Below are 67915 nucleotides of genomic sequence, written 5' to 3' on the forward strand. Positions count from 1 at the left end.
TCAGCATTAGCAAACCCACTAAGGCTGTAACTGTAACTAAAGCAATCCAGGCTGTGGTGTTTGTTGAGCCTTAACTGCCAGGACAATTGGCTGGCAGGGTGAAGTGTAGCTGTCTTTACAATGGTAAAAAGGTGATTTTGGGGTGTTTTTAACTCCCCTGTCCACCTGCAGGAGCTGTGGTAGCCTGTAATGCTGTTTGCTCCTGTTCAGCAGATATTTTGTTGGCCAATGGACAGTGAAATGGTCACTTAAGGTGACACCCACCCCTCACCTGCCTTAATTTCATCACTGCAATTTCTTCTCTGTGCCAGAGGTAAACAACTTCCAGTTGCTTTGTTACTATTTCTAACAGAATGTCTCTGGCCTGTGTGGGTTCTCCATGAATTCTGAAGTGTTGAGACATTTCCCTAAGGATCCCAGGCTGGTTTGGGTTGGAAGGACCTTAAAGGCCATCTCATCCCACCCCCTGCCATGGGCAGGGACACCTCCCACTGCCCCAGGCTGCTCCAAGCCCTGTCCAGCCTGGCCTTGGGCACTGCCAGGGATGGGGCAGCCACAGCTGCTCTGTGCCAGGCCCTGCCCACCCTGCCAGGGAACAATTCCTTCCCAATATCCCATCTAACCCTGCTCCTGGTCAGTGGGAGCCGTTCCCCTGTCCTGTCACTCCATCCCTTCTCCCTTGGAGCTCCTTTAGGCTGTTGTTGTGCCTTGGTAATGTGAAGTGCCCTCAGATCAGTGCGTGGTGCTGACTGCCCATCCCTTTCAGATTCACGTGGTGAATCTGTTTGCAGATCAAGGTTTTGGCTTCCTTGTTCCTGTTTCTTGCTCTGGCTCTGCTCTCCAGCAGCTCAGCTCGTGCCTGGGCACACACTGCCACTGGAATACAAGTTATGATCCAGCTGCAGTCGAGCCTTTCCCCAAAGTTTAGCCACTCAAACACCCCAGTTGTGGTTTTTTTTTTTTAATTTGATGTGAAAGTAAGTCCTTACCAGCAGTGAACTGCTCCATGTTTTGGGTGATTTTCTGAGCTGTGCTTCTCCTGCTGCCTGGCCCTGTGTGTCAGTTCCTTTAGCCCAAGCTTGGTTAATCATGCAGGGTGTTAATTTACTAATTACAGCAGCTGACAGTACCAGGAGCCTGGTTGTGGGGAAGCAGTTGGTGCCTGCTGGGACTTGGTGATGAGCTGCAGCAATTGGGGCTGGGGGAGGCTGAACCAGCCCCTCCCTCCTCATCCTCCCCATTCCTGGTGCTCCTGCACAGCCAGCAGTGGAAGGGGGGTTGTCAGACCTGATGGAGTGTTGGAAGGGAGGGTGAACTTTGCTCATGTAGCTGACAAGCAGCTCAGCAGAGAGATCCTGTGCTGTGATTTAACCCTTTCTTTTCAGGACCTTGGTCATCAGTGTGGGGACTCTTACATGGCTGACTTGCCTTGTTTTCCCATTGTTGTTCTTTTCACCTTCTCATCACCCTCCAGCTTTAGGAAGATAAGAGTGGAAGTGCCCAAAGAAATGGGTCTAATTCATGCAGAGAATCTAGGAACTCAAAAGGACTTGTCACTTTCTTCTTTGTACAGGTCCTGGAACTGAAAAGTGACGTCCTGACACCTGGGAGCATGCCAGACCTGGAATGACTGGGGAGAAGCTGCTTTCCTTGGCCATCCCTGACCTTGTGTGTCCATTAAAAGGTGTGTGTGCTGCTGGAGTGCTGCTCATCTGCTTCTGAAAGCAGGGCAGCTTTGCTTTTCCACAGAGCAGTCTGGGCTGTGGTGAGAGCTGCTGCTGGAGCTCAGAAAACAGCCACAGTGACATCCCAAGATGTCACCAGCAGGCACATGGTAGGGCCCTGCCTCTGGAGGTTACAATCCCTCTGCTTGATGCTGTGCAAGGGCTTGCTGTGTGCTCAAGGAGAGCCAGCCAGGGTTGAGGTGATGTGGGTGGTTGTAGGGAGTGGGGCTTTGTCCTCTACCCAAGGGGTCTCTCATTTCAGGTACCAGCACTTGCAGTCTGCTTGGTCAAGCCTGGAAGGCTGGGCCTGGATCTGCTGTGCACCTTTGAGGGAGATCTGGACCCCAAGGAGCCATGGAGGACAAACGCAACATCCCCATCATTGAGTGGGAGCACCTGGACAAAAGGAAATTCTACGTGTTTGGGATTTGCATGACTATGATGATCCGCGTGAGCGTTTACCCCTTCACGCTCATCCGCACGCGGCTGCAGGTTCAGAAGGGCAAGAGCCTCTACAACGGGACCTTCGACGCCTTCGTGAAAATCCTGCGGACGGAAGGGACCGCTGGGCTCTACCGTGGCTTCCTGGTGAACACCTTCACCCTGATCTCAGGACAGTGCTACGTCACCACCTACGAGCTCACGCGCAAGTACGTGTCGCGCTACAACAACAACAACGCTGTCAAGTCCCTGGTGGCCGGTGGCTCGGCCTCCCTGGTGGCCCAGAGCATCACGGTGCCCATCGATGTGGTCTCCCAGCACCTCATGATGCAGAGGAAAGGGGAAAGCATGGGCAGGTTCAAGGTGCAGAGCCAAGATGGCAAACGTCTGCTGGTCTTTGGCCAAACCAAGGACATCATTGTGCAGATTTTCAAGGCTGACGGTTTGAGAGGATTCTACCGGGGTTATGTGGCCTCGCTGCTCACTTATATTCCCAACAGTGCGGTCTGGTGGCCCTTCTACCACTTCTATGCTGGTAAGTGAAAGGAGGATTGAAATGTGTCCTGTTCCAGGAGAGCCAGGAGCCCCTCGGATGGACTCTTGACACTGTGGATTCAGAGTGGTTTGCTTTCTCTCTGGGGGTGGGAGCAGAATCTCTCCTGAGCTGAGGAGCTGCATCTGGGTGTGTGGGAATTCTGTATATGTTGGTGGAAGTTTAACAGAGCAGCAGTGTTTCAATGCAGAACAAAGGGTCCAAGTGCTCCAGGACTTCAAACTGGATGGCTCCAGGCAAGTGGGGTTTTATGCATCTGCTGTAACTTTCTCTTCCACTAATCCCAAATAGTGCCTTCTCCACAGGAGTGAGGAAGGCAGAGTTTTGGAGCCACCAGGTAAGTGTAGTTCATCTTTCAGTTCATGTGAACTCAGGAATCTCATAGATGGCAAAGGGACTCTTAGAGACACAAATCCCATGGCAAAATCAAACAACAGGCAGAGACAAGGGCCAAATCTTTGATTTCTGTCATGTGTTGCTTCAGTTTTGTCAACTTTAAAATTGGCACTGAGTCTTGTGATGGAAAACTGCACTCAGTAGAAAGTTCTTTCTTCCTAGCTCAGTTCTGGTACTCCTTTGTGTGTTTCCAAAGGTTAAAGGTATTGACCAGCTAAGGTTTATTTCCACTCCTGATGATCCTTTAGATTTCTGCCATGCAGCTTTGCACATGGTTTTTAGAAGTCTGGTTACATAATTTCTGCCAAAAGGTGGTGGCAATGAGCAGTTTGGGTTTTGCTGTACTGGGCCTAAAGTACAGCTTGGAGGTCACCTCTTCTACAAAATCCAGATGTCTCAAAGGGTCCTGTGTGCTTTCCTCTGGTAGCTAGAGGAAGCACTGGTTCTGCATCCAGGCTGCATTTAAATGCCAGTGGCAGCTTGGCATGTTGGTCTGTGCAGGCAAGTGGGGTTTTATGCATCTGCTGTAACTTTCTCTTCCACTAATCCCAAATAGTGCCTTCTCCACAGGAGTGAGGAAGGCAGAGTTTTGGAGCCACCAGGTAAGTGTAGTTCATCTTTCAGTTCATGTGAACTCAGGAATGGCAAAAGGACTCTTAGAGACACAAATCCCATGGCAAAATCAAACAACAGGCAGAGACAAGGGCCAAACCCTGGATTTCTGTCAGGTGTTGCTTCAGTTTTGGCAACTTTAAAGTTGGCACTGAGTCTTGTGATGGAAAACTGCACTCAGTAGAAAGTTCTTTCTCCCTAGCTCAGTTCTTGCACTCCTTGGGATGTTTCCAAAGGTTAAAGGTATTGACCAGCTAAGGTTTATTTCCACTCCTGATGATCCTTTAGATTTCTGCCATGCAGCTTTGCACATGGTTTTTAGAAGTCTGGTTACATAATTTCTGCCAAAAGGTGGTGGCAATGAGCAGTTTGGGTTTTGCTGTACTGGGCCTAAAGTACATCTTGGAGGTCACCTCTTCTACAAAATCCAGATGTCTCAAAGGGTCCTGTGTGCTTTCCTCTGGTAGCTAGAGGAAGCATTGGTTCTGCATCCAGGCTGCATTTAAATGCCAGTGGCAGCTTGGCATGTTGGTCTGTGCTTTGTGGGAGTGCTCCCATCAGTCTCCACGTCAGCAGTTTATAAGAGCAAAACCCATTGTACTAACTGTAAGATTTTCATGCCAAAAGGGCTCAAAGGAGGGCATGTGAGAAAAGGCAGTTGATATGGAGAGACCAGAGCTCTCAGCTTCCAGGTGTTTGCTCTGTCATTGTCTCCTCAGTGGAAATTGAGATGCTGGGAAACATGAGCCCCAGCTGTCAATGAATCTGCTCTGGCTGCATTTCCCAGTGCTCTGTCCCTGGAGCAGCAGCCAGGGTCACTGAACCCTCCTGGGGTTCAAAGGACACTGCTGGCCCTGATTCCAGTCAGTGTTCAAGGTCTCAAACAGAGCTGCTTCCGTCCCTCCTGCCAGCCAGGCTTCCTCATAGTCCAAAAAATGGGGCCTTTGAACACTCTTCTGTCCAACTTCAACCAATGAAAGTGTGGGAGATTCAGATCCTGTTGGCCAGGCAGCAGGAGCAGAGTGAGGAGATCTGGGATGAGCTTTTCGTGGTGCTTTTCTCCTGAGGGATCCACAGTGGGATACCAGGGTATCTCCTGGACAGTGTGCCAGTGGCGACAGCTTTCTGTACAAATCTCTGCAGACACCTTCCAACAGAGCCTTGTCCTAAGGCTTCCTCCACCTTCTAAAGAGGGGGGGTATTTTCCTGCCCTGTTTTGGGAACGTGGCAGCTGATTCTGTCCAGTTTGCCCCACAGGCCTGGGAGCGAGAGGGGAAGCTGTGGGACAAAGCATGGGGAGTGTCCTGGAGCCAGCTCTGTGATGAGTCCTGCTCCCTGTGCTGTGCCAGCTTTCTGGTTGGTGTAGGAAGCACCACTTGGAGATTCTGTGGGAGGAGCTGGCAGGCTGCAAATGAGGGATTCTGCCCACTGGAAATCAGCTGGAGTTACAGAGGGCAGCTAAGGAAATTATAAGCAGCCACTGAAAGTCTGAAACTTTCCTCTCTCTCCTGTTCCCAGAACAGCTTTCGAGTTTGACTCCTAAAGACTGTCCCCACCTCCTCCTGCAAGCAATATCGGGGCCCCTTGCAGCTGCCACAGCTTCCACCCTCACCAACCCCATGGATGTGGTGAGGGCTCGGGTCCAGGTAAGAGCTCAGCACGCTTGGCACAGGGCAGGGTGGGGTTCAGCCTGGCCTCTCTCATCTCTGTGGTTTCAGGTGAGCTGCTTCCCTGCTCTCCCTGGGCCTTTCATCCTGGGAGCAGCTGCTTAATTGGCCCTCAGCATTAGCAAGAGGAGCCCAGGCTGCCTGTTCTGCTGGCAGTGCCAGCCTGGCCTGCTCAGACAGGCTTTCCCTTCACAAAGGGAGAGGTGCTGCTCCCTGCTGCCTCCTTAGGACTTTGTGCTTTTTCTGCTCCCCTCCTCAGGGAGTTCTGGAGAGCAGAGCAAGGCTGATCTGTTGTCTCCAGAGCATTCAGCTGCAGCAGAGCCCCAGAGCAGCTCAGCATGGAGCCTGGCAGCTCTGTCAATGTTTGTTCTGGCATTGCAGGTGGAAGGCAAGAGCTCCATCATTCTCACCTTCAAGCAGCTCATTGCAGAGGAAGGCCCCTGGGGGCTGACTAAAGGCCTCTCTGCCCGCATCATCTCGGCCACTCCTTCCACCATTGTCATCGTGGTGGGCTATGAAACCCTGAAGAAGCTGAGCCTGCGCCCAGAGCTGGTGGACTCGAGGCACTGGTAGAGGCAGCTGGGGGAGGAGAACCTTCCTGTGAACTCTCTGAGTCTGGACTGGTGCAGGGGAGAGCCTGGGATGCCACGCAGCTGCTGTGCCTTTGTCTCTGGCTGGTTTCACAGCACAAGGCAGATGCAAAAGCAGCTGCACTCCACCTCTTTAGATCTGAGTGTCATGCAATGGTCTGCTGCTGGTTTCGCTTCAACTGTGACCTTTGGCAGTGCTCTTTGCCTGGAACACCCTGTTCCAGGTGTGTGAATGCATCCTGGCAAGTTATTAATTCTTTTTTTTTTTTTTTTTAATTAAAGACTTACTGGCTTAAGCAAAAAGCCAGTTTATTCTCTTTAAATTATTTTCATCTTTGCCAAACTTCCAAGGAGTCTCACAGCCTGCAGCAGGACCCTCTGCTGGGATGTCTCTAGTGGCAGTTGTGCTGTGAGAAACTGGAAGCAGAAAATAGACAAGTGACTTTCTCCAATTACCTGCTTTTATTTCTAGAAGATGTGAGACAAGAGTAACCTGGAACCACTTCAGACCTGATTTCCTGCGTTTTGAATAGATCTACATACTTGTTTTGTACATTCTTGGAAAATGTTCCCTGTCTCTCATCCTCCAAACAGCTGGCTGATAGCAAGTCAGGGGCTGAGCTGGCTGTTTGGAATTAGCTGATGGCGGTTTTGACACCTAACCTGTGTTTTTAATCTGTTGTAATTTAATTTTTTTATTTTAGGGAAGCTTATTCTGATTTCTGGGGAGCTGAATGGTTGTCCTGTGGCCTCGTTCAGTGTGTCAATCCTGCATGTTCAGAGTGGCTGTGGCCACTTCCCACCTTAGTTAGTTGAAGCCCAGAAATGCAGTTTGGAAGTGTTTGATCGTGGTGCTGCCAGCAGCTGGATGAGAACTGAATGGGCTTTGAGCTACAATTAGATGGGACGTGGGGAAGGAGAAACCTTGTGCTGGCTTTTGATCCAGTTCAAACCTGACAGGCATGTTTCTATTGAATGAGAAGTGATGGCTCACTTCACGAGTTTAAATTCTGCCCTTCCAGTTTGGGAAGGGCAAGGATAATGTTTTGCACAATTGCTGGATCAGAAGCCTGAGCTACGGTCTGTGTATTTTACCAGGTGAAAACTTCAGGGGAATGAAACCAGAGGCTGCTTTTTGGGGAGGGGAGGGAGGGGGTTGTTTTGACTGCACTCTGCTGCTCTTGGTGGTTGAGATTTGCCTTTCATGCTGCCAGTCCACACGTGGTGCTCGTCCTGGTTAGCCACATCTGGAGGGCTCAGGGTGCACCTGCACAAAACAGAGCACACCACCTCCATCCCCCTTCTGCCCTAACCAGGAATTTGGTTGAGGTGTTGATCCTGCTGACCTGTGGCTGTCGCTGGGCTCCACTTGGCTGTCTCTTCCTGAGGGGACTCACCAAGTGTGGCTCTGCCCTTCGTGCCAGTGTTGTCCCTGCCCAGCAGGCACTGGACATGCCACCACGCCTGCTGGAGATGGAGAGTGCTGAAGCTGCTGCTGCTGAGGTGGGAGAGGTTTCTCTGCTAAGGGCAGGGCTTGATTCTAAGGTGCAGTGCTGTGATGGGGCTGTGGGTGAGTTATCAGAGCCTCTTCATCCCAGTTTTGTTTCTTGCAGTGCTCAGAAAGGCACTGGATGCTGGAACCACTGGTGGAGTTGTTGGAGCAGCACCTTCTGCACCTGCTCCAGTCACCTGTTTGTTGTTTAAAAGTCGACACCAGTCTGCTCTTGCTCTAATAATAGATTCTGCTCTGAAAAGCAGAACAACAGCACCCCAAATCACAAGGCAGCAGGATGTTAACAGTAATTTAGCAGGAACAATAACAATCAACCTCTGCCAGGTGCAGCAGGGCCAGTCCCAGTGTGCAGAGCAGAGGGGCAGCAGCACCAGTGTGGGGAGACACTGTCAAACTTCATGTTCCTCTCGTAACCAGCAACTTGACAACTAATAAACTTGAGAGACCTTCAGTTTGGTGCCTGCATTTAAAAGCACACGACTCTCCACGCCAGGGGAGGCTGCTGCTTTTTGTCGTGTCACAAAGAGGGTTTCACCCTTAGCCTTTGGACTAGGACTAGGGCTAGGAGAGGGCCGTGAGCTGCCTGAGAACTCGGTGGCTGCTCAGTGGCCGAGCGAGCCGGGGAGAACCGGCTGGAGCACGTGGAACCAGCCGTGACCCAGGGTGCGGGCTGGCTCCTGCGTGGCTGCCACATGGGAAATGTCGCTTCTTTTATTCTCTAACCGGGCTGAACTTCGCTTCTTCTTTTCTCCTTGAATTCTTCGGCCTTGCTCGTTTTATTTCGCACAAAGTCGCTGGAGGGCAGGGCGGGCATTTCCACGGGGCAGAGAAGGGCGGTTTGGCACGGGGTGCTGCGCTTCGGGGCCGGGCGCGGCCCCGCTCCGGGAGGCGGCAGCTTCTTCGCGCGGTGGTTTTATCGCGGTTTGCTTCGGACCGGGAGCGGCCGGGTGGGGCGACCACGGCGAGCGGCACAAGCCGCGCTCCGTTCCCGTGCCGCCTTCCCGCGTTTTCTTCCCGTGCCGTGTTCCCGCGCTCCGTTCCCGTGCCGCCTTCCCGCGTTTTCTTCCCGCGCTCCCTTCCCGCTCTCCGTTCCCGCGAGCTCTTCCCGCGCTCCGTTCCCGTGCCGCTTTCCCGCGTTCCGTTCCCGCGCTCCGTTCCCGTGCCGCCTTCCCGCGTTCTCTTCCCGCGGCTGAGGGCGGCGGCGCCGATGGCGGGGACGGCCCGACCCCGGGGCGCTCCGAGCTGTTCAGCACCGTGGTGGACACGTTCCTGGAGAAGCTGGTGGCCGCCGGGAGGTGAGGCGGGGGCGGGGAGGGACCCCCTGATCCCCGGGCCCGGCCCTGCCGTGACACCGAGCCCCGGGAGCAGCCCCGGGCCCGGCTCTGGGCCTGGCCCCGACCCGGCCCCGCCGTGCCCCGGTCCTGATCCCGCCCTCCTTGCAGCTACCAGAGGTTCGTCAGCTGCTACCGCTGCTTCTACAAGCTGCAGCCGCAGCTGACCAGGAGCATCTACGATCAGTTCATCTCCCAGCTGCAGGCGTCCATCAAGGTGAGCAGGGTTGGGGGCCCCGGGGGGCTGCAGAGGGGTTTGGAGTGTCCAAAAAAGGGGTTCAAAGCCCGCTGGAAAAGTGCTGAACAGGTTGATATTAAGGGCAGCAAATACATTTCCTAAATGCTGCAGAGGAGTGTCCAAAAAAGGGGTTCAAAGCCCACTGGAAAAGTGCTGAACAGGTTGATATTAAGGGCAGCAAATGCATTTCCTAAATGCTGCAGAGGAGTGTCCAAAAAAGGGGTTCAAAGCCCGCTGGAAAAGTGCTGAACAGGTTGATATTAAGGGCAGCAAATACATTTCCTAAATGCTGCAGAGGAGTGTCCAAAAAAGGGGTTCAAAGCCCACTGGAAAAGTGCTGAACAGGTTGATATTAAGGGCAGCAAATACATTTCCTAAATGCTGCAGAGGAGTGTCCAAAAAAGGGGTTCAAAGCCCACTGGAAAAGTGCTGAACAGGTTGATATTAAGGGCAGCAAATGCATTTCCTAAATGCAAAGCAGAAATCTGTTCTCTCCAGAGTTCTGTCTTCCCCAGAAGAAGCTGTAGGATTGCTCAGGTTGGAAAACACCACCAGGGCTGTGCAGTCCAAGCATTTCCCCAGCATGGCCAAGGCCACCACTAAACCATGTCCCTAAGTGCCACATGCACCCATCTGTTAAATACCCCCAGGAATGGTGATTCCCAGGGTGTTCATCATCCAGGATTCATCCAGGATTCCAGGATTCATCCAGGACAAAGCTGGAAGGACTTTGGATAAGGGATGGAGTGACAAGAACAAGGGGAAATGGCTTCCCCCTGCCAGAGGGCAGGGTTAGATGGGAAATTGGGAAGGAATTGTTCCCTGTCAGGGTGCTGAGGCCATGGCATGGGTGCCCAGAGAAGCTGCGGCTGCCCCTGGATCCCTGAAGGAATTTAAGGCCAGGTTGGATGGGGTTTGGGATAGTGGAGGGTGGAACAAGATGTGCTTTAAGGTCCCTTTGAAGCCAGACAATTCCCTGATTCCCTGACCAGCCAAGGCTCACAACCAGAGTGGTGCCAGTGTTTGTTCACCTCGTGTCCTTCCTTCACAGGAGGAGATCCAGGAGGTGAAAAATGAAGGGAATCTGGAGGAACTCCTCAATTCACTGGATAAGATCGTGGAGGAGGCAAAGGACCGGGAAGAGCCAGCGTGGTATGGATGGCCAGGGCTGGGGGTCGTGCTCCTGCAGAGGCAGCAGGCAGTTCCTGGGCTGTCTTTGCCTGTCCTGCTGGCCTCATGCTGCAAGGGAGGGTCTGAAAGCTGCTGTATCTTTACAGCAGTGTCACTGGGGCTAAAACACACAGAAATCAGTTTAATCTGTGCTTCTCTGGGCCCAGGAGCCATTTCCATTCCCTTCCTTAGTGCAGGGACGTCAGTGCCACTGAGCTGGGGACAACCCAGAGGGCTGATGGGCAGTTTTGGGCACAGCACCTGTCCAGCAGCAGAGTCCCCTGGGTGCTCTTTGTGTCCCTGGCCCCAGCAGACACTGGGGACTGGGACCAGAAACAAGATTTTGTGTTCCTGTGCTGAGGGGGTGATGACACCTGCCTGTTCCAAGCACCCACCCAGGGCCAACTCCCAGGGGCTCCTCTGGGGTCCCTGCTGTGGCTGTGCTCAGTTCCCTGTGCCAGAGGAGGCTGTGGGAGCCACAGGGCTGCCTTGGGGAGGAGCTGCCAGGGGCTCCTCTGGGGTCCCTGCTGTGGCTGTGCTCAGTTCCCTGTGCCAGAGGAGGCTGTGGGAGCCAAGGGCTGATCCCAGCTGGCAGCTGTGTGGGACCAGTGCTGGGCAGTCTGCACAAATCACAAATGGGACAGCACTCTTGGGGAACACCTCTCGAGCTGTTTTATTTTCCATCATCACTCTCATTCCATGGTTGTGACAGTGGGAAGATGCCAGCAGCTCCCATCCCCAGCAGCAGACAAAGAACTCAGTGTTACAACTCACTTTAAAACATTTTTGACCAATCACACAAAGCAAAAGCATATTGACAGTAGTTCTGTCCAACCACTATAAGCACACCTACCTTTGCTTATTTTGAATACAATACCTGCTTGTAAGCCTTAAGATACAATACAACAGCTTAAATTTAGACCTTCCTAACATCTCTCTAGATTTACTTTTCTGCAGCTTAGGGAGTTATTCTAGCCAAGCATTAATATCCAGACCTGTGGTCAATACCCCATGTGTGGAGACATGAATCTTGACTCCATGTTTCAGAAGGCTGGTTTATTATACTGTGATATATGTTATATTTAAATGATACATTAAAACTATACTAAAAAAATAGAAAAGGATTTATTAGAAGGTTAGAAAGAACAGGAATGGAATGACAACAAGGACTCCTGAGAGTCTGAGCCAGCTGACTGTGACTGGCCATGAATCAGAAACAACCACCATGCCCCAGTCCCAGCTGCACCTGTTGCATTCCCCAGCAGCACGCAGTTATTGTTTACATTTCTTTCCTGAGGCTCCTCAGGAGAAAAAACCCTAACAAAGGAATTTTCACAAAATACTGCTACGCAGACCACTGTCCTATTCATCCTTTCTGCTGCTCTGATCTCCTTCCTGCTGAGCAGGAAGCTGCGCTGCAGCTGCAGCGGTGTGTCTGAGGCTGCCTGCTGCAGCTTGGGGCAGCCCAGCAGCAGTGCAGGGCTGGGTGCTGCGTTGCAGGCGGCCCAGCGGGAGCCCGGAGCGGGACGTGCGCGCTGCGCTGGCGCCCTCGCTGCTGCAGCACCGTGCCCACCTGCGCCGGGCGCTGCGGGAGCGGCAGCAGCGCAGCGGCGCGCTGGCCGAGGCCGTGCTGGCGGGGAGGAGCAGGATTGCAGAGCTGCAGCAGCTGATCCAGGCTCGCCAGCAGGCCTGGCAGGTAAAAACGCACCCGGCCCGCCCAGACCAGACCAGACCCAACCAACCCAAACCAGACTAAACCAACCCAAACCAAACCAGACTAAATCAGACCCAACCAACCCAAACCAGACTAAACCAGACCCAACCAACCCAAACCAGACTAAACCAACCCAAACCAGACTAAACTAACCCAAGCCAGACTAAACCAACCCAAACCAGACCAGACTGACCCAAACCAGACTAAACCAAACCAGACCAGACCCACCTAAACCAGACCAGACTAAACCAACCCAAACCAGACTAAACCAACCCAAACCAAACCAGACCAGACCAGACCCACCCAAACCAGACCAGACCAAACCAGACTAAATCAGACCCAACCAACCCAAACCAGACTAAACCAGACCCGACTAAACCAGAACAGACCAACCCAAACCAGACCAGACTAAACCAATCCAAACCAAACTAAACCAACTCAAACCAGACTAAACTAACCCAAACCAGACAAGACCAACCCAAACCAGACCAGACTAAACCAAACCAGACTAAACCAACCCAACCCAAACCAAACCAGACCAGACCCACCTAAACCAGAGTAAACCAAACCAACCCAAACCAGATCAACCCAAACCAGACTAAACCAACCCAAACCAGACTAAACCAACCCAAACCAGACCAGATTGACCCAAACCAGACTAAACCAAACCAGACCAGACCAACCCAAACCAGACCAGACTAAACCAACCCAAACCAGACTAAACCAAACCAAACCAGATCAGACCAACCCAAACCAGACTAAACCAGACCCGCCTAAACCAGACCAAACCAAACCAGACCAGACCAACCCAAACAAGACTAAACCAGACCAGACTAAACTAAACCAAACCAGACCCAGCCAACCCAAACCAGACCAGACTAAACCAACCCAAACCAGACTAAATCAGACCAAACCAACCCAAACCAGACCAGACCCACCTAAACCAGACTAAACCAGACCAGACTAAACCAGACCAGACCCACCTAAACCAGACTAAACCAGCCCAAACCAGACCAGACCCAATCCAGACCAGACCCACCTAAACCAGACCAACCCAAACCAAACCAGACCAAATCAACCCAGACCAACCCAACTCAACCCAAACCAAATAAAACCAACCCAACCCAGACCAGACCAGACCAGCCCAGCCCAGCCCAACCTCCTCCTCTCAGCAGAGCTCAGTGGGGCCTGCAATGACTTCCAAACCCTCCCCTTCTCCAGCACCTCCCCAGCAGCCAAGTCCTGCTGAAACTTGAGGTGTGGGCATGGTCTCTGGGGGCTCAGGTGCCTTTCCCCCTGCAGTGGGTGGGATGTGGGGTGGTCTCGGGGACAGAGCATCCTGCTGAGCTCTGTGGCTTGTGTTCCTTCCAGGCAGCCAGTAAGGAGCAACGAGAACTCATCATGACATTCCAGGAGCCCCAGTGAGGCCACGGGATGTCCCACAGGCTCTGCTGGGACAGGTCATCATCCCAAAGCACTGATGGGACAAGGTACCCAGACTGAGAATCACCCCAGCAGGCCACTGGAGACTGCAGAGGGACTGAAACAGCTGCTGGACTGGCACAGTTTGATCAGATTTGGTGCAGAAACAAAAAAAAAAATTGGGATCTTTGCAAATGGATGGCAATTCCCTGTTTCCTACTCAGCTAGACAGAGGGGAGTGTCACAAAGTGTGGCTGTGCTCTCCTCTGCTCCACTCAGTGCTGTGACAGGCCTGATTCCAGTTTCCAAAGCCACGTTTGGGGGTTTGTTGCTGTTTTAGTTGTGCATTAGCCAAAATTCAGTGCCTTAAACGCCAGGCCAGGCTGTGCCCAGGCCTGAGGAGCCCACGAGTGGCTCACAGCCAGGGCTCCTGCTGTGCTTGCAGGTTCATTCAGTCTCTGTTCACACCACTGCCTGTTGCAGATGTGGCAGCAGCTGCTGCCCTGATTTCCTCCTTACCATTCATTCTGTTTGAGTTATTTTCTAGCCCTGGTCCCCTCCCAGCACCCGAGGTATCCAGGGATCTGTGCAGAGGTTGGAGCAGCCCTGCCTCCTCTTTGTGGGTTTGTAGCACAGGGTTTTCATCTTTTCCTGTGGAACCTTCTAGAGCCAGCCTGGTTTTTCCCCACCCAGAGTCGTTCCTGCCTCTTTCTCTTTGCGGGCTGGGGAAGCCAAAGCTCCCAGGATCTCCCTGGCAGAGCCCCAGCAGTGCTGTGCCCCTCCAGCATGGACAGGCTGTCCTTGGGGCTGGGCAGGGAGTGAGGAGAGTGCCCTGCACCTGCTGAGGACTCAGAGAGGCTGAGGGCACGGGCTCTGAGGGCCCAGCTGGGATGGGCAGTGGCTGCTGCACCACTCCCCAACCTCTGGGAGCAATTAGAGCTGCAGCAGTTTCCCCTCTGCCCCCCCTGGCTGTGCTGGAATCTCAATAAACCGGGGCTGTTGTTCAGCTTGGCTCCTGCTGTGCTCTTGGCCCACGTACTCTGTACTTTATGGCTTTGTCTGACAAAGGCTCTGCTTCAGCAGTTCTGGCTGCCCCAAAGCCTCCAGTTCCGCTTCCCGAGACAGGGCTGGGGTTTACAGGATCAGAAAGTGGTCAGGATGTGAAAGAGGAATGTTCTCCAGGGGCTCTGAGTGCCCTGGCCACGCAGCATCTGCCCAGGGCGTGGGCAGGGGGGAGCTGTGCAGAGACTGAGGCACCTGCTCACCCTGCCCAGGGACACGGGGTGACAGTGCCCGAAAGAAGCACGAGCTGCTCCCCAAAAATGGGCCAGAAAGCTCCTGCTGGCTCTGCACATGGAGGGAAACCCCAAGGTTTTGGCAGGGAGGTCTCCCTGTGTCACAGAAGATGATTCTGGGGTGCAGCAGTGGGAGCTGGGACGGGCAGTGGGTGATGGGGGAGCCCCCAGTGCCCCATCACCCATTCCAGTGGGGACTGGGCACTGCCAGCCTGGCAGGGCTGGGCCCACCAGCAAATCCCCCCTGGCCTGGGGCCACTTTTCCCTCCCTTTGTGGGCTCTGGCTGGGCACAGGGGGACCAAGTTCATCCCAAACCACAATTGCCACCTCTGCCAGCAGCTCCGGCCGTGGCGGATGTGCTGAAAATAACCCTGGGGAGGCCAGGCCCCCCCTGCCAAGGCCACAGGACCCTATAAAGGCACCCAGGGAGCCAGGGCTGCACCCAGCCCAGCACAGGGAGGCACCATGAAGTCCCTGGTCCTGCTGAGCCTCTTGGCCCTGCTCACCCTTGGCCTCTGCCGCAGAGGTACCGGGGAGTCCAGGGCTGGTGGGGACACTGGGGCTGGTTCTGTGCCCTGGAGGGAGCCAAGGGGCTGGGAAAACTGAGCTTTGGGGTGGGGGGCACGGGGAGATAGGGACTGGTAGATTGCGGGGGGTCTCAGTGAGGGATGTGAGCTCCAGAAGGAGTGGGGTGGGAGCAGAGCCCCGTTCTGAGCCCAGCCACCCCTCCGTGTCACCCGCAGCTGCCGATGGCTCTGCCAGCACCAAGGACTCGCCCAGCTCCGAAGGTGAGTGACCCTGGGGAGAGGGGACAGGACCCCCCTGACCCTGGCCCCACTGCCTTGGGGACAGAGGACAGGACCCCAGGGACAGGGGACAGGGGACACGGCCCCGGGAACAGGGGACAGAAACCCCTGACCCCCAGCCCCACTGCCCTGGGGACAGGACCCCGGGGACAGGACCACCCTGACTCTGGCCCCACTGCCCTGGGGATGGGGGACAGGACCCCAGGACAGGGGACAGGGGACACGGCCCCGAGGACAGGGGACAGAAACCCCTGACCCCCAGCCCCACTGCCATGGGGACGGGATCACCCTGACCCCGGCCCCACTGCCCTGGGGATGGGGGACAGGACCCCGGGACAGGGGACACGACCCCCTGACCCCTCGCTGTCCCTGCAGCCTTTGTCTCCAGACGCGCCAGTGCCGAGCTGGTGCAGAGGCAGAAGCGCAGTTACGGCTATGGCAGGTGAGGCTGCAGCCCCAGACTGGGGGGGGGTCGCTGGCTCAGCCCCTCCCCAGACCCCCCACACCCCCTGGTGTCCCCTTTGTCCCCTGCAGCGCCTCGGGAGCCCCGCGGGACCCGCTGGAGGCCAAGCGCGAGGTGTGCGAGCTCAACCCCGACTGTGACGAGCTGGCCGACCAGATCGGCCTGCAGGAGGCTTACCGGCGTTACTACGGGCTGGTTTAGCCCCAGCCCCGCTCGGGGCAGGGGCTGAGCTCCCACCAACCCCCAGCAGCTCCCACCTGCACCCTCCCACCCTTTCTGTTCGCCCTGGAAAGAAATAAACGCACGTGGTAGAGCCAGTTCCTTGCCAAGGCTGGGGTGTGGGTGGCTTCGGGGGATGTGCTCCATGTCACCCCACACGGCTGAGGACTCCTGGTTTCCCTCCCTGTGCCCCCCAGGCTCAGGGAGGAGAGGTGGTCCCACCCCCAGATCCTGCTCCCAGCAGCTGCCCCATCGTTATTCCACTTTAATTGAAAGCTGTTTGATTTAAAGCCTGGCTGTGTCCTGCCAGGCTGAGGCCATCACCAAGGGCTGCAAAGGGACAGGGGACAGAGTGGTGGCAGCAGGGGGACACGGAGGGCTCATGGGTGCAGCACAGGGCACCGGGGCAGGGGGATGTGAAGGGGAAGCTGGGGGGCCCTGCAGGAGGAGGTGGAGGCAGCAGCCGAGCTCAGCTTCACTCCAGGCACAGCCACAGCAGCAGCAGAGGAGGAGGGGGAGAAGCAGGGAGAGCCCTCGGGGTGGTGGGGGCAGCTGACCCTCGCCATGGGCCACTCTAGATGGGTAAAAGATGAGGATTTGTTGTAGAGGAAGGGGCACACCAAAATCTGCAGCACCTTGCTCTGCTGGGGATGCTCGAGCTTGGGGGAGTTGTGAAGGGGGCACAGAGCCCTGTCAGCTTCCACAGCAAGGACCCCACAAAACCCTTGGCTTTCAGCCTGAGCAGGGGGAATCACCAAGAAGAACAAAAGGCTGAGGAGGAGGAAACCTCCATCCCACATTTCCTTATCCCAAACATTCTGGGAATAGCAAGAGGTCGGTGCAGATGAAGGAGCTCAAAACAGGCACAGGGACAAAACAGCAGTGCCAGACGTGGCTGCCCCAGGAGCCTGGCATTGCAAACGTGCAGCCTGGGACAGACACACGGTGTCAGGGGGCCTGCACTCCCCGTGCCAGCCCATCCCCGTGCCCGCCCATGCCCAGCGAGCCCCTCCCAGGCTGTGGCACTGAGGGCTCTGCAGGCACAGAGGCAGCAGATGGGGTGGGCAGGCACAGGAGCTGAAGAGGTGGGCACAGCTGGGGGCAGAGAGAGGGGCAGACAAGCAGCAGGCAGATGAGCAGTGGTGGGCCCAGCAGGTGCCCAGGGAGGATGAGAGCACCAGGCAGTGCCACATGAATCCCTGCTGGCACAGCGTGTTTTGAGGTGACCTCTGTCCCTGGCCCTATCCCCATCCTTGTCTCCATCCCCTCCTCATCCCTGTCCCTGTCCCTGACCCCATCTCTGTCCCTAATCCCATCCCTGTCCCCATTGCCTTTCTTTGTCCCCATCTCTGTCCTAATCCCATCCCTGTCCCCATTGCCAGCCTTTCTTTGTCCCCATCTCTGTCCTAATCCCATCCCTGTCCCCATTGCCTGCCTTTCTTTGTCCCCATCTCTGTCCCTAATCCCATCCCTGTCCCCATTGCCAGCCTTTCTTTGTCCCCATCTCTGTCCTAATCCCACCCCTGTCCCCATTGCCTGCCTTTCTTTGTCCCCATCTCCATTCTCTTCTGCACAGAGCTGGCAGTGACAGTCCCTTCCTGCCAGCTCAGCCTTGGGACAGGGCAGGTCTCACCCCCAGCCCCTTTCCCTACTGGGGACTGAGCTGGAATCACCTTTTAGCACCCCCCTCTCTGACCCTCCTGCCAGGGGCAGCCCCCAAAGAACCCAGGAGGGAGAGAGAATTATGGCAGTGCCCAGCTCGGTGCCCCCCACCAGGGGAAGGAGATCAGGGAGCTCTGACAGCCATGAATTCAGGACAGGAATTCTCATTTATTTTCTCTCCCTTGGCACCCTCACACAGCCCAATCTCCAGCCTGAAGCCCCCAGCCCACCTTCTTCAGCACCTTGAATGGACACTGGAAAGTCACACATTTTAAATAATTTATACTTTCCCTGTCTCCCACTTCTCCACCCCCCTTCTCCCACTAAAAGTGAGCTGGGCCAGCTCCTCGTGCAGGGTCAGGGGTGCTCCTGTGGCAGCAGAGTCCTTCCAAGAGGATGAAATCATCCCAAATCACAGAGGCAGCAAGGGAAATGTTATTCCCATCACAGGGCTAAGGAAGGACCCATCTGCACTCCTCCACTGGAAAGTCTGGTCAGCAAAGGATACGAGGGTGGATTTACAGATGGAAAATGCACTCAGGCCCTGGGCTGTGCAGGAAAGGTGGGATGGGCTGGGAATGACCACAGGACACGAAGTACAAACATCTGGTATTTTATTAAGCCAGTTGCTGTGCTCAGACCATGGTCAGACATGTGCTGGGAGCCCCAGCCCCTCCTCTCCCAGCTGGGCCCCGTGTCCCCCGGATCCTCCCTGGCTCTGCAAGCCCGTGTGCCACACGAGGGCTGAGGAGAGGTGATTGTCCCTCGCCTCTAATTCACTGGGAGTGGCAAGGCAGCACCACGGCCCCTGTGCCAGCCTGGCCAGTGCTGCTGCTCACCAGGAAGGAAAAGAGCCCAAAATTGAAGATGCGAGACAAAATCCGAGGCGTTGCGGGTGGCCTCAAGCCAAGCAAGGATGGGAGCAGAGGAGCTGCTTGGAACAGCCCATGAAACCATGGAGCAGAAGCCCAACAAGCACCAGTGACTGTGTCCACCATGGTTTGGGGACAGCCCAGCCAGCCTCAGCCACCACAGACCTGTGTCCTCCCAGCATGGGCTCACCCCAAAAACCCCGAGCCGCTCAACAGGGTGGTAACGAGGAGAAAAACCAAACCCAAGAAACAAACCAGAACACATGAAAAGTCTTGTTTTCAGCCCACAAGATGGTTTTTCTGTTTGCTCTCCTTCCCAGCACAGCAGGCACTACTGGACTGGCTCACAGCTGCTCAGGGCAAGCCTGGAGTGGGTGCAGGAGCCAGAGCCAGAGCCTGCAGCCTCCATCCTGCCTGATGCTCTCCTGAGGAGGCAGCTCACAGTTCTGGCTTGGACCAGGATGCTTGGACAGGGTGGGGGGCTCTCAGGGAGCCCCCAGTGCAGCACCACAGCAGCCACAGGCTGCACAGAGCCTTCCACAGACCATCCCCTTTGCTGCCACCCCCAGAGCCACTTTGAGCAGCAACCACCATGCCAGGGGAGAAACACAGTGGGCCCTGGACAGAGCAGATCTGTTCAAGAGGAAACTCCAGCTCATCCTGAGTGTTGGCAGGGGGGCAGAGAAGTGTCCTCCTTTACCCCAGTGCAGGGGATGATATGTTGTGCCCCCTCAGAAGGCCAGGCTTGCTGGAGGACACTACATGCCATCTCCCCAAGCTGCTCTGCAGCCACACTGCTCCCACACTCTGGGGCCTCCCAGGTTTTCAGCTCCAGGTATCTCTGACTGGGGATGCAAATCCAAAAATCATTCAGCAGGTCCTCGAGCACAGTGCTCTGGACAGGAAGAGGGGAGCACAGGGACCTTTCAGGGGTCCTTTTTAAAGGTCACAATCCCTCCCCATGCAGCCCAGAGTGGAGGGTGCCATGGGGGCAGTCAGGAATCCCCACTGCATGGTGAGGGATGCTTTCTCCCCTCCAGGTATGTAAAACCTTGGAATATTAAACCAGCCCCTCAGGGGACCAGAGCAGTGACTAAGGGAGAGCTGTGAGCAGCCCCTGCTGTCACCATGTGAGCCCCCACATGGGCTCACAGCAGCTCCACTGCCTCTGCTTACAGAAAATGAGTTTATTTACTTTTGTTCTTAAACTGGATGTGCCCACCAAGGCCTCAGTGACTCAGAACACAGCTCCCCCTCAGCCTGCCCAGCTGTGCAGCACTTGGCTCCCTGCTGCCACCCTGCACAGCTGTGGGAGCTGCAAGAACTGAAAACACTCAGCCAGACAGGAATTCCCTCTGGGCTGCTGCTTTACCTGTACTGCTCTTCTCTCCCCTCAAGATCCAGCCAGGACCCAAGGAATGCTCTGGGGTGAAGCTGAAGGCTGCCCCCAGCTCCTCTCTGCTCTGACCACAGCCCAGCAATGCTTCTCTTCACCAACCCCAAGTCAGGGACAAGGGTGACACTGAGGCTCTCAGGACAAACATGAGCTCAGCCCCAGTGACCTCCAGACTCCTCTGCTGTGCTCAGCAGCCAGGGTCAGGGGGGGGTTTCTTCAGCAGCAGGAAAAAGCAGAGCACATCACTGTGCAACTCTCTGTGCCCCCCACCAGACAAGGAGGGCTTCACCTCAAGAACAGTCCCAAAGGAAATTCCCTTCTCTTTTTCCACCCCATCAAACAGAAATAATGAGCTACACCAACAAATGACTTCCAACAGAACCACTGGAGGGAAGAGTGACTGGGAGCTTCACAATCCATCTCAGATCTCCAAGAATCCCCAAGGTGTGCCAGAGTCTCTGACTTGCTGTCCTGCAGATGACCTTCTCTTGGCTTAGCCAAGCAAAGTCCTGTGAGTTTCAGGAGAAGCTGTAAAAGGGAAGATCCTGCAGGGAAACCCCTGTCCCTCACAGCCAGCCTGTCAGCCTCCAGGGATGGCATTTCCCTCTGCTGTGCTGTAAAGGAGCTGGAACTGGAATAGAAATGAATCCTCTGGTACTTGTGCTGGTATTTTTTAGTTTTTACCTGAAAACAAGGAACATCCTGCCAGTGCAGTACAGCACACCATGCTTGGAGCCTGCACAGAGTGCAGTATGTGACTCAGCTCCTCATGTTATCCTCTCTGGCTGCAGCAGTTTCTGGCTGGACCATGTGAGAACACAGACAGAAGACTCCAATGGTTTGTACTTGCATAGCTGCTGCTGGTTCATGTGGATGGAGACATCTGTTCAGTGGGCACGCAGAGGCAAGAGGGAGCATGAAGAGACTGCCCAGCCCCTGTCCTGCTGCCCTGTGAGCAACCTGCAGCTTCATAGCCGAGCGACAGCGTGTCAGACACAGGCTGCATGAGATGCTGCCACATGGAGGGCTGCAGGACTCCTCCCAGCTCTTCCAGCACCCTTCCAGGCAGCTTCAGCCCTCCTGTTTGGGATGCCAAAAGCACGGAGCAGTCTGTGAGCTCTGTGCTCCTGGGCAGCCTCTGCCAGCCCAGAGGGATGAGAGGAAGGGGGACACAAATGCTCCAGCTCTGTCACCATCTCTAGCACAGCATTGCAGCAGTGGTGCATTGAACAACCAGCAGAAGGTAATGGCTTTGAGATTCTCCTTCCTCCTCCACACCCTATGGAAAGATTTAGTGGGGAAAAAAAAAAAGGGAAAAAAGAAAAGATGAAAAAGAGGCTTTGGGTCCTTTGGAGACGTCTGCTCCATCCCAGTGTTGCAGTGCTCAAGCCAAGCATTTGAGCCTTAATGGTGTATAAATCCCACCCGGCTCTTCTCTCTCTTTCAGCAGTTCTGCCAGATTCCTCCTTTTCTCCGAGGTCTGATGCATAGTGGGAGAAACTGGGGATGGAGGCAGAGTCCTGTGGCCTCCCTGGAGCAGCGTGGTGGAGCTCGTGTTGCTCAGGAAGCGTGCAGCTCCCAGGGAGAGCAGAGTGCAACACGGGGCTGCTCCCTCCTCACAGGCCAACATCCCTTTGCACTGAGCCCGCTCCACGGGGGCCTGGGAAAGGAAATAAATATGCTTGTTCTAAGACAAAAAAAAAAAAAATTATATTAAGAGCTTTCCCCCACTTTTAAATAGAGTGTTTCCTTTTCTTTCTGACGTTGGAAGAGTATCCAAAACCCCAAAGGAACTCCTCTTTTTTCTTTTTTTTTTTTAATATTATCCATATATATAAAAACTAAAAATTAAAAGGAAAAAACCCTTGAAAAATAATTCATTCAAAAGGGGGGGTGGGGGAGAAATACTATCCACTTTCCTGTCCCCAGATTGCCAAACAAGAGCAAAACACTCTTTGGATCTTCTTTCCCAAGCCGGAGGGTTCCGTTTCTGCTGCACTGGTTTGGTTTTGCTGAAGTGAAGTCCATGCTTTGAACCACCAGCCTGCTTCTGCTGGCCAAGCAAGCTTTGGGAGGAAGGAGGGGGATGAAGGACTGACTGCCTGTCTCTCGCCCATCTCTGCCCACGGGGAGAAGGGCAGAGCTGTGCCCCGGCCGTTCCGAGGGGCCTCTCTCAGAGCAGTTGGCGCCATCAGAGCTGTACAGCCGTCTGTCTGGTCAGGATGCAGGTGGAGGGTGTCAGTGTGCGTGCCCACTTTGGGTTTTTTGTTTTTTTTAATTCGTTTGGGTAGGTATTTTTGTTGCTGCTGCTGCTTCTTCGTGTCTTAAGTGTCGCCCAGATTGTTGTTTCCTTCGTTCAGACGCTGCACGTTGCGAGAGGGGGAGAGAAAGGTTCACCAACCCGATGCCTTTCTGACCATCAGCCCATCTCTTTCCACTGCTTGTAGAATTCCAGAACATTCTTTATCTCTATGCTGGCGTTGGCGGCTGCCTGCATGGCAGACTGCAAGCAAACACAGAAAAACAGGTGGTTAATTTTTAACTTGCCCTGTCAAGAGAGCTGCCATTCCCAACCCGGGGACTCTGGCAGCCTGGCACAGCAGGAAGGCCAAATCCTCCAAGTTCTTGTGGCTCTGGTACCAGAGGCCTGAACAGGCATGGAATTAAATTCTCATGTGTGTCCCAGAATACTCTGTATCACAAAATCAAGAAGCCTTGAGGGAATAAGGAATCTCAACATACAAGGTAACTTTGGGAAAACCAAACTTTGGGAATTAGCCAAAGCAAAAAAAAAAAAAAACAGAAAAAACCAAAAACAACTTAAAAAAAATCTCTTGCCAATAAATCACATTCTATCCTTGCTAGGAAGCAGAATGGCTCAGCTCAGCCAGCCATGAGCTACTGACCTGCATGGGCACTGAGAAGGAGCTCGGGTCCTCCAGCTGGAAGCCCGTGATGATGGTGACCATTCCCGTGGTGTCATCCTCTCCACTGCCCTGGGACACTGTCAGCTGTTTGCAGCTGTCCAGAATTTTATACAGATTCCTGACAGAAAAGAGAAACAGAGGGGAAGGTCAGCAGGAAAACATCTGCTCAGGACAATAAATGGGAAGCAGGGCTGCTTTCCTGTTCCCATTAAGGACTTTGCTGAGATTTTTCTGAGCACAGAGTGCTTTGTGCAACATGCACAGGTGGCTGTCCTTATCTCCAAGGAATTTCATCATAACTCACATAGAACAAGCTCTGCAATGGGTCCCAGTGCTAACACCTCTCCCCAAAGCCACCTGCCTGCTGCAGAACTGGGCTCAGACACCTTCAGATGCTGAAATCTTACCAGGCATCTAAATCTTGTCTCTTCAATTTATGCCTCTCAAAGCTCTTCCCAACATCTTTCTGGCAACGAATGTACCTAAGGAGAAAGCAGAGTCTCTGAGCTCATATGGAGACTGTCACATAGGCTTGAGTCAGTGCTCCACAGCAGCTCCTCTGGGTGCTGCAGGACTTCCACCAGCCCAAAGGTCCAGGAATCCTCTGTGAATCCCTTTGATCCCCTCCCTGCCTCAGCACCACTCCCACATGGTGCTCACAGTGCCATGTCTCAAGCCCACCAGCCCTGTCACTGGCCCCAGAGATGCAGTTTGTCCTTTCAGCTGTGTTTCTGCAGAGCACCCAGGCCCAATTCAGCTCTTCCAGCACTCTCAGTGCAGTGGCAAAGGTCACTGCAGCAACAGAGATGCAACCCCACCAGTGCTCAGAAGCAGCTGCACTTCACAGCTGAGCAGCACATCTGAAGAACCAGCTGCTGCATCTGCTCCTTCACTGCCTTCCCATTCCTGAAGTCTGCATTTTACTTGGCCCACTCCTCATTCTGCTTCAGGGATCCACAGCCTGCTCCCACCCAAAGCCCACCCATTCCAAGAAGAAGGGTAAATCCCACCCCTGCCCTGCTCTCACCTGTTTCCCTTTTTAAATTCTGCCTCCAGATACCGAATGCTGTCCCTAGCACCGGCGTTCTCCTTTTTCAGGAAGTCTAGGCCATCGATAACTAAGAGAAACAAAAAAACAAAAAAAACCCAAAACCATCTTGCTTACAGCTCTACTTCTGCAAACTAATCCAGAGGTGTCAAGTAGTCCCCATTCCACAGAACACTGTCCAGTGCACAGCTACCACAGGATAGGGGAACAGCACCTCTCTCCTCTCTCCTCTTCTGACACACTCTGTCAAAATCCCAAGCAAGGGCCACACACAGAGGCCCCAAAAGCAACACATCAAAAGGATGTTGCAACTGCTCCTGATGAAGTGAAGGATAAGAGCAGGAGGAGGAAAAGCCACCACCCAGGCCCCTGGGGCCTGCTCCCAGCACAGAAGGGACAGGAACAGGCAGCCCCTGCCAGTTACCTGCTGTGGGGTCCCCATACCTGTTCGAGGGATGATGATTATGAACCTCCCACTCGTGGCCAGCTGCTTGACAAGAGCCAGGTGCTGGCACAGGGCCTGGGTGTCCGGAACCAGGTAAGGAGACATGGCTGACTGTGCCTTGGGCTGCTGGAGACTGCCCTCCAGCTGAGACACCTCCAGCTGAAAACACACAGGCAAACACACTCGCTTCACATTTATGCCGAAACAGATCATCAAACAGGGCAAGAATTGCTCTGCAAAACTCCATCAGGCCCTTCTAACCTCCAAGCATACAGAACAGAGGGCTGGATGCAGCCAGAGAAGAGGATCTCATGAGTGTGACCACTCCATCACAGCCCACACCTTCCTCAAGGGGGCCAGCAAGCAGGAGGTGCTGACTTCCTCTCTCCAGTGACTAGCAATGGGACATGAGGAAATGGTGCATTTCATTTTTAGCTTCATTGCTGCATCAGGGCAAGTTCAGGCTGAACGTTAGGAAAAGGTTCTTCCCCCAGAGGGGGAACAAGCTCCCCAGGAAAGCAGCTGTCACACCAAGCCTGCCAGAGCTCAAGGAGTGCCTGAACTACACTAGTGGGCATTCAGTTTGAAGTAGCCCTGTGAGGAGCAGGGACTTGGACTCCATTATCTTTATGGAATCCCTTCCAACCTCCACAGTTCAATCGATGCAGAATGGACTTAATGCCTCTGTGTAGGACAGAAGCAGAGAGTTCCCCCTTCCCTTCCCAGGTTCTGACATTCCAGCCACTACCCTGCTGGTTTTTCAGGCTGGAACTGGCATCTCCTACCTGCAGTCGAAGCTGAGCCATGTCTCTCATGAGCCTGTTCCGACGAGCTTCCTCTGCAGCCTGGTTGGAAAACCAAACTTCCACATCAGTTAGCAGGAAACACACCAGCTGACACTAGCACACACTTCCAGAGTGCAAAGGGGACACTGGAATAGCTTTAAGGAACAGAACTTTCATCTCCCCCACAAAGGTCTGTGATTATAGTTACAACCTAACAGTAACCTACAGGAAACAAGAGGATACAGAGAATTCATTCACCTCTACCAACTCACCATGTGAAACTGAGCCTGGGCCTGGTGCAACAAGCTGTCTTGCTCTGACTGTGCTATGCTGATGAAGATGCCAAGCTCTGAGTTGAACTGCAGGATGCTGCCTTGCAGGTGGGTGATGAAGTGGCCAAAGCTCCGAATGCAGCAGATCCTCACGACAGACTGCAAGGAAGGGGAGCAGTCAGCAGCCACCACAGCCACGGCGTGGCCTGAGCTGAGCAGCTCACACTCTTGAAAAAGGCAGGAACTGATATTAAACGGCGTGGCCTGAGCTGAGCCCACCTGCAGCTCACACTCTTGAAAAAGGCAGGAACTGATATTAAATGCCCAGTTCTGGTGGATGTTTGTGATCTCCTCTGAAGTCAGAGACTGCAGGAAAGGCTACAGCTGGCCAGAAGGTTCAGGGGTGGCAGCAGTCAACCCAAGAAAATCTTAGGAAACATCAGCAGCACCCTGCCACACCTGCTCCATAAACCTCTGCTCAGGCCTCCAGTGCCAGGAAACATAACACAACAATCCAGGTCTGGTTTTTTTCAGGATTTACACCAACTCACCTCTTCAATTGCTGAGAAAATGGGCCGGTCCTGCTCGAAGTTAAACCTCTTGTGTGCATTTTTCAGAGGGGGCAGATTGCGCAGGGCCACGTCCTCAGGGAGCAGCAGGTTGGCCTTCAGGTCTGGGAGCTCAGCATCACTCAGGATGTCCTTGACTTCATCACACAGGGCCAGCCCTGCACAGGAGGGACAAGAAGGGGAGCAAAACAACTCATGAGGGGGCTAAGAGAACTGCTTTAAGGCACATGATCATCTGCAATGGTCACGGGCAGAGGTGTTAATGAAACATGATCTGTGAGCAGCTGCTTAAGGAGCCACAAGACCACCTCAATATAGAGAGCAACTCTCCCAAACTATCTGCCATGGGACTCTGGGAAATCCCCTGTTTGGAGGGCAGCTTTCCCACCTATTCCAAATTATGAGCAGCCCTGTTTAAACTCTGCTTCTCATAAACCATTGGGAACTTCAGGCTCAGCACAGAGCACATCATGAGCAGCTGGAGCTCTGAAACTATTTTCCAGGATTACCATGGCAAAATCACAGCCTCACTCCTGCTACTGGCAGTGAATTTCACTCCTGTTGGCCACACATGGATTCCACATGCTGGTGCCAGTGTTTCAGTATGCTGCCAGCCACATTAATGCATTAATACAGCATTTTTGTGTGTGATTTCTGGGGCTGTCCTGTCAGGGCCAGGAGCTGAACCCAATCCTGGAGCGAGGTGAGGGGTCTCTTCCAACTCAGGATGTTCTATGATTCTCAAGACCATGGGGTAGTATTTAACTGGAATGGTATTTAAACAAAAAAAAAAAAACCCCAACACATGCATGTTTTACTTCCTATTGTGCTTATAAAAGCTGCTACTAGGAAATCTCCCTCCCTGGCCTCTCACACACCCCGGGGATCACTGATGACTAGGCTTGGTGAAACATGACATTGCCACTTCTTTCTCCAGTACCTGATTCCTGCAGGTCTGCAGCAGAAGGCAGAAGGTTCAGGAGCACAGACAGCCTGTTCCACAGGCTCTGAGAGCTCTGCAAGAACAGAACACAAAAACAGAATAGAAAATGTCGTGACAGATGTATACAACAACTAGGCAGCTTGGGCCTTCCAGCATCTCACAACCCTCAGAATACTTTATGAAGAGTACACCTCACCATCCTTCTTAGGCCCAGATTAGTTTAATTCAGCTGGTGGGGGACATAACATCACCCTCTGCCCAGGACTGGGGCCATGGCTGCAACCAGCCCAGGGAAGCTGACACAACTTTGTAGAGAGCCCTGCCACCATCCCCACCTGAGCACACATAATGATGAGGTCTGTGTTTGTCCTCAGCCAGTCCAGGAACACCTTGACAGTAAGCAGCAGCCCTTCATTGGTCACAATCTCCAACTTCTCCTGAAGGGATCGCTCGTTTCTGCAGGATTTGTTACTTGAAATGCTTTCTTCAGAGTCAGACACATCATCTGGAAAACAAAGGCAAGCTGTTAAAACTCCCTGAGATGCCAAGCCCTGCTTGGCAGAACACCACTGGGCTGGTAATAGTTGAGTTGAAATATTAGGTGCCTCCACACATCCTCACAAAAGCAGTCCCTGTCCCCTGGAGTGTATCACCCCTGCATTTCCTTCTCCTTGGAGGGTTAAAATGTCCCTGTGAAGGTGTGACCAATGCCCAACCTCTGCAGCAGCCTCCACGCTGACAGAGTGGGGCAGTGCCAGCACAAGGACCAGAGCAGTTCCTGCAGGGAACAGAGCCCTGAGGCCAACATGCCCCAGCTTCGAGCCAGGCAAGAGCAGGAAATGGCAGGGCTGTCCTGTGAGTCAGAGAATTTTAAATATTGAACATGTTCTTCACACTCTTCTAACTCTCCAGAGCTGAGGATCTCAAAGAAGTGGCAGGGCTGTCCTGTGAATAGAATTTTAAATACTGAACATGTTCTTCACGCTCTTCTAACTCTCCAGAGCTGAGCATCTCAAAGCCATTGCCAGTGGAATCACATGAGACACAAGTGACCTGAGGTCAAGGTGGGAATCAACCCCAGGTTTTGCCACAGACCTATCAGAACAGCTCTGGGCATTCCATAAACCCTCAGAATCACAAAAAAGGAGGTGATTTCTCCAGAACCCATCAATGACAGTGTTACACCATGAAAAAGCAGTTTGGATACAGCACACATGAGCAGAGCTCAAAGCTAACATGACACAGTGAACTCATTCCACCTCTCATTTTCTACACCTCTAAAGGTATTGTGGCCACACATCCCTGGAGCTGCAACAGCAAGATAACCACAGAAGGAAAGGGTTAAACACACCAGAGCCCATTTGCTTCTCCCTTTAACCCCCATCTCTTTCATGTGGCCATGGAGCAGTGCCAGGAGCCAGTCAACACTAACATGATCTAATACTGTGCCTTCAAATGCTGGCCCAGGCAAAGCCTGAACCTTGCCAGTGCTGTAGGCCAGCTGGATTTGGCAGCAGGATGCAGAATGTTTCCTTGCTCCAGGGAAGCTGGGAGGAATGAAAAACAAGACTCAACAGGCCCGTGTAGTTTTATGTGAAACACAAACAATTGCCTGTAGTTGATCAGATCTCCCTTTCCAGCTGTTTTTGCCCAGAACATCACTCAGTTGTGTAAGCTGAGTGGTAATGGAGACATGGCAGCTCCACCTGCTGCACATCTCCCAGGGGTTCAGCATGCAACAGTCAGTGAGGCACATCTGGGGGGCTCACAGAGGGGCCCCCAACACCTCTCACATGCACCTGGGTCACATCTTCCACACAAACTTCTACATGAGCATGGGGCTGATAATCTGTCTTCTCATGGACAACTTCCTGTCCCCCATCTGCCACCAGAAGCAATAACAAGTGTCTGATTAGAGATTTCACAAAGGGAAAAGGGAAGATGCAATTTTTAATACCTGCTGGAATCATCCTCTGGAGCCAAAACGGCTTCACTATAGCAAATCATGCCTGAAAAATTCATTGGTCTTCTACAATGGGGTTACAGCAGTGGAGGATGAGGGAAGAGCAACTGATCTCATCCACCTGGGTTTGTGCAGAGCCTTTGACACTGTCCTGCACAACATCCTTGTCTCTTAACTGGACAGACATGGATTTGATGGACAGACCACTCAGTGGATGAAGACTTGGCTGGACAGTCATGGTTAAAGAGCTGCAGCCAGCAGCTCAATGTGCAAGTGGAGAGCAGTGACAAGGGGCATCCTCAGGGGTTGGGACCAGCATGTTTTAACATCTTTGCTGGTGTCACAGGCAGTGAGATCAAGTGCACCCTCAGCCAGCTTGCTGCCAACACTGAGCTGTGTGTGGGGGTCACATGTTGGAGGGGAGGGATGGCACCAGAGGAACCTGGACAGGCTGAAAAGCTGGGTCTGTGCCAACCCCAGAAGGAACAGCAAGGAGAAATGTTGCACCTGTACTGGGGCAACCCCAAGCACAAACAGGCTGGGGGAGAATGGCTGGAGAGCAGCTCTGGGAAGGATTTGGGGGTGTGGGTTGACAAGAAGCTCAGCAAGCCATGGCAATGTGCACTGGGGGCCCAGAAAGCCAACACTGCCCTGGGCTCATCCCCAGCAGTGTGTGAGGGGGGATTCTGCCCCTCTGTCCTGCTGAGACCCTCCCCTGCAGAGCTGCTCCAGCTCTGGGGTCCCAGCACAAGGAGGACAAGGAGCTGCTGGAGGGAGCCCAGGGGAGGCCACAGAGATGATCCAGGGGCTGCAGCTGCTCTGGAGACAGGCTGAGAGAGCTGGGGGTGTTCAGATCAGAGAAATAAAGGCTCCAGGGAGACCTCAGAGCTCCTTCCACTGCCTAAAGGGGCTCGAAGAGAGATGGAGAGGGACTTTTACAAAGTCCTGGATGGGACAAGGGGGAATGGCTTTAAACTGAAGGAAGGTAAATTTAATGTGGTATTAGGAAGCAACTGTTCCCTGTGAGGGTAGTGAAGCTCTGGCACAGGTTGCCAAGAGAAGCTGTGGCTGCCCCATTCCTGAAGTGTTTAAGGCCAGGCTGAATGCAGTTTGGAGCAACCCAGTGCAAGAGGGATGAAATGACATGGGCTTTAGTGTCCCTTCCAAACAAACTAGCCTGTGAGACAGTGATTATCACAGCTGCTCAGCACTTAGTCTGCAGAACAGCAGTAGTTCTGGTAACCCTGGTTGGCCACAGGTGTTCCCTTTGCTCAGTGCACATATTCCTGCATGCTGGGCAGTAAAAGTAAAGCTCCTCTGTCAGGAAATGTCCAACCCACGGCCTGCCCACTACTTGGGCAACCTGCTCCTCCAGACCTAGCCAAAGGAGAGCTTGCACCATGGGAAATGTGAATTTAGCACATAGACTGCTACAGTTTGCAGTTTTCTACACGTAATTGCAACAACAAGGCCCTTACCTTGCTCTGCCAAGCTGGGCTTCTCCAGATCTCCATTGACACATGGCTTGCTCTCTATGCCATCCTTCAAGGCAGGTGGCTCACTGTTGGGTTTCAGGAGGATGTTGCTGAAGGTGGGAGCCAAGCGAAAGCAGCGTTTGGTCTGGAACAGCTGGGTGGACATGGCCTGGAGATTACTGGCTATGCTTGCATCATTAGTGCTCAGGGAAGCTGGCCCATTGACTGCTGGATCTACAGCTTCAGTTTTAGAGATGCCTGGGCCCTTGGAGTCCCCCAGCCCACTGCTATCCACACAGTTTTTTAAGGCCTCTTTGGGCCCACTTTTGCCTTGGCTGCTGCCGTCCTCACCGGGTTCATCCTCCATGTCCTCCAAGTCAGACCGAGATTCTTGGCTGTTCATGTCAGAGTCTGTCTCCACATCAAAAGCAGCTTCTGCTTCCTCATCACTCTTCTCTGAACCACTCTCTGAGCCATCACTGCCCTTGATGGAGCTCTGGCTGGAGTCAGAGTCAAAGCCCTCACTCAGGTCGCTCTCATCCACCTTCTGGGGGTGGCGGCGGCGGCGCAGACAGGACAGACGGGAGTACTTTTTGCTTTTCTTGCAGTCGTTCTTCCTCTGTTCCTCACTGGGCTGATGATTGGCCAACTCAGCTTCAGCTTCCTTCTCAATTGAGTTCACAGGCTCCCGTGGCTCCTGGTCATCTGCATTTACAGGGAGAATGTAAGTTAAAGTCACAGTGTGTTCCACAGGCAGCTGCTGGCCAGTCCAGGGAACCAGGGCTGCCAACGTCAGCCATCACTTCCATCAACGCCATCCACCACAGAATAAGCAACCCCTGAAGAAAGATTCACTTTCTAAAAGCACCTGGGAAGCTGGGATTCCTACTGCCCAAGCTGGGCCACTCTGCTATAGAACACAGCTGAATTCTAACTCACTTCCCCAGCTGTCTACAGTCAGAGCTGTGACCCACTGAGCAGGGCAGGGACATGTGCTCTGTAACTGCACTGACCTGACCCAATCCCTTTCCTGACCAACATGCATGGAGCCTTTCTAGCAGCCCTGGATCACTGTGACAGCTTCCAAACCTGCAGAGGAGGGGTCACTCATTGCTGCTTTTACCAGGAATTCCCTCACCCTGCATTCAGTGAGGTGTTGCCAATGGACTGTTTGCAGGGAAAAGGTTTAGCAGTTTTAGTCACTGCCCAATAAAATCCCCCACTAATTCAAGAGCCAGCCTTGCCTGAGCAGAACTGAGGTATGCTGAGAGGGCCTGTCACCTTCAGCCCCTCTCTGCCCCCTTCTGCCTCCCTCAGCCCAGGTGTCTCACCTGAGATCATCCCCTCCAGTGGAGGAGGAAAGCAGCCAGTAAACAACAGCAAACAGAGACAGAGAATAAAATCTCAGATTGGGATAAACAGATGATTAATGAGCTGCCAAGAGATACAGAAAGCAATTCCTTATAAAGAAAGCAACATGTCCATCCTGTGGTGATTCAGATAGGCAGAAAGAGCATCCAAGTGGAGACAACTCAGCACATCACCTTTGGGGATTCCAGATCAGAAGTAAAAGATCAATACACCCCAATACACACTACAAACCCATGTCCAGGGGAAAAAGGGGAGAAAGGGGAAAGACAGCCCTGTAGGCAGGCAACCTGGGAGACCCAGGTGCTGCCATCTCTATTCTCTTACCTGTGCCATCACTCTGAAAGGCTGGGACAGGATTTTCCCCTTCTTCTAGCTCAGCCTGGAGGCGAATATTGACGTGATTTATCAGGTGAGAGAAGAGAGCCAGCGTGAAGGCAATGGCTGCACTGTACTGCTTGGAACCTGCAAGCAGACAGCACAGGGAGATGGAGCAGGTGAGCACTACACCTCAGACAGCATCCCCAGCCTAACCGTGCTGCTGGATGCCCACCAGGAAATTCCAAACAAAGCTCTGGTTACCTGCCCTCTTGAGGCTGTGAACGCTCATAAGGCAGATGATCACCATGCGAAAGATCAGCAGATCAGGGAGGAAGGAGTAGCCACTCTCATATTCCTCTTCATCTTCACTAGTTGAGCTCAGGTTAGGAGGAGAGGGCAGGTAGAATAAGCACAGGTTGAAATCCTCCAGCACAGACTGGCAGAGGGATGTCAGCTCAGAATCCAAAGAGCTTAAAAAGAGTGAAAAATAAATTAGAATTATTAATTCAAGACTCATGTTCCTGGCATGTCTGCCCAGAAACTGAACCAAAACTGTCCTTTAGCACTAGGCAAGATGAAGCACCAGGGAAGTAAGTGACATTAATCAGATTATGTTTTCCTCTTTAAAGCCGCTTAACTAAAGACAAACAATACCTAGAGATGGGTCACCAAAAACCAGATTAATTTTCCCCTGGGAGCTCAGCAGTGACCATTAAGATACACAAGACACTTAAAATGCTAAAGGGAGCAAAAGTTCTAGATGCACTGCTCAGTGAAAAGTATTACACTGCCACACACATGGACTCAGTTTTTCCACCTCCTATGTCTCTCCTGCAGCCCAGAATATTCCAGAATCCTCCACAGCTATTCAGTCCTTCAAAGGAAGCATCCATGAGATCACTCCAATGGGCTATGGGAGCCTCCTAGTTACAAAACAGACCTGCTTGTGAAATTTCCAGCAAAGCCTTTTCAGGGGAAAGTGTGCTTGGGAAGTTGAAGTAATTCCCAAATTTCTTATGTTCTAAATACATGCTGAGTGGATATTAGAGGAGCCTTGTAGTTCCACCTCAGTATAAGGCAGTGTTGGAAAGTCAGTCCCTACTGGGCTGCATGAACAAGGGCAGAGCCAGCAGGCTGAGGATGTGCTCTCCCTCTCCAGCACTCACAAGGTGGCATCTGGAGCACTGAATCTGGTCTTTGGGTCCCCACAGGACAAAAAAACCACCAAACAAAACCACACTGACAAACTGGATTTAGTCCAGCAGAGGAACAGAGATGATGTATGAGAAGAGGCAAAGAGAATCGAGTTTGTTCAGCATGACAGACAGAAGGCATGGGGGGTGTCTTCTGTTTCCAGATGCCAAACAGGTGATTACACAGGACTGAATAAGACTCTCCTTAGTGGTGTAGAGCAAAAAAAAAGAGGAATTATGGGTACACACTACAGAAAAGAAAAATGAGATTAGATGCAAGGAGAAAAAAATTCTATGTTGAAGGTGGTCAAACACTGGAAAGGAGACCAGAAAGGTGTGGGATTTCTGTCCTTGGATCCAGTCAAAACTCTGTGATGAGACTCTGAGCAAGCTCATCCAACTTCACATCTGCATCTGCTTTCACAGTGAACACTACTTTGGGGAAGTACCAGACCCCCAAAAGGTCCCTTCCCACCTAAACCATTCCACAATGAATTTAACTGCAGCTTGTAGCTAAGCCCTTTAAAACACCTGTTCTGTTTCAAGCAGTAAGAGGTTTATTTAACATCCCCTGAAAACCTCCCAGCAGAGACAGAGAAAATCCAATTAAAAAATCTAAAAGCCCAAAATCACACAGCTATACAAAGCTTCCCATTTATTCCAACATAACCAGATTTTGGTGTTTTTTTTGACCAAGGTGCTTGGTTACAGACTTCCAAGTGCAGTGAACAGCCCCACACAAGTGTGGACAGCAACTCTTAGCTGTCCCATCAGCCTGAATCCAGGGCTTGGCAGGAAAAAGCATCTGATGACTGCATGGGGTAAGCAAACACCAAAGGCACAGCACAGAGACAGCTGCAAGGCCCAGAGCTCAGCACATACTCAGGCTGGCTTGATTTAGACAAGTCACCAAGGATTTAACCCTTTGGTATTTCAGCCTCCCCTGGAAATACAATCTTCATGCTCCATGCATGGATAGTCCAAAGTCTCAGGCCTTTTGGCAGAAAGCCTCAGCACAGGCACTGCTATCCTACAGGAACCCATCCTTTCCAATTCTGAGTGCCTGCTGCTGTCAGTTGTCAATAGAAGATAGAATCTAGCATAACCTTACCTGCTCTTTGGCTGCAAAAGACTCTGCAGGTACATGAAGCTCACCAGCAACCTCTTAATGTCTTTTCCTCTAAAAAGATGGAGGAGAAAACACTGTAAAGCAGACATGGGCTGGGCTGACAGAGCTCTATTACAGCTAAGTCAGGTGTTAACTGAAAAGTCCATTCTGAGGAAACTGGAGAGAAAGACAACAGTTTATACACTGCCAACTTTCACCAATATGCCCCAACCCTCATGAACAGTCCCCAGCTCCAGGGAAAAGTGAGAAAATCTCTCAATGCAAACTCTACACCTGGCCAGCATTTAGCTTTTCTCCTGAAATTATGACCCAAGACAGCAAGACTGTGATCTAGAGTGGAGCTCTCAAAATTTGGGAACAGTTACCATGCTGAAATGGCCATCTACCAGCTCCACCTCCCACAAAGACATTACTCTCAACCCAGAGGATACACTGCAAACTCTCAGCCTGTACCTCTCCTTTTCCTTCCCTTCTTACCGTTTCTTGCTTGGGGACAACTTCCTTGTCTCACATTTCTTCAGCTGATGATACATCTTGGCTGCTTTGTCATACAGCCTCTTCAGGTTCCCATAGGCACCTTCGAAGGACACTTCAGACTGGATGCTAAAGCACCAAAACAACACAGCCAAAGTTACTTCTCCACAAGGCTGCTCACACTTCAGGGCTTTAACTCACTAGCAAGTTATTCAGGTGAGCACAGGTACCCAGTGCTGCTGTCTGAACATGCTGGGCAACTAAACTCCCACCAGTGGCTGCCAACTGCACTGCAGTTGCCTCACAATTTCCACCTGCCCTGCTTACACATATTCTCAAATCAGTGCCTTCAAGCCAGGAATTCCACCCAGTTCACACCACAGGGTGCTTCCCTCAGCACCTCCAACCCACTTCCAGCCTGGCTCTCTTTGCTTGGGCAAAGCCCTCCAGGTGCAGCCCTGCACAGGTGATTAGTAACCAGCACAATGGGTTACTAATTGGGGTTTGGGTTGACCGAGGCTCACTCTCATTACTACCAGTCCTACTCAAGGGCAAAACAAACTCATCTCTTTCCCTTCCACTGAAATTCATTTGCCAAACCAGTGCCAAGTTCAAAGTAAGGAGGAGAGGATCTGGCAGCCACAGCAGCAGTGCATGGCCTCCCTGCTCAGGACACACAGATCTGTAGGAACTCACCAGCGTAAGTAGCAGTAGGTCGCTTCCACATTGTAGTACTTGCTCCCTGCCAATGTCCCCAGCTGGTTGAAGGGCATTCCTGTCAGGAAGGAGAGGGGCAATGGAATTTACTTGGAATTCTCCAATGGCCCTGGCTAGAAAGTAGATCCTTTCCCTTTCACTACATTTCCACACAAGAGGGAAGCCAGGAGACACAAAGAGTAGTAAAGCTGTAGTACAAAGGTCTGGACTACACAATCCTTCCACCATCCAGGGTCTGTTTTCCATTTCACAGAGCTTTTAGATCCTCCCCACCTTGTGCCAATCATCTGTGTAAGAGAGAAGAGCAAACAATGCCTTCTCCTTTGTATTAACAGTGGTGTGGCCTTGACTTCATATTTCCTGACACAGACATCACCTTATCAGCATCTGAGAACTCTATTGCAGCTCCTGTGGTGCAGAAACTTTTGCCACTTTTATTTGGGAACAGCCTTTCAAACAGTTCAGTGAGAACTCTGCAAAGACAGCATGTAGAAGACAACTGGCTGGAATCATACACTTTAAGGTATGACACACACTCTACTGATGTGTTCCCAGAAGGAGGCACTTTTAAAGGAGGAAGCAGCACATGAGATATTTTTTTTTAAGGGTAAAAGGGGAAGGTGACTGATAATGCTCTGCTCCTGGCATTGGAGAGCTGGAGCCGTGCTTAGCCCAGAGGTACAGCATCACCACAGTCAGAGAAGTCTGAGCTTCTCAGAGGTTCTCAGATGAGTATGGTGAGGTCACTGGCAAAGAACACCCTGGCTTTAACTCCTCAAAAGAAAAATCACATGAAAACCTCCCAGCAGAGACAGAGAAAATCCAATAAAATATCTAAAATCCCAGCAAAAGAAGTTCTCAAAGGAAGTAACTTTAACCAGAGGATAAAACCAATCCTCTCTCAGCTGCAGGATACAAACCTAACCAGTATAGCACTACATTGTTCTTACGTTGCAGCAACATGATTTTAACAATTATAAATTCATGGGAAGTCACTCACCAACTTGTGGTGCAACAGAAAGGGCTTGATAGTAAAATCGCTCAGCCAGCAGCTCCGTGTCCACACCTGCCAGCTCATTCTGGTAGCGAGCTGAAAGGAAACCACACAGCATGCATCACAAACCCAAAGGCAGCATCAGCTGCAGAGCAGCACAGCTTCCCTAGTAGCAACACCACAAAACTTGAAATACTGGCCAAGTGAACAAATCCACCAAAGAACTGCTCTTGGCAAACACTGCAACACGCGGGGTTTGCCAGGCCTGTCTGAACCACTTTTCTTTCACCTGCTCACACCACAACTCCTGTCCTTTCCAGCCAAGGGCAGAGCCTGCCACTCTTGCAGCATCACATGAACAAAAGGAAAATGTTCTTCTGCTCCATGTGTTAAGTGCTGAGTCACCTATCCTTGAAGTAACTCAGAGTTGTGTTTCATTTTCCTGTACCTCAGACTATATTCTAGAACAGCAGGGTGTGAAATCAAGTCAGCTGACTTAATAAAATACTTCACTGTGGCTAGACTGAACTTTACACATTTATTTTCTCCCTCTTTTTTTTTCTTTTTTTTTTTTTGACAAATGTAGGTATTTTGGAAACCTTAGGTGACAGCACTGTGAAAAGGTGAGCACATTTCTCTCCCACCACTCAGGTAAGTCATTCCTACTACCCCCTCAAGACATTTATTTGCAATGCCATTCTTAGGCTGATTCATATGCAACACTAATGCCAAAAAGCTTTCACCAGCTTGGAGGCAGCAGTGTCAGACACATGTACCTGCACCAACTTCCAAGAGCTGCTCTCCACACAGCTGCTTTCTCCCTGCCTTTACTCCCACATGTTCACTATCAAGAAGCTGACACACTTACCACACACTTCAGGAGGTCGTGACTGTAGGACAGTCATGCCTGCTATAAAAAGGATGCCACACAGCCAAGCACAATGACACTGGGGTTTTGCAGAGGCAAAACTCTGGAGTGATGCACAATATTGCCTAAATCTGATTTTCAGTCCCATTGGTGCTGATGGAAGTGGCTTTTTAAGTCCCAGCTAAGCAGACTGAACTGAATTCTCTTTGATCCCTCATACTGTCAAAACAATGTAAATAAAAGCAAAGGCTTCCACTCTCACAGTCATGGCTACAGCAGCATGAGAATTCCTCATCTACCTGACCAAATACAAAGCTCCTGCAACTTGCAGCAGTTCAGCCATGAGGATTTCAGCTTATCCCAGCCTGTGACAAAGGTGTCAGGAAACACAATCTGCAATAACCTTGGCTGTGCCCAACAGCAACAGCCCCACTTGGTGGGTACAGGCAGCATCTTTTTGCCATTTTTAAGGCTGCCCTGAGATCTTGTCCTTACCTAGATCTCCCAGATAAACCAGACATCGGTGACAGGCCATCTGTGCCCACTCCATCTCCTTCTCTGATGCAGACACAGGTTTCTTGCAGCCTACAAGCAAACACAGAATCACTCAGAGCACTGGGTGGAAAGACACCAAAGTCACCCATGCCTCTGCCCAAGACACCCAAAGCAAATCCCCCTTGGTCAGACCTCACTGCCAGCTGTGCCATCTTGTAGAGCAGCACTGGGTCACTTTGTCAAAATGTGGAAAATAAATGCAGAAAAATGCTTCCAGACTCTGCTGTTCATCCACCCCCCCGGATTCCCTTCCAACAGTCACTGAAATAAATGACTGTCACCTTGTCTGTAAGGTCTGCCACAAAGACCTGGCTTCATCTGCCCTCATGTGAGAGGACAAAGGCCAATTCCTGTCTATATGATCGTGTGATCACATTAACACAGCACTGAACACAAGTAATACTTGTTCAGAATTCATTAGCATGGCTAATGAGGCCTTCATGGGAGCAGGCACACACCCCTGGAAGCCAGAATAAACTGAGCACTGGCACTGGGCACCAACACACAATGGGGACAGACCCTCTCCAACAATGAAGACAGAAACAAACTCATTGTCTCAGGACCCAGATGTAGACTTAGTACTGACCAGCCAAAAAGGGAAGAAGTTAAACAAGGAAAAACTAGGACAGAAATCTGTGCTGTAGGCAGGGCAGCCAGAGTCAGTTAGGGAGAACTGCCTCTGGACAGCAATGCCTTTGCAGTGGGTTCAAAGGGCAACTGAGCTGGTGACAGGGCTGGAAGGCACAGCCTGGGGAGAGAGGCCACAGACTTCAGGCTTGTCCAAGTTGGAGAAAAGGAGGCTGGGGGATACCTCACTGCTCTCTGCAGCTTCCTGAGGAGGGGAATGTGATGGTCTCCTCAAGGCATCCAGTTACAGGACACATGGAAATGGTTCAAAGATGCACCAAAGGAGGTTTAGAATGGACACAAGGAAGCCTCTTGTGGGAAGGAGGGTGGCCACACCCTGGAATGGGTTTCCTAGAGAGCTGGTCAATGCCCCAGACACGTCAGTGTTTTAAGAGGCATTTGGACAATGACCTTGACAACATGCTTTAACTCCTGGTCAGCCCTGAATTGCTCAGGCAGTTGGACTGGACAATCACAGGTCCCCTCTCACTGAAATAATCTTGTCTATTCTATAGTAAACTTATAAAAAAAGCAATTCAGGCAGTGGAAAGTGTCAAGAGCAACAGAGGAAGGCTGCAGCCAGCTGATCTGAACTAACTGAAGTCATCAGACATGACTCAGTTCCTGGGCAGTGCACATCCAGGCCACAGCTCAGCCAGTAGAGTAGGATCCCAGCAAGTTAAACCTTTCTTTTGCTGAAGTCACACTAACTTCCCTTAGCCAGGTGCTGCTGCCCCATCACCTGCCAACTTTAAGCACATCAGTTAAACCTTTGCTAACACAGCTCACAAAACAAAGGCTCCATTTGTCACCTGGACACCCCCACAACAGAAACATGTACCCTGAGGCCACTGAGTACAACCCCAGGCAAACCAGAACAGACCATTGCAAGACAATCTAGGATGTGAGTGCACAGGCAGTGCTGAGCTGTTTCAGACTGTAAATACTTTTATTCTTCCTCCTCTAACAGGTACAACACCTCAGATTTTATTGCACCTAAGGCCATGCAGAGGTCACAGGACCAGCCAACATGAACCATGTGCTCTCAGTCCAAGATTCAGAAGCCACACAGTGAAGAGAGCACAGACAGAAGAGGCACCAAAAGAGGAAGTGTCTTTCATCTGGTGAATAGGATGTACTGACAGAAACCTGTTGATTTCAATAACCTATTCCCCTGTTTGACTGCTTTAAGTAAGCTTTTAAAAACATTCTATACAGCCAGCAGTGCTCTTCAGTTTTCCATAAAAATCTGCCATCACCAGACACTTTTACTAAAGAATTTTCTCACACTGTTTTCTTTCTATTATAAACTCTTTTTCCTTCTCTAATTTAGTATTATTAAAAACAAAAAAGTGCCATGGAAAAGAAAGCAGGACAGTCTGTTTCTTGAATGCTGAAACAAAGATGGACTAGTGCAAGGGGAAGTCACCTGTGGGGGATTCAGCCTTGCCCATGAACCAAACACCCTGAGCACAAACCTATGAGAGGGTCTGTCACGTGTGTCCAGTCGATGCAGCACTGCAACTCCAGCTGGTAATGGGACTGGATGTAGAGCAGGAGGTGCTGGTAGAATCCTATGCCAGCCACCAGGTGAGTCCTGTAGGCACACTCCAGGGTGCTGCGGCTGTGGATGTGCTGGAGAAGGAAAAGGAACATGTTAATGCAGCCCAGGGCACAGTTTAGGCTTAGCTCTACTGAGTGTAAAGCAAGATAGTAGTAGCTCAGCTGTAACTGGTTTTGCACAGCTCTGTACCTCCTCCTGCTCAACAATGTACCTCCTAGTAGTATTTACTAAGGGTCAACATCAAGGAGAAATACTTGTAAAAACAAATAAATAAAATCAAAGTATCTAGTTAGAGCACCTTAAATGCATCCAGATCTCTGGAAAGCCAGGAGAGCTCATGGCATCAGAGAGCACTGAGGATCTTCCAGTGATCAACTCTTATAAAAACAATCAGCACTGATAAAGCCTCTTAAAACAATCACTCTGCCTGGAGAGATCTGTCTTGTGAAGAATGGAACACAAAAAATAAGCAAATTCTGTTGGAATGCCCTCTGCAATGGCAGGTCTCTCAACAGCACGTTAGTGCTCAACTGCCCACTGCCAGGCAAAGGCACAGGGCAGCTCCACAGGAATTTGAGAGTGCCCAGCTCCCCACCCTGGGCTCAGACCACAGCTTCTCCAAGCAAATGAAGCTTTAAACTTTGCCTCATCCACTGCACAGCTAGAGACCTTCTCATGCCAGAGCCATAGATACCTGCCTTTTTATTTGTTTTAATGAGCTGGATAACTTCATAGTAAACCTTTCTCCAGAGCAGTTCTTCTGCTTTTCTTCCATAATCCACTGGATGCAGGAACATCAGCTTCACACACAGCTCCCGCAGCCTGGGACAGAGAGCAGAGCATTCTCAGTGAGCTCCTGCAGCCTCAAACACAGCTGCCACTACAGAAGCACAGAAGAGGAAAATCTGAATCCATTACAATCCCGAGCCAGGCCATCTGGTGATGGTATAGCCTGGATCACTCCCACACAAGCACCAGGAAAAGCCACATACTTAAAGCAGTGCCCTTTGGGCTCAGCTGGCCATCAGTGACTTCCTGAAGTGCAGTAATGACAAGAATTGGCTTGGCAGCTTAAAAAATTAGTAAGAATAATCCTCCTTGCTCAGCAACCCCAACCCCTGATAAAAGATTTTACACACTTGTAAGAAAGTTCTGCCCCACAGTTTTTATTACAAGGAAAGAATTGGCCAGCACAAAGACAATTTATTTGTATCCATGATATCCAGGAAAGCCATGGATTGCATTGCTCAAATACAGGTCTGAAATCCAGCTTCTGCATCCAAAACCTGGAAGGATCCCAGGTCAACAAGTGCACTACAAACCAAACATTAAAACTGCAGATTCAATAGCTCCACGTGTTGTTTCACACGGATTTTCCCCAGCCAAACACAAAACACAATAATGCTGCCCAACTTACTTGTTCCTCAAGCTGATGTTCTCTGGCTTGAACACATCCTGATAAGCTGCCTTATTGCCAAGGATGAGATCCAGCCGGTGCACGGCCTCAACCACTGCCCTGCATGAGAACACAGAACCAAGAGTTTATGGAGAGAATGTCACCCGGGATCACTGCAGGAAAAAGCAGAGTTACACACATTACAGGCATTTTTCTGCAGAACAGTGGTTTAGTCACCACTTACCGCTTCCTGCCTGATCAAATATGTCAATTATTTCTACAGCAGCAAAACCAGGAATGTCTCTGGACACGTTGGCAATCTCAGCAATTAAACCTGCTATACCTACATTCAGATTAATTTAAATGTCTTAAACTCTGTGATTAAAAAAAATTGATGGAATTCTAAAAACTACTGTTTTGATGGGGTAAGTTTTAATGGTGTAAGATTCAAACCTCCACCAACTCCTGTTTTCTTACCAATCTGCCAACAAAAGAAGGCAACACAAGTCTCTCATTTGCCAAAACTTCCCCATCTTTGTTACAGGGATTCACTGGTTGAACCCCTAAAGTTCCCTCAGTGACAGGTAAGAGATATTCAAACCCAGCCTAAAAAAGGAAATTTGTTCCAAGGTTTTCTCCCCTGAAAGCCAGCCAAAAGGCAGAGCAAGCAACCTCCAAACCTCTGAGCCATGCAAAAAAGTACTTTGGTGAATCATTGCCCAAGACCCTCCTCCTGCAGGAAGAATCCCACACTGTGTGTAAACCTCAAGCACTCAAAGGTTTGTAGCTGTGAACAAATCACACCACAATTCTGAACGCTGCAGTGAAACAAACTCAGGGACTTTCAGCTCCATTAGTGCTGAAGCTCATCAATAGCTCAGGGACAGCTCGATAAAGAACAATAACTGTCAACCCTTCCTGCACAAGAGGTCACCTCCAGCCTCTGCCTTTGCTCCACCTGTATCCAAGGTCACCAAACCCACTCCTGAAGTTAAGTTTCCCCAGCTCTTCCTTAAGCAATAAGCCATCAGCTACCAAACCCCAGTGGTCCTTTTTCTCCCCCTCAGCTTCATGTCTACCCCACTCATTGTCACTCCTCACTTGCTCCAATTCCTGTCCCACCAAGAGCTGCTGGAGCAAGGAGCTGAAGACAATCATGATGCACTGTGAACACAAAAGAAGGCAGGACCAGAGCAAACTCCTGCCAAGCAGAGCAGAGAGGGGCTGCAGCCAGTCTGCTCCCCCTCCCAAAATCCCCATCACTTGCAGGTTGGAACTCCCCCATGACACTCACAGCACCACGCAGTGACTGAGCCTGCTACTCCTGCCTTGATGGTGGACAAATGGAGCACAGGGCACCCCCAAACCAAAGCCTGCAAGTCCATGTTCTGGGAGGCTGAAACCACCACCCCTTCCTTGAAAACGAAGATGTTACTGCAAAGTAACCAACAGTTTCATATGCTCCCTTCCCAGCAAGGCAAATCTCTCTTCACAAACTCACTACACCCAAAGGAACCTCCCTTAAAAAAGCCCCAGGACATCTCAGAGTCACAGAGAAAATGTCCCATCTCCTGCTATGCCACAGAAAGCCCCTCACTCAAGGTAAAGAAATCCCATTTGTTTCCAGTAACAACAGAAACTGACAGGAAAAGGGAAGTGTGGGAATAGAAGCATCTCATGCAATGCCTTGGGAGAGCAGAATGCCACAGACTTGAACTAATTTCTTACTGAATAATCATGAAGAAAACCAAGGAGATAGTAAGAATCACACAAAAAATCCTGTTACATTCTTGACATCCAGCCCCTCCTGCTCACTGCCCTCTTTCTCATATGGCCTGAAGGGTGTTTGCAAACTGTGACAGCCTCATACCCTCATAGCAAGGAAAGAAGCAAGTAAAATACATTTTGGTTTACAGGTAACAGGCACTGAGTGTGCAGCATGCATGAAAGGTCATATTGGGGTTGGGACAATCCAAAAAGCCCCCCAGTTTAGCTTCCCCACAACAGAACCCCACAAAGCACAGGCAATGCACATCTCCTTACTGTAGCCTGCTGCCCTAGCTGTGCCTCTCAAAGTCCCTTCCAGCACACCAGGAGCTGACTGGCTTCCTCTGCAAAAGGTGGCCAGAGGAAAGAGGAACTGCTGGCTCATGTGATTCCAGAGAGAACTACAGGAAAACTACAATTGTTGATTCCTGACATAGGCAGTAAAGCAGCTGTAAAATAACATTCTGTGAGCAACAACTCAGCTGTGTGGATCTGAAACAAGTGCACATGTCCATGACAGCCAGTGTGGGAAATTATCCCAGCGGCCTGCCAAATGAGAAGTACAGAAAAGTTTCCTTCTGGGGACAGAAGGATATCACCTTCCCCTCAAGGTGGCCCAGAGGGCATCTGCCACACAACCCAATTTTCTACACCAGCCCATGGATGGGCACATGCACACACTTGGTATTTCTGCTGTTCTTTCAGTGTTTGTAAAGCAACAGAGTTCATGACCAGAGAGCAGCAAGGCTGACACACTGGGATGTGGTTCATCAGCCCTAAGGGAGCCCCAGCTGAAACACTGCCTTGTCCACATCCACACTGGCCCTGTGGTGCTGCTGGAAGAGAAGGAGACAGGAGAAAAGCAGAATCTGTGACAGCCAGCGATTCCCTGCCAGGATCCCACATCTGTGGTGCTGAGGAAAGAGGACTCAGTGAGGACAAAAGGGACAGGAGCCAGCCTCTCTCCAGAAATGCTGGGAAACACCAACACAGGTGCTATGGACCATGCACTGCTGGAAATGCACTTTAGCATCTGTGCCCTCACTGGCTCAAGACCACGGGTTGAACTTTCCCTGGCAGTTAAGAGCACAATTCCTGTCCCAGGACCCACTTTTCTACCTGCTGTGTTTAAACGTTGCTCTCAGACAGCATATCAGAGCCACAAAGGAGGCACATCAGATGCCAGTCTATTAAAAGAAACAAATACAGCACATGGTGCCAAGCAGGGTGGAAACAGGCCAATGCCATACAGACACTGATCTGTCCCTTTTCCTCCATGTGATTAACACTCTGGGATGGAGCAGGACAGCAGGGAGAATTATTTGTCCCCTCTGTTTCTTTATTTAGGACATCACTAAGAGCCACAGTTTCTGAGGAGTAAGACATTATTAAGAGAAAAAGACCTGCAAGTCATTTAGCTCTGCTGTGGCATGTGTCAGTCCACAAATCACACTGCCTGGAACAGGCTCCACACAGGAACAGCAGCACTGAGTCCACGAGCTAATGGTTACCCAGAAACCTGTAAAATAAACCTGGTCACCTTCCGCTACAACAAGCATTGTAAAAGCACACCCATGATAATGCAACTGCCACATTCCAAGGTGAAACTATCCAGGAAGACTTGGCAAAGATCAAAGAGTACCCCGTGAGCAGCAATGGGCACCCTCATTTCTGAAAGGACACTCCAAGGACCTTGGAGACCCGAGCTCAGCTCCCACAGGCTGACAACAGGCTGATCCCATGGGATGGCAGGTTAGAGCTGGGACTGTGGCATTCACGCATCTGTGACTCAAAGGCGCCACTTAGTGTGACAGTCATGAGCTCTCAGGCCACAGCCAGCACACAACGGGCTGCTCTGAGGGCAGGAAACTCCCACTTCAGGCTGAAACAGAGAACTGACAGGAGACTTTAAGGTGGGAACCTGCTCAGAAAACTGTCAGCTACAGAGATGGAAATTTGTGGCCACTGCAGGCACTATAAATCCTGTGCTAAAATCACAATGCTTCCTTCCTGCTAAAGAAGAGCTGTCACTGCAGGAGGAAGGTGGTTCTTTTTCTGCTGTAAAAACACCTTATTCTGCTACAAATATTCAAACAGAAAACAACCCCTCCCTTGCAAGGATGCCAATCCCTCGTGTGGCCACAGGCCGCTCTCCTGCCGGGCTGCAGCAGAACGTGAGCTTCCACCTGACAGATGAGCTGAGCAGCACCAGGAAAACAAAGCAGAACAGGTCTTGAACCACGACAAGGATGGTTTCAACAAAGCACGTTCTGTTTTGCAGGCAGAAGCACACACATCCTGCACATCCTCTCCATCCACACTCCCTGGGCAGGCGCTCTGCTGCTCCAGCTGACGTGGTGGAGATCACTGCAGGTGTCTCAGCGTGGCAGCAGCACACACAGAGCTGCCCAGCCCGAGGTGCTCGGGGCAGGATGGTGCAGCCCAAACCTCCAGTGATCCCCACTTCTGACCTCTCACCAATCAACCAACCCACTGACCCTCCAACGTGCTTGCACTGAGCATATTGTGGAAACAGATAAATAACCACCACCCAAACCTGCAGTTCCTGGTGGGGATTCCTGGGCACAGATCCTGCAAGCCAGGAGGCAAACCCCTGCCCTGCTGTAGGAGGGCAGTGAGGCCCCACGAGGTGCAAGGACATAGCCAATGTCATCCAGACAAAAAGAAATGGATCCCCATGTAAAATTCATCTCTTGTCGCCATCACTTTGCTCATCTTTGAGACCCAGAGCTGCTGCTGGAACTCCTGTGGAGCTGTTGTACTGACAGGGAACCTGAGCCAGAAGGGAATGATTTCTGGGCTGCCCCCACAAAACAAGTCAGGAGCAGAGCAGAGGGGCCTGAACTCACCAAGGGGAGTGCCCCAGTCCTGTTCTCTGATGCCATTTCCAATGCACGGTGTGCAAATGTGGGACCAGAGTCCCAGGGAGTGCTTAACTGGGAAGATCTGCAGCTGGAGCTGTCCTGCCCTCCACACAGCAGCAAAGTGCCCTGGCTCACACTCCTGCTCATCACACCCTCCTCTCCAGCACTTCTCACCTAATCCCTGCCTACTGCCAAAGCCAGGGACACCCTCTCCAACCCCCCTCTCCCTGGATGACCCCACACCTCACCCTTATCCCATTGCATCCCAACAACTCCTTTCCACTCAGCCCCCATCATGCTCCCTGAATCCCACAGAGCTCCTTTTTCCACCTCCCATGTCCTTACTCATCATCTTGGGTGTCCCCTTACCCCTGACCCCCTTCCTGCTCTCCCACCTCTCTCCTTCCCCCATCTCTCCATTCTCCCATCTTGCCTGGTTCTCCAACAGTCCCTTGGTCTGATTCATCTGCCCTGGAGCCACCAGACTCCTTTTCCCCAGTGGAACCCCCCACGTATTGCTTATCCCCTCTGGATCTCATACAATTCCCTTCACCACATTCCCTTCCCCTGGTCTTCCCTAACCCTCCTCCTTCTCCTCTCCCTTTGCACTGCATCCTTTCCCTGCATTTCCCCACAACTTCGCTTCAATCTTCCCTAAATTCCATCACCTCCTTTCCCCATCTTCTCTGAACATCCCTCCAACCCCCTCCGCCCGAGTCTCCCCTGGATTCAAGAGCCCCCCACCTCGTCCATCCTTGCTGTTACCTCAATTCCACCATCTCCTTCCCCAGTCCCCCCTGACAACTCCCCCATCTCCTTTCCTTCCATACTCCCTGCATCCCGCCAGCTCCTTCACCCTGGTCCTCCCCCGCCCCAATTCCTTTCCCTCCCGTCTCCCCCAGTCCCCGCCAGACCCTGCCCAGCCCCATTCTCCCTCTGCTCCCCTTGGGCACCCCGTTACCATCCCTCCCCATCCCTCTGAGTATCCCCCCGGCCCCCTCCGCGCTGCCCCTCCCCAGCCTCATCTGGAGCCGCCGCGGCCCCTTCCCCACACCGGCGTCCCCCCTCACGGCCACTCCATCCCCTCCGGCCGCTCTCCTCACCGGTACAGCCGCTTGGTGTGCAGCACCTTGGCCTCCGGCTCGCCGCTCTCGCCGGCGGCCCCGCCACCCTGGCTCATGGCGCCCGCGGCGGGCCCGGCCCGGCCCCGCGGCCCCTCAGCACCCCGGGCCCGCTCGGCCGCCATGGCTGCCCCCTGCCCCTCGCTGCTCTCGCGAGATTTCCCGCGGCTGCGCTGCGCCGCGCCGGGCGGGCAGGGCGGCGGCGGGGGACGCCTCGCGAGAGCGGAGCGGCGCGAGAGGCCCGCACTTAGTGCTGGCAACATGGCGGCGGCCGCCTCAGCCGGCCGGGCTGAGGGCAGGGCGGGCCCCGCGTCCTCCTGCCCGGGTCACGGGCTGGAGCAGAGCTCCCTCCGTGGCTCCCTCCGTGGGGAGCTCTCCCCGTGGGCCGGGAGCGGGGGAAACCGCGCAGGAATCCCTCCCTGCTCTGGGATCCCGCTGTGCCGGGGGTCCCCAGGGTCCTGTGGGGCCGCGGCTCCGCGGTGGTGTCTGCAAGCTGAGCCTTCGCACCTTTTGTAAACATAACTATGCCGCATGTGATAAAAGCTGCTCAATAAAATAAAAATACTCGGTGCTTCAAGCGTTGTGTTAGGTTTCGCTACATAAATATTCTTTAGGTGGGTGGGGATGGGCATTAGACGGGTTAGTGTAACTTCGTGTCACCTGGTGCGCTTGGTTTGTGGAAAACTCCACCTCGCGCTCTGGGAGAACAAACAAAGGCTGACTGCTCTGTCTCCCTTTTAAACTGTGCGTGTGTGTTTAGAGAGATCTTTAACTTGGCAGTTAAAGAACGGCCCGGACGGGGGTCCGGGGGTGCCGGGCCTGCCACGGGGCACAGCGCCGGGGCTCGCCCCGTCCCCTCGGCCGAGCCCCCCGGGCTGGGACGGGCCCGCCCCTCCGCCCGCCCCACCTGAGCCGGTTCGGCAGGTTTGAGGCGGAGAGGCGGCCGGGAGAGCGCTGGAACCCCGCAGAGCTGCGCCATGGCCCGCCGCCTGTGCCCGAGTGAGTGCTGCGGCCGCGGGGGGAGCGGGGCTGGGGCTGCGAGAGGGGCTGGGGTCCGCGATCGGAGCTGCGGGTGGCTCAGGAAGGTGCTCCAGCCCTAATTCCGTGTGTGGAGCTCGGAGGAAGCCCCGAGCGGCTCCGTGCCTCAGTTTCCCCACGCCTGTGGCCAGGCCGAGGCTCCTGAAGGTGCAGGGATGAATGTGCTGAGAGGAGTGAAGGAGCGATGTTCATTGCAGGAGACAGGCGGGACACCCGGGACAGGCTTCCCCTAAAGGGTAACAACACGGGAGCTCTGCCTGTGCCTCCTGCACCCATGGAAGGGCACCCAGCAGCCCCTTTTGCCCACCCCACATCAGTCTCAGCTGCCAGAGACAGCAAACCTGGCCCATGCCGGCTGGAGCCACGGTTCTGGGAAGCAGCTAGGTCACCTCTCCCCAGGGCTGGGCTGCTCCTGGCCCAGGAGAGAGCCACCGAGGAGCCAGTTGTATCATCCAGGCTAGGATGTTTGTTCAGCAGGGGAAGCAATTCCCAGGCTGCCCCATTTTGCAGCCAGACCTGCACCTCCAGGGTTCATCCCTCCCAGGACAGTACCTGACCCCACTGCCATGGGGACACCAGGCACTGCTTTCCCCTCCTAGTGCAAGGGCAGGTGGGTGGTGGGGGCTCCAGGGGTGTCAGTTTGCTCCCACTTTGTAACTGGGGCTGTGCATGTGACCCCAAACCTCTCATTTCTGATGTAAATTCATCTGTCTCCTTTCTCCTGGTGCAGGGTGAAAGCAGAAAGGACAGGAACTTTGTCCCCTCTGAACACCACAAGTGCAGGCAGCAGTGTTACCGGCCCCCAGCTGCATCCCTGGCAGTGTGGAACTGGACACTCATGGCTGCTGCAGACCCTGTGCTGCCCCCCGAGGAGGTGGCTCTGCTGGAGCTGGGGAAGGTGCCCCTGGACAAGGTGCCACCAGCCCCAGATGAACACCCAGGGGACCCTGATGCCACCTTGCCATGGGATCAGAGTCAGCACAATGCCCGGGGCCAGCTGGAGCTTGGGGAGACAAAGAGGCGCTCGAGTCCTGAGGGGGGCCACGAAGACCCCGAGGAAGCTGTTCCCACCTGCCCCACAGTCGAGGCCGAAGATGAGGAAGTGCCCCAGCTGCCCGTGATGGCAGCCCACGTCTTTGTGCCCATCGACCCGCAGTGCATCGAGCAGAGCCCCTTCAAGCAGAAGCAGCACCCGACCCCGTGGCCCCGGGAGGAGGGCAGGGGCGATGTTCCCCCCAGTGTCCCCCCCAGTGACAGACCCAGCAGCCTCCACCACAAGCAGGTCTTCCTCCCCCTCGGCCCCTCGCGCTACCGGAACCCACTGGGCTTTGAGGGGCGCGTGGCCAAGCCCCCGGCTGAGGGCTCACAGTGCCCGTGTGCCAGGGATTGTGGCACTGATAATCTCAAGGCCGTGGCATCGGTGGCAGGGGCCCTGCTGCTCTGCCCTTGCCTCATCTATGGAGCCTACATCTTCTTGCCCTTCGATGCCCCGCTGCTGCCCACCGTCAGCGCCCGCCTGGTCTACACGTTGCGCTGTGCCACCTTTGCCACCTTCCCCATCGTGCTGGGTGAGCCATGGGCGTGGGTATGAGTGCTTTGCTCCTGCTCCGGGCTGCGTGAGCCCTGGGGCTGCAGGAGCAGAGCCGGCGCTGAGCTCTTTGTGGTTCTGTTGTTCCCACCAGGAGCAGCAGATGGAGTTTTTCTCCCCTGCTGGTGCTCCCCAAGCCCCACCGTGGCTCCTCTGGGCACCCACTGAGCCCCTCTCTCTGTCCTTCAGGAATGATTGTCAGCGGCATCTCCCGCCTCTGCTCCTCTGCCCTGGAGCCCTTTGGAGAGCTCCACAGGGAGGTGGAGATCCACCGCACTTACGTCTCCCAGTCCATCCACCTCTTCATCCTCTACTTCTTCAACATGGCCGTGCTGGCCACCTACCTCCCACCAGAGCTCCTCAAGCTCATCCCACTGCTCACAGGGCTCTTCGCCATCTCCCGGTAAGTGGCGCCTTCACCCCAGGCTGCTGTTGGGCTCTGTCAGTGCCAGCTAACACCATCCCTTGGAGCAAACTCCCACTCTGGCAGCAGCTCACCAGAGCCAGGAAGGGCTTCTCTTCCTACAGCAGCCATGCCTGGGAAACCTGTACTCGGCACTGGTGAGGCCACACCTTGAGTACTGGTGATCTTAAAGGTCTCTTCCAACCTGGAGATTCTGTGATTCTGTGATCCTCACTGCTCAGAACCAGAGTGCCAGCCCCGTAGCATCACCTTGGCTGAGCCCGCACCCTCTGCCTTCTCCAGGTTGATTTTCTGGATGTCCTACGCCATCGGCCGCTCCTTCCGTGTCTTTGGCTTCAGCATGACCTTCCTGCCACTCCTGGCCATGCTGCTCTGGAACCTGTATGGCATGTTCGTCCTGGAGCCCGAGAACCTCCTCTCCGTGGCAGCGCCAACGCCCGAGGGCCACTCCAAGGAGAGCCGAGCTAAACTCCGGCACTGGGGCTGAGGGAGGCTAGCAGATGGGGTGCCTGAACCCTGCGAGTCTGAGCCCTCCTTCATGCCCTGCCTCAAGAGTCCTGACAGCACAGGGGTGCTGGCAGATCCAGCTGGGCCCCTGCTCCCTGCCTGCACACAGGGAGGTTTTGCTGGGCCCGCAGAACCAGGCTGCAAACGCTGTGCACCACGAGACTCCTGCTGGAAGGTGAACAAGGCCCAGAGAGCCCTTTTCCCTGGGAATGGGTGGGATTTGCTTCCTCTCCTGCTGAAGCCAGCTTTACCCAATAAAGCTCTTACCAAGCAGCTCTGTGGTTGGTTTGCAAAAAGTGAGTTAAATTCTGAATGACTCAGAGCTTCGCCTACAGGATGCAATCATCCAGCCTCAAAATTATATTTCCAAGAGGGAAAAACGTTTCCCACAGACTGTCCCTCTCCCAGTCCTGCATCCCACTCCTGGGTCCCTGCACAGCCAGTCTCTGTTTGTCCCTCCTCTTCCTCCTGGTGGAGGTTCAGCACCCTGTTCACAAAGCAGTTGGTTTTACAGGAGGGAGGAATCCCTTTCCAGGGAGGGCTGCAGGAGAAGCTGGGCTGGGTGACATGGCACCAGGTTTGCCTCTGGCCAGGGCTAGGGATGGCCAGTCCTCCCCAGGATGGGTGCTGAGCCCCTCCTTCTGCAGTCATGAATGGACCCCTGGGAGTCACATATTGGATCAGTCATACCCCAAAGCAGTTAAAAATCCACCCAATCCAGGAAAAGGCACTCCAGCTCCAGATCTGCCACATGTCTGGCTTGTCCCACCTCCCGTCCTGCAATGCTGGATCACAGGAACAGCCCACCCCAACCAGAGAATGGGAATCAAGGAGCTGAGGGACTGCAGTGAAGTTGTGTCAGGGGAGGTGTCTTGATTTGAAAGCCAGGAACCTCCCCTGCAATGGAAAATGTGACCTCCTTCCTTCCAAATTATTTTAGCTCTGAAATCAAAGGACTTTCAGGAAAAGGTATAGGAAAAGTGATATACGTACACTTCTTTACTAGTATGTGTATGTATAAATAGGCAAACAAACAACAATGTGAAAACCACATTCACTCTCCTGTGAAAATTTTAAAAGTTTAATAAAGAGCAATAGGAGACAATGACCATAGAGCAAAAGGTTGTTAGGCTACATCCTGGCACTGAACCAAGACCACACATCTTCAGGGATACCCCTTAAATACCTCTTCCCTTACATCAGCCTGTTGCATATTCATAGACCCTTATGCAGAGTAAACTTTTTCCCCAAAGCAGTTTACATGTTCCAAAAATTGTTTTGTTTATCTCCTCCTTGGATCCACCTTTTTAGAGCATGCATATTCCTTGGTTGTGGTTTTAATCCTTTTTTATCATCACTTTCAGTTTTGGTCCCTGGCCCACATTGCCTTCAGATGATGGGTGCTCATACTTGGGATATCTGTAGCAGGTGTCCTCATCCTATGTTCATTGGATGTTTTCCCATCCAAGCAGGCATTTTAACACAAGCATACTTATATCAGCTATTTCACTACTATGTCCAAGCTTAATTAACAACAAAAATAAAAAATAGATCTTTATAACAAAGTTATTTTAACACCACACATATAAAATCCATTTTAACCAAGCCAATATTATAATATGAATCTATAACAAACAACAACTGCAGCAACACGAAACAAAACCAGAAAACCCCATAAAGTGCACTTTACTTAGGTGTAATACAGTACATTAATTACTGTATTTCTTATAACTACCCTTTTAACCCCTTTTACAGTATAATAATCAAACTAACAGTAGTTGTCGGAACCCAGGACATCCCTCTGGATGCCCTGGATAGCTCAAAATCCTGGCAGGGATTTTTTGGAGACCCTGGCAGGAAGCCAAAGGCACTTGGGAATTTGATCTTAACCCATGGAGCAAATTACCAACCTTGTATGAAAAATTAAAGGTGACAAAAGTTTAGATAGTATAACAGTAGTTGTCACAGGGTGAAAGGTGGCATTTTGAAGAATTTTACTATGGGGGTCTAGGGGGCAAGATGGAGGAATTTGGGTGTTGTCCTGTTCTTCTTCCTTCTTCTTCCCAGCCTCCATCTTCTTGGTGATGGTGGCACTTTGGGATTTATGTGGAGTAGAACTGTCTAACATAGATAGATATTGGAACATAACTGTAAATATCGAATAGGGTTTATAGTATAAAAGACAATGCCAGCCCAGAGGCAGGGAGTGTGCCTTGGACTGACTGGCTGAACAGACCTCGGCAGGCCAGACAGAAAATGTTGTAGATAAGAAATAATAATCAACCTTTAGAACGTGAGCCGAAGACTTCTCATTCCTTCTTCAACATCTGGGTTGGGGAAAAGAGACTTTTAACCCACCTCGGGGTCACCTTGACCAGAGGAGATCCCGAGATACATGCTTAATGTTAGGGATATGATAGAAATTCGTGCCTATGAAACATAGATATATGTATTAAATATGGTATTAAAGGGGGGGACCAAGGTGTAATGAGACCACAGCAGCATTAACATACGAAGGAAACTCATGTGCACAGGAGATACCCGGTGATGATGGCCCATGAAGATACATATCCCACATAACCAGGGCCATCAGCCCCTGCCATATGAATACAGGATTCCCGGATCGGAGAAGGAACATTAATCCCTTCAAGTAAAGAAAAGAACCAACATGAATATGATAAACTTTGAAAAGAGACAAAGGGCAAGAAAAAGAGTATAAGAGCCATCCCTGCAAAGCAGCAAGTGTGGACAAGGGGGATTCGGTGTGATAGAAGCCGAATCTGCATCCACCCAGCCTGTATCCCGGGGTCTGTGCTGTAATTTTTTTTTGGTGGCTGTAATACGGCCGCGAATAAATTGTCTTTGTTTTAATTTTTATTATGATTGGGTCAATTTTTGTTTTTACCTGTAACACTTAATAATTACCAATCGCAGATTCCCCCGCGGCTGCAGGGGGCGCTGTGGCGCGGGCTCGGCTTTTTTTTTGGTGGCTGTAATACGGCCGCGAATAAATTGTCTTTGTTTTAATTTTTATTATGATTGGGTCAATTTTTATTTTTACCCGTAACACTTAATAATTACCAACCGCAGATTCCCCCGCGGCTGCAGGGGGCGCTGTGGCGCGGGCGCGGCTGAGGCGGGCCCTCACGGGCGGCCGCGCTGAGGGGACAAAAACCCGCCCCAAAACGGCCAAACAAAGAAAGAATTAAACAGAATCGCCGTGCAGGGAAACAGCACACAGGGGTGGCTGCGGGAACACGCTGGGCGAGCCGGTCCCGGTGTTTCGGCTCCACACGCGCTGGTTCTGAGCTCCCAGCGGTCAGGCCTGTCAGGAAAATTAATCCACAAACACCAGAGGTTTATGTCCAAAAAGGAGCCCTGTAACTTTAGTCGAATAAAGGGAGAGGTCATGAGCATTTTCCATGGGGTCTCTCACATTTTTGGAGGACACAGCCTCCTTTTTATCCTAATTTCCCGGCCGCATTTCCTTCTCTCTTTCCTCATTGCCTGAGGTACTTGTGAGGTACAGACTTCCTGAAATGCCTGATGCCTAAGACCCCCTTGTAACGTAAATCCCCCCCGCATCTTTGTCGTTTCCTTGTATCAGTGGAATTCCTATGGAATTAATAGTTCTTCCCATTGTTTCTTTTATCGCTCAGTGCTAGTTTTATCTACCAGCAGACCCACAGTTTGTGACGACAAATGCCTCGTTCCTTACAGGCCCCAGGGAAACAGGCAAACAGCGCCTTACAAACCCCAAAACCCGCAAAAACCCGGCCAAACCTCCGGGGTAGCCCCTTCACCTTTTTTTCCTGGACCATTTCAATGGAATGTTGCGACCTAGCTACACCTTTTGTTTGTTAATTGGTTAATTGCCCCGTTTGTCTCTCAGGCCCCCCCATTGCCTTTCCATTTCTGGCCCATCCTCAGCGTTCATTACAGGGACCGAGGGCAGAGCACCAGCCCCTTTTGCCCTTTTTATATCAGTGCAGCAGGTAAAGGAGGGGATTCTGCCCCTCTGCTCTGCTCAGGTGAGACCCTTCCCCTTCAAAGAAGAAGTTTTTCCCTGTGAGGCTGGCACAGGTTGCCCAGAGAAGCTGTGACTGCCCCATCCTTGGAAGTGTTCAGGGATTTGAAACAACCTGGTCTATTGGAAAGTGTCCCTGCCCATGGCAAAGGGGTGGGGTGGGTTGATCTTTAATGTCCCTGTCATCCCAAACCAGTCTGTGAATGTTTGAACTCTATGGAATATGGCATAACCTGAAGCACAGAGCAGTTTCTTTCACACAGATGTGAACAAGGGTGTTATTATATGGCCTGAGGGACTAGAGAAAAAAAACTGAAGAAAATTACTATCACCTTTGCCTCTTACCTGCAGAACAGAAAACAATTCCATTTTACAGTGGTGAGTTATTCTGTGAATTGGCAGAATCAGTGGACAGTGTGTTCTCTTCCGAGGAAAAGCCAGTGCACTTTCCAAAAATACTCCCAGAATTTTGCATTTCTGTAGTGGTTGGTCACACAGAGGACTTTTGGTGAATATATGGGAATAGAATTGTGTGTGAGGGAGAGACTGAGATAACATCACAGCGAGGGTTAAGTTCCTTCCTACTTTCTTATTTCCTTATTAGTGCTAAAATCTGTAGCACAATTACCCACAGCACTCCATTTGGCAGCTGCTCGTTGTTAAGTAAACACATATTCCCATCAGATAAATACACTTTGGTGTCATAAACTCACATAGCCACCACATACAGCCTCACTTCCAGCGTCCTCCTGTCTCCCGTGCAGATGGTGAAACCTGAAATAAAACACGAGGTTTGCTCCCAAGAGCCATCAACAACGACTTGGTAACATGGTTTTCATTAAGAAATGCAACTCTATTTTTAAAAATTATTAAGCTGGGGATTAATAGTAGAAGCACTCCTAAATTGGTTTGGAAAGCTGGAAGTTGCATTAGACTTTGTCCCAGAGCAATGAGAGTGGCAGCAATGCTGATTTCTGTAACAGACTCGTGTTGCTGTTGCCAGATTTCAGTGAGGAACAAGCACAGGGCAGTGCAGCCATGGTCACTGTGAAACTCTTCTGGAAGTGAGGACTGAAGCAGAAGTGTCCTCATTCTTCATCCTCGAAGTATCCAAATCATTTGACAACTAATTCCTGAATCCAAACACTCCACGGTGAAAAAAACCAGCAAGCAGCAGAGAAGTCTCGCAAAGGCAATCCTGACAGAGGCTTTCCCAGCTCTGGGGCCCACTGCTGTTAGTCTGCAATTGAATTAAGTGGTGTGATTTAGAGAGAAGCCCATCAAGTGGAGAAATGCCAGCTTCAGTTTTTAAATCACTGCATTTATAAGCTGTTTCTGCCTTAAGACTGAGTTGTCCACTGCCAATGGGATGGATGCTGTTACAAAAAAAGTATATTCCTGGAGAAAAAGGAAACATAAGGGATTTATAATTGAGCTTATAATTTACTTTGCCTAAAAATCCAGCTGCTGCTACACAGTGCAGTTAGGGAGAGCAAATGTGCTAACATGTGAACATCCTTGTTGTAGCGCAAGAATTCTCTTTATTTTCATTTTATCAGAAAAGAGCAGAGATCTCCTCAGAGCACCCAAGAAACTACTCAGGGAAGTTGAAGCATTTGGAGAAACTTGGAATCCAAAATATCCTGTTTGCCTTTACAGTCTCTTTTATTACAAATCAGATTGGTCATAGCTAGGAAAGAGGACGGGGACACACTGGGAGATCAGATCCAGCTGGAGCTCTGTGTCAGGGGGACTCTGATGGGCAAAGAGAGGGCAGTGCTGTGCCAGGCACACAGCTTGTACAGTGCCCATCCTCACTGCCCAGCTGCTGGAGGAGCACGAGACCCTCGAGGTGCCATAATGCACTGACAGCAATGTTTAAGGGCAAGTTCGAATTCTGTAAAAGAACTTTTTTCATTCTGACTGTCCCTCAGCGCCAGGTTTTGGTGTTGACACCAGTCAACAGCAGGAGCTCAGAAAGCAGCCCTGCGCACTGACAGCAATGTTCAAAGTCATCATGTTTAAGGGCAAGTTCGAATTCTGTAAAAGAACTTTTTTCATTCTGACTGTCCCTCAGCGCCAGGTTTTGGTGTTGACACCAGTCAACAGCAGGAGCTCAGAAAGCAGCCCTGCTGTTCTGACTGCACAGCCCTGCTGTTGGCTGCCCAGCACAGGCAGGACAGCAACCCCTCAGCCCCACTCCTGATGGATTTCCAGCAGCCTCTTGGACTGCCAGGCCACTAAACCAGGTGAGATTCCTGCCTCACAGCCATGCCCATTCCCCCACAGGAAGACCCTGAGCTCAAGATTTGGGTTTTTTTCAAAATGGTCCCTTCTGCTCTCCAAACCTCCCCCAGGTCAGGAAAATGCAGCTTTTCCCAGGTCAGGAAAATGCAGCTCAAAAAGCTGCATATTTGGGTTGGAGCTAAAGGGGCTCCAACAAAGCTGGAGAGGAGCTTTGGACAAGGGCCTGGAGTGCCAGGACGAGGGGGAATGGCTTCACACTGCCAGAGGGCAGGGCTAGATGGGATTGCCATGGTTTGACACTGGCCCAGTGCCAGGCACCCAGGAGAGTCACTGGTTCACCCTCCCCTGCCACAGCTGGGTAGAGGAGAGAAAAAAATTAACGTAGGGTTTCATGAACTGAGGTAAGGACTGGGAGAAAACACTTCAAGGGCAAAACAGGCTCAGCTTAAGGTTGCAAAGTGATTTTATTACTGTCAGAATTAGAGCAGGATAATGAGAGGTAAAATAAGCCCTTAAAACACCTTCTTCCCCCCCCAGCCCCTCCCTCTTTCCCAATGACAGGGCAGGGAAACAGGGCATGGAGGTTTTTGGGTGAGTTCACCACCCAAGTTCTGCTGCTGCTCAGGGAGAGGAGTCCTTCTCCTGTGAGACCATGGGGTCCCTCCCACCAGGACAGTTCTCCAGGAATTCTCCAGCATGAGTCTGTTCTCACGAGCAGCAGCCCTGCTGCAAGGTGAATTCCCCCCATGGGCACACAGCCCTCCCAAGGCTCCTGCAATGTGGATCTGGCTTCCCATGGGGTGCAGTTCTCCAGGGCCAGGCTGCTCCAGCCTGGGAGCAGGGTCCCCTCTCCACCAGGGCTCCCATGGGAGCACAGCCTCCTCCAGGGATCCACTGCTCCAGCATGGGCACTTCTGCCATGGGCTGTGTGTGGATTTCTGCATCCCCATGGATCTCTGCATCTCCTGGGGATCCCCAGGGACTGTGGATGGATCTCTGCATCCCCGTGGATCTCCACGGGCTGCAGGAGTGTGGTAATCACATATTCTCTGAACAGAGAGAGACATGGTTCTCACAGGATTTTCCTAGGAAACTGGGAGAAGCTGTGGGAAACTTAGAGAGGAGAATTCAAACAATTATTATCTCTCTTTCTGTAACCACTGTTTATAGATATAGTTCTCCAGAGTGAACTATTCATAGTTCACCAATAGTGTGAGAAGTTTTCATTTTGAGAGCAATCAGGTCTCAGCTTAGTGAGCCAAACTATAAAAGTCAGACCTTTTCCTAATAAACTGATTCATTTTCACCTTCTGATGACTGGAGTCATTCATTCTGTCCCTGACTCAACAGCATCACAGGTAGATCTCTGCATCCCCCATCGATGTCTGCATCCCCCATGGATTATTCCCAGGGGCTGTGGGTGGATCTCTGCATTCCCAGGGATCCCCAGGGGCTGCAGGGGCACAGGTGCTTCATTTTGGTTTTCACCACAGCCTGCAGAGGAATCTCAGCTCCAGTACCTGGAACCCCTCCCGCCCCTCTTCCTCCACTGGCCTTGTTGTTTTCCCTCACATGTTCTCACCTTCTCCTCTTCTCTGACTAGAAAACTGTGTGACTTTGCTTTAATTCTTAAATATGTCATCACAGAGGCGTTACCAGCCTTTCTCATTGGCCCAGTTTTGGCCAGCAGCATGTCCATCTTCAGAGCCATCAGGGACTGACTCTGCTGGACATGGTGGAAGCTTCCAGCAGCTTCCCACAGGAACCACCTCTATGCCTCCCCTGCTACCAAAAACCAGGCTATGCAAAACCAATACAGGGATATTGGGAAGAAATTTTTCCTTGTGAGGTTGGTGACACCCTGGCACAGACTGCCCAGAGCAGCTGTGACTACCCCATCCCTGGAAGTGTTCAAGGCCAGGTTGGATGGGGCAGGGCTGGGCCTGTTCCTGTGAAGAAATTTTCTCTAATATCCAAGATAAACTTCCCCTGGCACAACCTGAGGCCATTTCCTCTTGTCCTGTCCCTGTTCCCTGGGAGCAGAGCCCACCCCTCCTGGCTGCACGCTCCTGTCAGGGAGTTGTGGAAAGTCAGAAGGTCTCCCTGAGCCCACCCTGGCACAGATTGCCCAGAGCAGCTGTGACTACCCCATCCCTGGAAGTGTTCAAGGCCAGGTTGGATGGGGCAGGGCTGGGCCTGTTCCTGTGAAGAAATTTTCTCTAATATCCAAGATAAACTTCCCCTGGCACAACCTGAGGCCATTTCCTCTTGTCCTGTCCCTGTTCCCTGGGAGCAGAGCCCACCCCTCCTGGCTGCACGCTCCTGTCAGGGAGTTGTGGAAAGTCAGAAGGTCTCCCTGAGCCTCCTTTTCTCCAGGCTGAGCCCCCTCCAGCTCCCTCAGCCCCTTCCCCAGCTCTGTTCTTTTCTCTGGATGCACTCCAGCCCCTCAAGGTCTTTCTTGTCATGAGGGGCCCAGAACTGACCCCAGGGTTTGTGGTTCCTCAGCAGTGCCCAGCACAGGGGATGGGCACTGCCTGGTCTCAGGGCCACACCATGACTGGTACCAGCCAGGTGCCCCTGGCCTCTTGCCCAGCTGGGCACACCCCAGCTTATGTGCAGCTGCTGCCAACCAGCACTCCCGGGTGGTTTTCCAGCTCTCCAGCCACTTTTCCCTAAACCTGGAGCACTGCAGCAGGTTGTGGTGACCCAAACACAGTACCTGACACTTGGCCTTGCTGACTGTCCCACTACTGGATCCAGGCTTTGCAGAGCCCTCCAGCAGATTAACACTTCCACCCAGCTCAGTGTTGTCTCCAAACTGACTGAGGAACTCATCAGCACAGTCCTTCTTCTGCACTCCTGCCCTGGGAAGTGCTACTTACCCATGCTTGGTGCCACCCCCAAGGGATGGGCATGTACAGCAGTCTCCCCCGCACAGTAAAGCTCTGCAGCCAGCAGCCATGTGGAGGGATCAGTTTTTATTTCAAAAGACAGTAACGCAATTTTTCAATTTAGTATCAAAACACTGGATATGGTTTTTGTCTCCAGATTGGCCCCAAAAACTGCTACAACCAGGCAGCATGCTCAAACCACAAGCTACACGCTGCGAGCGTGACATCGCCACGCTCACACCTCACAACACAACACATCAGCAATGCACAGCAAGATGGCTTGGACTCAATTAAGACAATAAGAGCAGTCCTGGGCAGGAGGGAAGGCTTGGCTTCCTCCCTCCAGGTAGGCAAAAACACTTCTCCAAGGACACAAGGCTGTTGTACTTAAGTTGTTAAGTGTAACCCAGTGATGAGCAGTGAAGCTTGGTGCATCAGCACTTAGTGAAGGCAAAGTCAGCTCCAGGGTAGCAATGGGTTACAAGGACAGGGGCTTCTCTAAGCCCTTCAGGTGTGGAGGGGAAGGGACACAATCCCTGTGAAGGTTCAATTGGTTCAATTGTTCAGATGACTGGCTTGGCTTAAGGAAAAAAAAAAACAACCCCCTAAAAAAGACACCTTTCACCCAAGTTGTTCCTTCCCAACATAGAGCTACCTTAAAGCTGAAAAACTGAACTGTGCTTTTGGCAAACAGCTCCTGGAAAAGGAAGTTCTCTCAACAGGCTGTCACCCTAGCCTGGCTACTCTGACTCACAGAACCATCATATCCGTTTCCTGCCCTGCCAAAGCAGGGTGGCCCAGAGCCGATTAACAGAAGGTTAATACCAAATTCTAAAGCCAAGAGCTCTGAAGTGTAGCTCACCAGCCTCACACGTTATTTGGAATGTTTATAATGGTCGCTACAAAAAAAGGTAGTTACAAAATGTGTACATCTCAAACATGCTCTCCAAACATTATTGCATTGTTTACTTCCCTTAATGATGCTGTTTGAAGCTCTGCCCAACCTGGTGGCCTTTAACCCTGGAACGAAGGAGATTTGTGTTTGGTCAAGTTGGCAACAGAAAGTAAACTCTGGTCCCAGGGTTAGAGGGCAGCAGCAGCTGGGCTGGCATCGCATGGCAGAGGCAGTGGCAGGGATCCATTACATCTCATTCAGGTCTAGCAGGGTCTGGTCCAGCATTCTTTGCGTGCAGAGATGCTCCTCTTTGGTGGATTTCAGTTTATCTGCCAAGAACAAGAGTCCAGAGTTACAAATCAGCATTGAACAACGCAGAGTCCTTTGCCAAAGAAAGCTTGTGCCAGCCCCTTCCCCACACAGAGCTGCAGCGATCCTCGGGCCGGAGTGCCTGGCTGGGTGCAGCTGGAAGCTTTGAGGTTACCTGGCTCAGGTGTAGCCCTGGCTTCTCACACTGCTGGTGCTCCCAGTATGGCCACGGTGCACCTTTAGCCTGAGCTCTGGTCAGTGTTTCACATGCAGGCGTCTCTGACTGCAGCCAGCTCTTCCCAGGGCTTCCACACCTCCACAGCTGACACACGTGGCCCAGCAAGGCACCCAAGAGCAACACACCCCTGGAAGTACAGCTGGTTGTGCCCCCCTTCCCTCAGCACAGGGCAGGGATGCCAAGGCCAGCAGCAGGGAGCAGACCACCAGCCCGAAGGGCAGCGGGGCAGGAGCTGGGGCAGTGACAGGCAGAGTGAGGAGTGAGGGAGCTGCACCCTGCCCGACACTACAGGCAGCTGTGCAGTCAATTCTCACATGTTCCTTAAGCCAGGAGGAGAGCAGATCAGCAGCTAGTGCTCTAAGTAGGCTTTACTCCAAAGGTGAGCCCACCCATATCACTGGAGACATCCACACGCTGGGACACTGGACAGACAGGCTGTGGAAAAATGTCCTTTAGGTACAGGCAGATTGCCAAAGCCACTCCCAACCTCCCCAGGGCCAGAAACTGCACAGAGAGAGAACAGCCTTCCTCGAGCATGAGCAACAGCAGCATTTAAATACTCCCTGCAGGCACCCAGGACACAGCTTCAGGCTGTACATTTTGGCACTTGCTGTCAAGATGTCTGTGAGCATTCCCAACCCATGCCAGGGCTCTGGAGCTGCACTGGGGTCAGGCCTGCTGCCCCCAAAACCTTCTCAGTTAGAACTCCCCTGAACAGGAATGTACTACAGATGTGCAGTGTCTCACAGACCACAAGGTCAGTCCTTTATTGGTAGAAGCCATCATTCCATGCACCAGGAAATCCTACAGTCATTCAGCTAACAGTAAATTAAGTTGCAGCACTTGACAGCAGCTTCAAGCAGACATAAGTCTAACTTCAGCCCACCCTCATTTGGGGGGTGCAGCAATTCTGGTTCCATGGAGGAGCCAGGCAGGACCCCCTGGACAAGCAAACAAGACTGGTCAAAACACAGCCAAGTCTGGGGGTGACTTCACCAAGAATAGAGGTTACCTTTATATATTAAAAAAAGCTTAAATAAATTACAGGATAAATCCAAGTGCCTCATTAAAAAGCAGCAATTGCATAAAATTCGCAAGTCTGCCAGTGTTAATGATCAGATTTCAGGGTGGTCCACAGCACTGGTGTCGCAATAAGCTGTTTAATGGGATTAGTGGGCCCCTTCTCAGTCACACAGATCATGCAGCATTAACTTCAGCTCATTAGAGAGCAGGCGGTTTTTCTCAAGCTGGCTGTACAGGCGCTCTGCAGCAGCGACAGGATAAGGGAAACAAGAGGAAGAGAGAAAAAGAGAGAAAGGGAAGGTTAGTAGAGCACCAAGATGAGCACATCAAACAAGCTGTCTCCATAGTGTGTGCTTCTGAGGACAGCCAGCTATTCCCAAAGGTCTGTCTTTCTCTAACTTGTGCTTCACCTCAGGAAGATCACAGGAAGTCAGGTGTGAGCAGAAGTGAAAGTGCTGCCAAAGATGTGCAAAGGCAAAGAAAGGAAGAAGAGACACCAGAAGAGGAGCCTGCAGGCAGGGCTGGGCTGGACCCCAGCAAGGACAGAGATCTGGGATGTGTTTTAAGCCTGTGGAGCACACTGCAGAAACGAGTCCTGCCACAGCTGTACCAGAAACAGCTTCCAGAGGGAGCCACACCACACTGCAGTGGGACTGACAGGGTTTGAACAGCAGGACAGGCACACCAGAAGAACTGAGAATGAAAACATCTCATCCCTGACCTGGAGGACCCTCCTCTGAGAACGTGCCTGGTGCCACACAACAATCCAGTTAGGACTGGAGACAGCAACTGCTTCAGGTACAGGACAGAGGGACTTCTGGAGCAGAGTCCTCTTTTACATCTGCCCCAGAACAACTCCATGAGCAGGGCACAAGCTACCACTGCCTTTGCAGCCATGGCCTCTGCAGTCCCTGTCCTCAGAGCCCCACAGAGGTCCAGCAGCCACACACCTCCTCGAGCACTCATGCTCATCAGCACGCTTGGTCCCTCTCCAGGATCTGTCCCTTCTCAGGGCTGGGTGGCAATGTCCTGCCACACAGCCTGCCAGCCACTACAGAGAACACATTCAGCATCTCTCCTGCTCATTTGCATGGGCAGAGTCCTCCCAACCTGACAGATCCAATTCCTGCACTTAGGGGAATTCCAGGCAGTGAAAAAACCTTACACAGCATCTTCCAGCCTGGCAGAAGTGACCAGCACCACGTGCAGTGACACACAGTGTGATGCCTCTGCTGCAGGAGTGAGCCTAGAGCACAGCCTTGGCCTTGGCCTTCCACTCTAATCTTTGTATTATGAGGTCCTAAGACTCTCAGGCACCCCCTGAAGGCCAGCTACACCATTCCTCATTGCTTTCAATCTTGGAATATTTTGCTCTTGAATGAGACCTAGCTGGGTAAAACTCCAGAAAGTGGAGTGGTTTACATGGAGCAGCCAAAGCATGTCACCCTCCCCAGAGTCTCAGCTCAGTCCCTCCAGTGTAACACCTGCACAAAGAGGGGGAAGCTCAACTTCAGCTTCACTCTCAGCTTCTCTCAGCCCTCAAAACCCTCTAACTGCACCTTGCTCTGCAGGAGAGGGCAGTAATGCTGATTGCTTGTCCCTTCTTTAAAGCCACCAAGGGACCAAAGCACAGGCAGAGAAGCCAGTGATTTCTGACCTACCACAATGCAGAATTTGAGGGAAGCTGTGGGTACCTGGCATCCTGGCCCATGCCTTGCACAACAGCTGCTGTTACTGTGAGGGACTCTGGCTCCTTGCTGCTCTGAGCAGCCCCAATGCCAGTCCCCAGACCTGAGTGATCCAGGCTGGTCCTGGGTGTCCCCAGTGACAGAGAATGAGAGTGAACTGTGCTCAGCAGGACTTGGTGCAACAGCTCACAGCTTCCAAGCAAACACTCCTGCTTGGGTACAGGGACCTGATGATTCACCCACACAAGGCAGCAGACTGGAGTGTTTAGCATGACTAAACCTCCCAGACTCCAGGAACAGCTTCTCCACACAGAACACCTGCCCAGGTCTGCAGCAGCCACACCATGTTTGGCTTGCTCCCTTCTCTGCCCACCCCCAGGGCAGCCTCACCAGCTATCCCTGCCACTCAGGGAGCCCCAGGACGTGGGGAGCCCCAGGAGCTGGCCCTCCTGGTCAGTTAAGCTGTGTTTGCAGCACTCCCACATCACAGCAGAGCTCACAGGAACCAGCCTGCACAGGCCCAGCAATCCAGTCAGACCAGATGCCTCCAAAACCTCCCAGGGTAACCATTGCATCACCCACCCACATACCCATCCACCACCCAGAGTGGATTCCTTCTGGATGAGTGGGGAAAGGGCCTGCCACAGCCCAGCCTTAGATAACATTCCTGGGAACACCACTGAGCAGAGCAGAGCCACCAGCTCCCCACAGCAAGAGTCAGGATGCAACCAGACCTCCCTGTGAGGAGAGAGGCACTTCCCCAGGGCAGGCTGCCACCTCCCACCACTAACAATCACTGAAGGTGTGAGGTTGAAAGGGACCACTGTGGGTGATCTGGTCCAACCTCTCTGCTCAAGCAGGGTCACCCCAGAGCACTTGGCACAGGATTGTGTCCAGATCATTCAGGACTATCTCGAGTGAGGGAGACTTCACATGGTATCTGGGCAATCTGCTCAGTGCTCAGTTACCAACAGAGGAAAGAAATTCTTCCTCTTGTTCAGGGTGAGATTTCCTGGGCATCAGTTTCTATGTGTTGCCTGTCCTACTGCTGGGCACCACCAAGCAGAATCTGCTCCATCCTCTGACACCTTCCCTTCAGATACCGACAGATAATGATGGCATCCCTGTTGCTTAAAAGCTGACAATGGAACACTGGACTCCTTCACATTTCCAAAAGCCTTGCCCCTCCCACAGTATCCAGATCCTGAAGTCAGCTGCAGTTGGGTTACTGAAGAGCTCTGGGCTCCTGCTTTGTGCTCACAGGGCACAGCCACTGCCCCACATCCCAGGAGAGTCAGCCCACACTTGGAAATTCCTTGAATGCTCCCCCTCTTCCCCACCTGCCACCCAAGACAGAGTGGGACAGGCTGGGGCAGGTGAGTGTGCCTGGATTATCCTGAGTGCCAGTGCTGTCACGTGGAGACCAGAAGGGCACAAACCTGAGAAAGCCACGGGAAGTGTCCCATGTCATCAGAACTCTGCTCACGAAGGGCTCTTCGGGCACTGCAGTGGGTGAACCGATCCAGAAAGGAAAAAGTATTTCACCAACCACCATGAGGCAGCACATAACGTTTTGAGGGTGACCAGTGTTTATCACACCACATCAACCAGCACCAGCAGTGACACATGCCAGGCACTCACAGCCCAGTGCCAGTGCTCAGTGGGAAGCTCCATGCCACGCTCCTAAAAGGATCCTGCAGCCCCCAGCCCCTGTGTGGGGAGGGCTCTGCAAAAGATTCCCTGCTCAGATTCTCACAGCCCTGCTGCAGGGCCTTCTCATTCCTGAAGCAGGAGGCCACACATCCTTCCCCCTGGCACAGGCAGCACCTCACACCCAACCAGTTCTGCCCCAGTGGAGACCAGCCAGAGCTCACACAGTATTTATTGGCTTCCATACCCTGGCTAATGACTATCAGGTGTGTGACCTCCCACTGCACGTCAGTGTTTGGCAAGCAGTGCTGGTGAACACTCCAAAGCAGGCAGGAATGAGGAGTGTCTTCAGTCAGGCACAGCTCCAGGGCCTCCTGCTGCAACCCCCAGCCTCCAGTTTGACCCCACAGGCCCTGTCTGCAAAGCTGCCATCACATCTGGGAGCCAGTGACACACCTCAAAGAAAAATCCAGCGTGCTAGTGAGGTCTGTGCTCCACCGAGGGTGACACCAGTCTGAAGGCAGTGCTCAGACAGTTACTCTAAAGCAGCAAGTGGTCGCTAGAAACCCATTTCTCAAAAGCAACAGCCATTTATACAGGAACTGTTTTCCTTAAAAAAGGTGACATCATGCTCGAGCAAGAGGCAAGAGAAATACAAAAAGAGCTTTATGGCTCCACACAAGATATGCAAATGAGAACAACATCCTCCCCGCTCCCCCACCACAGAAAGGGCAGCCCCTCAGAGCAGGCTGTGTCTGGCACATCAGGTCACACAGAGGGAGCTTTGTTTGGGAGCAAGTGCAGCAGAACTGGGGGGCTGCTGCTGCAGCTTCCGTGTCTTTACAGCACCCATTCCCAGGGATGCCCTGTGCACAGTAACTGGAAAAAGGTACTGGAATTCAGAGTGAGATGAAGAGAGCGTGAATGCCGGGTGCAGATGCAGAACAAGCCACCAAGCAGAGAGACAAATCCAAAGTGGAGTTTGGAACCACAAGACTTATCTGTGTGAGACAGAAGGAGACACTAATTTTAAGAAAAGCCTCAGTGTTTGTGCACAGCAAACTCTGCTCAGGGAACTTTGGGACACTCGTGTTAAGGCTCTTCTCTGTGGGATGAGGACCTCTCCTGGGTTAGTGCAAGGACCAGACGGAGCAGTTGTTAGCAGCACCCACTGCAGATCTGAACACAAAGCCGAGGAGCGAAGTTGCAGAAACACACAAGTTCAGCTACTTCCACAGATCAGTTCATGATCTGGCCCATCTCAAGCCTATGGTGGCAATTCCTAAGGAATCCACCTGAGCACTACCCACAGCCTCTTCCAGAAGGAATCCTGAGACCATGGTCCAGTGGCTCCAGCAGATGACAAAGCCACATTTCCTGAGAAAGCCTTTCCCAGTGGGAATGGGAACTGCACTCGAATTTAAGTCAGAACCCTTTCAGGCCAGCACAGCACTTGGTTACACATGCAGACCACAAGGACCTAGAGTTAGAGGATGGCATGCTGGGGCTCCTTGGGCAGATCTGTAGAAGTAACCTGGACAGCACAGTGCTGATTCTCCAACTACAGAAACCACAGCAAACCAAGCAAGCACTGGCGGTCCAGCCTGCTGAAGCGAGAGGCGAACGCCAGCCAGCTCATATTTACATGGAAGTCATGTCATTCAGGGCGTGGTCCAGTTCCTCACTAATTGCTTTGTACTTCAGTTTCTGGGCATAGAGCTCATCTAGAAGAGGTTTAGGAGGAGAACAAAAGGAAAACAATGAGGGAAGGCAAAGAGTTCTTCCAACACTCCGGGGCGGGAAAAGCAGGACGGTTGGTGTACACGAACAGAAGAAAATGAAGTTAGATGTGGAGCCATCACGACTCTGTGTTCATCCCCAACAATGAACAGGAGGGTT

General features: G+C 52.1%; 6 protein-coding genes across 22 annotated transcripts in view; 4 read left to right on the forward strand and 2 right to left on the reverse strand.

Moving 5' to 3' along the window:
• The window catches only part of SLC25A44 (solute carrier family 25 member 44), a 10861-nt gene extending 2914 nt beyond the window's left edge, over window positions 1-7947 (forward strand). For both annotated transcript variants that reach the window (XM_039702071.1, XM_039702072.1), the window contains exons 2-5: window positions 1574-1684; window positions 1987-2700; window positions 5245-5372; window positions 5775-7947. In XM_039702071.1, coding sequence (XP_039558005.1) covers window positions 2079-2700; window positions 5245-5372; window positions 5775-5966 — 942 coding nt within the window. In that variant the 5' untranslated portion in view covers window positions 1574-1684; window positions 1987-2078 and the 3' untranslated portion in view covers window positions 5967-7947. The remainder of the gene's footprint in view (window positions 1-1573; window positions 1685-1986; window positions 2701-5244; window positions 5373-5774) is intronic.
• PMF1 (polyamine modulated factor 1) lies at window positions 7436-14377 on the forward strand. Its single transcript, XM_039702122.1, has 7 exons — window positions 7436-7486; window positions 8288-8417; window positions 8596-8791; window positions 8939-9044; window positions 10117-10217; window positions 11736-11931; window positions 13321-14377. The coding sequence occupies exons 1-7, from the start codon at window positions 7436-7438 to the stop codon at window positions 13372-13374; spliced, it is 834 nt and encodes a 277-aa protein (XP_039558056.1). The 3' UTR covers window positions 13375-14377.
• LOC120498882 (bone gamma-carboxyglutamate protein) lies at window positions 13317-16238 on the forward strand. Of its 2 annotated transcripts, XM_039702088.1 has the most exons (5): window positions 13325-13439; window positions 15007-15193; window positions 15411-15455; window positions 15849-15915; window positions 16008-16238. In XM_039702088.1, the coding sequence occupies exons 2-5, from the start codon at window positions 15133-15135 to the stop codon at window positions 16135-16137; spliced, it is 303 nt and encodes a 100-aa protein (XP_039558022.1). In that variant the 5' UTR covers window positions 13325-13439; window positions 15007-15132; the 3' UTR covers window positions 16138-16238. The 2 variants fall into 2 exon arrangements, with proteins under 2 accessions (XP_039558023.1, XP_039558022.1); XM_039702089.1 differs by lacking the exon at window positions 15007-15193 and having other exon boundaries at window positions 13317-13439.
• Window positions 16239-18408: 2170 nt separating this feature from the next.
• On the reverse strand, window positions 18409-47633 carry SMG5 (SMG5 nonsense mediated mRNA decay factor). Its single transcript, XM_039702062.1, has 22 exons — window positions 47474-47633; window positions 41740-41838; window positions 41021-41144; window positions 40237-40393; window positions 38072-38161; window positions 36715-36804; window positions 35694-35772; window positions 35001-35126; window positions 34506-34574; window positions 32463-32671; window positions 32208-32345; window positions 30516-31217; window positions 27410-27579; window positions 27072-27147; window positions 26114-26289; window positions 25563-25721; window positions 25291-25350; window positions 24505-24664; window positions 24040-24130; window positions 23420-23494; window positions 22992-23130; window positions 18409-22588 (listed from the first exon to the last, which is right to left on the reverse strand). Exons 1-22 carry the CDS (start codon window positions 47614-47616, stop codon window positions 22505-22507), a joined length of 3216 nt encoding a protein of 1071 aa, XP_039557996.1. The 5' UTR covers window positions 47617-47633; the 3' UTR covers window positions 18409-22504.
• A 741-nt stretch (window positions 47634-48374) lies between these two features.
• On the forward strand, window positions 48375-51303 carry TMEM79 (transmembrane protein 79). The gene is made up of 4 exons (XM_039702070.1): window positions 48375-48490; window positions 49260-50097; window positions 50307-50520; window positions 50824-51303. The coding sequence occupies exons 2-4, from the start codon at window positions 49368-49370 to the stop codon at window positions 51026-51028; spliced, it is 1149 nt and encodes a 382-aa protein (XP_039558004.1). The 5' UTR covers window positions 48375-48490; window positions 49260-49367; the 3' UTR covers window positions 51029-51303.
• Window positions 51304-60281: 8978 nt separating this feature from the next.
• The window catches only part of TPM3 (tropomyosin 3), a 19170-nt gene continuing 11536 nt past the window's right edge, over window positions 60282-67915 (reverse strand). For 4 of the 15 annotated variants that reach the window (XM_039702085.1, XM_039702082.1, XM_039702080.1 and 1 more), the window contains one exon: window positions 60282-61437. In XM_039702085.1, the coding sequence (XP_039558019.1) occupies window positions 61355-61437 (83 nt within the window). In that variant the 3' untranslated portion in view covers window positions 60282-61354. The other 11 variants (XM_039702081.1, XM_039702074.1, XM_039702073.1 and 8 more) reach the window with 8 other exon arrangements.

The sequence above is a fragment of the Passer montanus genome, unplaced genomic scaffold (assembly GCF_014805655.1).
Source record: "Passer montanus isolate IOZ18808 unplaced genomic scaffold, ASM1480565v1 scaffold154, whole genome shotgun sequence".
NCBI classification, from domain to species: Eukaryota; Metazoa; Chordata; class Aves; order Passeriformes; family Passeridae; genus Passer; species Passer montanus.

Bases quoted from the DNA above. Each gene is read 5' to 3' on its own strand.
- PMF1 (XM_039702122.1), top strand. From the start codon at position 7,436: ATGCCACCACGCCTGCTGGAGATGGAGAGTGCTGAAGCTGCTGCTGCT. The intron at 10,218-11,735 runs GTATGGATGGCC...GCTGCGTTGCAG, and splicing joins GACCGGGAAGAGCCAGCGTG to GCGGCCCAGCGGGAGCCCGG. The intron at 11,932-13,320 runs GTAAAAACGCAC...TGTTCCTTCCAG, and splicing joins CTCGCCAGCAGGCCTGGCAG to GCAGCCAGTAAGGAGCAACG.
- LOC120498882 (XM_039702088.1), top strand. From the start codon at position 15,133: ATGAAGTCCCTGGTCCTGCTGAGCCTCTTGGCCCTGCTCACCCTTGGC. The intron at 15,194-15,410 runs GTACCGGGGAGT...TGTCACCCGCAG, and splicing joins CCTTGGCCTCTGCCGCAGAG to CTGCCGATGGCTCTGCCAGC. The intron at 15,456-15,848 runs GTGAGTGACCCT...CTGTCCCTGCAG, and splicing joins GGACTCGCCCAGCTCCGAAG to CCTTTGTCTCCAGACGCGCC.
- SMG5 (XM_039702062.1), bottom strand. From the start codon at position 47,616: ATGGCGGCCGAGCGGGCCCGGGGTGCTGAGGGGCCGCGGGGCCGGGCC. The intron at 27,580-30,515 runs GTAAGGGCCTTG...TTTGTTTTCCAG, and splicing joins GCCCAGCTTGGCAGAGCAAG to ATGATGTGTCTGACTCTGAA. The intron at 23,131-23,419 runs GTAAGATTTCAG...CTTTTCTGTCAG, and splicing joins AGACAAGATTTAGATGCCTG to GAATCTGTATAAAATTCTGG.
- TMEM79 (XM_039702070.1), top strand. From the start codon at position 49,368: ATGGCTGCTGCAGACCCTGTGCTGCCCCCCGAGGAGGTGGCTCTGCTG. The intron at 50,098-50,306 runs GTGAGCCATGGG...TCTGTCCTTCAG, and splicing joins CACCTTCCCCATCGTGCTGG to GAATGATTGTCAGCGGCATC. The intron at 50,521-50,823 runs GTAAGTGGCGCC...TGCCTTCTCCAG, and splicing joins GGGCTCTTCGCCATCTCCCG to GTTGATTTTCTGGATGTCCT.